Source organism: Haematobia irritans, chromosome 5 (genome assembly GCF_050003625.1).
Source record: "Haematobia irritans isolate KBUSLIRL chromosome 5, ASM5000362v1, whole genome shotgun sequence".
NCBI classification, from domain to species: Eukaryota; Metazoa; Arthropoda; class Insecta; order Diptera; family Muscidae; genus Haematobia; species Haematobia irritans.
This window is the reverse complement of record NC_134401.1, coordinates 96422951-96495039: the sequence shown is the minus strand read 5'-3', so window position 1 is coordinate 96495039 and position 72089 is coordinate 96422951. Positions and strand designations below refer to the sequence as shown.

General features: G+C 33.4%; 1 protein-coding gene and 2 long non-coding RNA genes across 4 annotated transcripts; 2 read left to right on the top strand and 1 right to left on the bottom strand.

The window, feature by feature from the left end:
• The first annotated feature begins 31246 nt into the window (after window positions 1–31246).
• Window positions 31247–56821, top strand: Mapmodulin (acidic leucine-rich nuclear phosphoprotein 32 mapmodulin). 2 transcript variants are annotated; one of them, XM_075309775.1, is made up of 10 exons: window positions 31247–31530; window positions 32366–32519; window positions 32608–32741; window positions 49999–50162; window positions 50222–50434; window positions 50498–50574; window positions 53596–53997; window positions 54078–54163; window positions 54233–54386; window positions 56487–56821. In XM_075309775.1, the coding sequence occupies exons 3-10, from the start codon at window positions 32694–32696 to the stop codon at window positions 56531–56533; spliced, it is 1191 nt and encodes a 396-aa protein (XP_075165890.1). In that variant the 5' UTR covers window positions 31247–31530; window positions 32366–32519; window positions 32608–32693; the 3' UTR covers window positions 56534–56821. The 2 variants fall into 2 exon arrangements, with proteins under 2 accessions (XP_075165890.1, XP_075165891.1); XM_075309776.1 differs by lacking the exon at window positions 53596–53997 and having other exon boundaries at window positions 31255–31530.
• A 5284-nt stretch (window positions 56822–62105) lies between these two features.
• LOC142239414 (uncharacterized) lies at window positions 62106–64934 on the top strand. The gene is made up of 2 exons (XR_012723022.1): window positions 62106–64507; window positions 64563–64934. It is a non-coding gene; the product is annotated as an uncharacterized LOC142239414 (long non-coding RNA).
• Window positions 64522–65357, bottom strand: LOC142239415 (uncharacterized). Its single transcript, XR_012723023.1, has 2 exons — window positions 64956–65357; window positions 64522–64896 (listed from the first exon to the last, which is right to left on the bottom strand). It is a non-coding gene; the product is annotated as an uncharacterized LOC142239415 (long non-coding RNA).
• Window positions 65358–72089: the final 6732 nt, after the last annotated feature.

The window sequence follows — 72089 nt, the reverse complement described above, 5'->3', positions numbered from 1 at the left end:
CCTGTTATGGTCATCAATAGATAATTATCCATATAAGTTATATTTATATAGCATAGCTTGTGGCGCCCACGAAACGAATAAACAAAGTTTATTTAACAGAAACAAACACTTAGTTTGGCACCGTGGAGCGGTGGTTGCTACGTCCGACTTGCATGCCAAGGGTCGTGGGTTCGATCCCTGCTTCGACCAAAGTTTTTTGTTTTTTACATATATTCCAGATATGTTCGGAAGATTCCGAAAAAATGTTCAACATTACATTGTACTATATTAAATTTTGAACTGTAAAATGTGTCTTATTAAAGACCTAAAGTCAGAAAAGAACAGTGTTTGATATAAACGAAATGGGCTGTGTTGTTGTTTCAAAAATAACTTTTTTTATTAAAAAAAATAAAAATTTTGTAACAAACGAATTTTTTTGGTGATAAAAGTTTAAAATTTTCGAAGCAATTCATAAACTGTAACAAAAGAAAAACGTTTTCGGTACACGTTTTCCAAACGTTTTTGTTTTTTTTTTCTTTGCGTGTAGGGTTCACTTTTTTATACCCTCCACCATAGGATGGGGGGTATATTAACTTTGACATTCCGTTTGTAACACATCGAAATATTGCTCTAAGACCCCATAAAGTACATATATTCTGGGTCGTGGTGAAATTCTGAGTCGATCTGAGCATGTCCGTCCGTCCGTCTGTTGAAATCACGCTAACTTCCGAACGAAACAAGCTATCGACTTGAAACTTGGCACAAGTAGTTGTTATTGATGTAGGTCGGATGGTATTGTAAATGGGCCATATCGGTCCACTTTTACGTATAGCCCCCATATAAACGGACCCCCAAATTTGGCTTGCGAGTCCTCTGAGAGAAGCAAATTTCATCCGATCCGGCTGAAATTTGGTACATGGTGTTAGTATAAGGTCTCTAACAACCATGCAGAAATTGGTCCACATCGGTCCATAATTATATATAGCCCCCATATAAACCGATCCCCAGATTTGACCTCCGGTGCCTCTTGGAGAATCCAAATTCATCCGATCTGGTTGAAATTTTGTACGTGGTGGTAGTATATGATATTTAACAACCATGCCAAAAGTTGTCCATATCAGTCCATAATCATAATATAGCCCCCATATAAACCGATTGGTTTTGGAGCCTCTTGGAGGAGCAAATTTCATTCCGAGTCAGTTGAAATTTGGTACATTGTGCTACTATATGGCCGTTAACAATCATGCCTAACTAGGTCCATATCGGCCTATAGTTATATATAGCCCTCAGATAAATCGATCCCCAATCACACAAAAATTGGTCCATATCAATAATTGTATATAGCCCCCATATAAGCGACCTCCATATTTCAATTCTGGCTCCCTACGTACCGTGCAAAAGTCCATATCGATTCGTAATTATTTGTAGACTTACCTACACATACTTTTTTTGTCTAATGTATGGACTAACTCACAATTTAGAAAACGATTTAAGATACCACAACCCAAGTAATTCGATTGTGGATGACAGTCTTTCGTAGAAGTTTCTACGCAAGGAAGGTACATAAGATTCGGCCTGGCCGAACTTACGTCCGTTTATACTTGTTTTGAGTGTAGATTTGAAGCTCGATAGATCCCTAACAACTTTCTTTATTATTATGTAGTCATATTTTTGGGTCGGAATCAATATCAAAATCTTTAGGGGTAGGTCAAAATCTTTGGATCCAAGTAAACTACTTTTTGAGTGTAGTATTTTGGTGGAATAAACTCGATTATTTTTGAAGTCACCGATCACATACGTAATCTTAAAAAAATTTGGGGTCAACAATTACAAAATATATTGCAGTATAGAATACATTAATTAATAAGTGACACGCGTGACAAAAAAAAATGTATTACAAAAGTGTAAAAATAGGACATTTAGTGGTACAACAAAAAAAAATGGCACAAAAATATCAACGCTAGAAAAACTGTTATACTGGTAGACAATAATGGCTAGCTTAAACTTTTTTTATTTATTTAAGCGAATACATATATGATGCTTAACTTATACTACAACTAGTCTCTATTGTAAAGGAGTGACTAACCAGTAGTTTATTTATTAAAAATCAATAGACTTATAGTAATTAAAATATCCTAAGATTAAGCTAGGACAAATATTCTTGTAAAATTGTTGTTTGGATTGAGGCTTTCATATATTAAAGCGAGTTAGTAAATCATGTGGTTTGAAACGGCGCAATCTTCTAGGTTGATTGGAAGTTTGAAGTAAATGGCAGGCTTCGCGATTTGTATGGTTCTGTAGGCGGATAAAATGTTTTTCTGCATTTCTAGAGATTTCCCCTTTGATCGAGTCATTTTTAAGTCACGGTGGAGGTCACTATTCCGGACATACCATGGAGCATTTACTGCACTTCTTATCACTTTGTTTTGAAACCCTTGTATTTTCTCGATAGAACTGTTTGCCGCACATCCCCATAGTTGAATGCCATATAACCACATTGGTTTTAATGCTTGCTTATATATTAAGAGTTTATTATCTGTGGACAGGACTGATTTTTTTCCGATTAACCAGCTTAGTTTGCGGTATTTAATATTTAATTCTTCGCACTTTTTATCAATATGAATTTTCCATTTTAATTTAGAATCCAGTGTAAAACCAAGATATTTTGCTGAGTTTGAAAAAAGGCACTTCTTCATTGCCTATATTTAGGGGTTTGTATCTTGAGGCAATTTTCGCAAAGTCAACATGAACTGATTTGCTACTGTTGAGCTTTAGACCCCAGTTTTTTGTCCATTGGTGAACCTTGTTTAAAGATGCCTGGAGGCTATGTACGGATACCTCTGTATTTTTTCCAGTTGACATTAAAACAGTGTCATCTGCAAATGTTCCAATGAAACAATCTTCGTTAACAGGCATATCGTGAGTGTAAAGTAGATACAGCATAGGTCCAAATATACTGCCCTGCGGAACTCCTACAGATATTGGATATAGATTAGTAAATTCATTATCATGGCATACTCTATAAAATCGATTGCTTAGGTATGAGCTAAGAATCTCACAATAATTCTTTGGAAGTAATCTGCTGAGCTTTAAAGGGTAATACGGTCAAAATTTGGTCAATATAAACTTGACGTATTTCTTTCAATTTTGCATTTTAAAAACCTGAACACCCCTCATTTTGAAGGTGTGTGTGTGTAGAATGTTGCTCCTATTTTGATTTTGGAATTCACTTTTCAGTTGTCAAAATGCCGTCCAAACAAGAAGAGCAGCGTATCAAAATTTTGCTCGCGCATCGCGAAAATCCGAGCTACTCGCACGCAAAGCTGGCAAAATCGCTAAAAGTTGCCAAATCAACCGTTACAAATGTAATTAAAGTATTTGGGGGACGTTTGTCGACAGCCAGGAAGTCTGGATCGGGGGGAAATCGAAAACCGGAAGCCGCTGAGACGACAAAGAGAGTTGCCGGTAGTTTCAAGCGAAACCCTAACCTCTCTCTCCGAGATGCCGCAAATAAGCTGGGTGTATCGTCTACAACCGTGCATCGAGCCAAAAAACGAGCCAGACTATCAACTTACAAGAAGGTAGTGACTCCAAATCGCGATGATAAACAAAATACGACGGCCAAAGCGCGATCCCGGAGGCTGTCCACGACGATGCTGACGAATATTTTTCCTGAATTTTATACTAATTGAACTTGAAAAAGAAATTTAATTTGATTTTTAAAATAAACGATTTCTCCGTATCACCCTTTAGAAGGAGACCATCATGACATACTCCATCAAAAGCTTTGGAAATGTCCAAGAATACAGCGGAGCAAACTGGTTTTTTCTCGAAGGCTTTTTCAATATTATCGGTGACTCGATGTACTTGTTCGATAGTCGAGTGCTTTTACCGGAATCCAAATTGATTATCCGGTATTATATAACAATAAATGATTCCAGTCTTCTGCAAAAGAGTTTTTCGAATTGCTTACCAATTACTGGAAGCAGAGATATTGGTCTGTATGAATTAGCATCGTGCGGTGTTTTCCCCGGTTTTTGTATCATGACCACATCTGCAATTTTCCAGCAAGTTGGAATATATTTAATTTTTAGGACGGCGTTCATTATTGTGGTTAGACGCATAACATAAATCCATGGTATGGTAAATTTCTTAGGATATCTCCCTTTAACATAGTACCTTTAGTAGGTTTATCATGGTATTAATACTACGTTCGCACTAGACACGAAATCCTCGTAAACGAGGATTTTGGCCGAAATCCTCCTAGATCTCAGTAGATTTCCAATAGGCAAATATCAGCTGGATCGTAGAGGATTTCAACAAAATCTCCTATACTGCCTTGTACAACTGTGGTTTTAGTACTAAAAATGCGCTTTTTGCAACCCTGTCGCAATTTTCCATGTAGATGAATGTGTGTGTGCGTGTGAACATAGGGGTTTGTGTTTGCATTGATATATTTACAAACAGCTGTTAAATCATCAAATCTACGAAATCTCGTTATTTTGCCAATCCGAACAATTGAGATTTGTAAAGAGATTTTGGTTCTAAGTAGCGAGATTTCGTGTCTAGTGCGAACGTAGTATAAGTATGTGTTTTATTTTTTGAATATTTAACTGACATTTATTTATCTATGAATAGTAAACAGAAAATGAAAATTCAAACAATTTTCGTCTCGGAATCAATAAAATTACAACAGCTAATACATGTTTTCTTAACTAAAAAAAATAATCGAAGATGCCAAGTCCTCAAAATAAATATTAGTCTGTATTTAAAGTTTTTTTCGTTCAAACATCTCAGTTAATTTAAAGGGAAAATGGAAAATTTGCCTTGCTCAAAAGACATACGACCATAACGGAGGGACACAAATTTCAAAGATTCGTACACTCAGAAAAAAGCTTACATGAATTCACAGAGTTTGACCTTCCCTTTACTATTGTGGTGTTGATTACGATACAAAGACTCGACTTCTATAAAATAAAAACATGTTTTAGGAACCCCTATGGCTTTAAATCTAGGATCAATAAAATTAAAATTTGGATACAAATCTCATTCATCGAAATTTCTTTCCATTTTTACGATAATGCTATTCATCTACGAACACACGTCAGTTTGACAAATTATGACAGGTATTTCAAAGTAAAAAGGGTTTTCTTAATTCAAAAAAAAATTTAACCAAAGAAGCAAATCCTTCAAATAAGGCTTAGCTTATATTTGAAGCGTTTTTGTCTTAAATCTAAAGATTCAATACTTAAAGATGACTTCTTTAAATTAAAAATGTTTTTCTATACTTTAAGGAAAATTTACTTTACTTCAAAGACCTATGGCTTTAACAGAGGAACGCAAATTTCGAAAATGTGTGTCCTAAATTTAATGAAAAACAAAAAATGTTTAAGCAAAGATTATTAAGTTTATAATAATTCACACAAACAATTTTTTTTTGCCTTCAATCACGAAATTAATTGATCCAATTAATTTTTAATTGAAATTTCTTCAACCACAGATATGATAGTATCATATCCGTCTCCGAATATATCGACTCATCTCGACTCAAATTTAGCAGCCAAATAATTAAAAATATCCGTTTAAATCAGAAACATGCATTAATAATTGTCGTACATTTGCTATTTTTTTAAACCTTTCACCCACAATCAATCAGTTTCAGTATTTTGCAAAAATTTAGCTCAGAAAATGTTAATGAAATGTAAATATCAATGTAAGATTGGTTGTACAACTAATCTCATTACCATTCGAATAACTTCAAATTGATTTTATATTGGATAATTGTCCACCGCATATACCGCATATTTATATCGGCTTAGCCGTCAAGCCGCCGCCGCTGAAGGCAAAAATTTAGTGTCAGCCGCCGCCGGTCGGCCCCATTCTCTGGTGGTAGACATGTGCAATGTTTATTTTATTTTTTATTCTTCAAGCTATGGCATAGACATGAATATACAAATCGAAACCCAAAAACTCTGACGGTAATCAATGTAAAACAGTAAAAAAACTTCCAGATAACAACTTCCTGATCCAAAATGGTATCAAAAAAAAAACCGGAAATAATACTCATGTAAATAAAATTTAATTATAAATAAGAGTTAAGTTTTAGAAAATAAGGAGAAATAAACGTAAACGTAATTACCAAATAATACTAAACTAAGCATAGGAAAAGTAAGGAAACTACTGTTGATTTTATAAAAAAAAAAAAAACAAAACCAAAAATGTGAAAGAGCCAATACAAATTTAAAAGCTGTTACTAAATCAAAGTATAATTAACTATCTATTAAGTCTAGAGATAAACGAAAATATATAAACATAGAATAACAAAACACAATTCAAAAAAACACAGGGTCTCATTTCATTATGTGTTTATTATTTGAAAACAATAATAATAAATTCAATAGTTTTTGTAAACAGATATGGTATAAAAGAACCCTATTGTAATAACATTCAACAGACATTTTGCGCAGGTGAAGAATGTATTTAAAGCTGTAGCAGATAAATTGAAAATTTAAATTAAATTTTATTATACATAAATTCGTAGTTAAAAATTTTCTGTTAAAATGAGAAAATTTATCAAAAACCTATAGTTATTATACAAGAGAAAATGTTTTTTGAAGAAACTAACCATTTGAAGCATTGACTGGTATGAACGAAAGAGTAAAAATAATAACAAGCCCCATCAAATTACGATTGAAATTTAAATAAATTTGTTATTAATTGTCTAAAAAAAAAAACTAAGAAAAATATGTGTACATTTGTTATTATTGAAATTTTAATAACATTTATGATTGTGACCAACAGCATAAAATCAATTATGTGTGTATGTATGTTTATACATACATAAACATACATTCATGCATACATCCACAAAAAATATCTATGATATATTTGAACGATTACTTTAACGTATATTCAAAGAAATAAAGCTTTTTTACAGAATTTAAGGTCCAGACGCTAGACTGAAACGAACAAAATCTGAATACGGTTAGGTTAGGCGCCGTTCATACAACAGTTTATCTGTATGATAATACTCGTGTAGGACATATTCCATAGAAACATAGATGATACCACAGCTTATTAATGTGATCGATTACATATTTATCGATCTATTATTTGTCGTCGACAATTCTTAGCAATTAACCACACTGTAATGGCCGGAGAATAGACTATCGGTTAGCAAAAATGTTCTATGAGATCACCAGTTCTATCGGTAGTATAAATAATAACAAGACATTGAGAAGCCGGGCCTAAGATTCTATACAAACACAGACACTTCGTACAGATAAACATACAATATGAACGGCGATCCCATTTAAGGATTAAAATTGAGCAATGTTTATATTATTCACATCGTGTGAACACCCTCTATATTTATGTTTCATTTACCGTTACTCATGTTAAGTTTATATTAGTTGTGTTCCTTTACTTTACTCGTTGTTAAAGAGATAAATTTAAAAAATACTCTCACAGTGTTCACAAATTGGGTTAATATGGAACGGAAAAATATTAAAATTGTTGTTAACTAGTAAATGTAATCGAATAAAAACATTAGTATTTTCCAATTGGCGTCGCAGAATTAGATGCCGTTCTGATTATAATTTTATTTACACACAAAGACTAGTACTAAGTTGGCATTAACGCGTGAAAATATTTTTATTTTTGTAAGTCATTTGAAGTAAATTAATTTTTTAAATTGTCACTTTGGATCATTCGCATTATAGTTGTAATAAAATTGGACAAACAAGTTAAAATTTTCTATTTATGCCGATCAATTTTTATGTCGAAATGCACCTCTAGTGAAAAGTTTGCTACTCATATATATATACAAATATATCCCAGAATTGGCCACATTGTAAGTTACGTTCGAAGACATAATCGATACTACCTCTTGTTAATGGGATCGATAACAGATTTATCGATATTTTACTTACATACGACAATTCTATAAACAATTATGATAATTAGAGAGCCAGACCATATACTAGCACAATGTATCGAAATGTCAACCGCATCGGGTGAAATTTGCTCCTCCAAGAGGTTACGGTGGTCAAATCTGGGGATCGGTTTATATGGAGACTATATAATTATGGACCGATATTGACTACTTTTTGCATAATTGTTAGTGTCTATATACTTACACAAAATACAAAATTTCAACTGAATCGGATGAAATTTGCTCCTCCAAAAGGCTACAAAACTAGATTTGGTGATCGGCTTATATGGGTTGTTAATTATGGACCGATATGGTTGTTAGAGACCATATACTAATACCATGTACCAAATTTCAATGGATCGGATGAATTTTGCTCAACTAAGAGCCTCCGGAGTTCAAATCTGGGGATCGGTTTAAATGGGGGCTATATAACTGAATCGGATGAAATTTGCTCCTCCAAAAGGCTACAAAACTAGATTTGGGATCGGCTTATATGGGGACCGATATGGTTGTTAGAGACCATATACTAATACCATGTACCAAATTTCAATGGATCGGATGAATTTCGCTCCACTAAGAGCCTCCGGAATTCAAATCCCCAGATTTGATCGGTTTAAATGGGGGCTATATAATTATGGACTGATATGGACCAATTTGTGTATGATTGTTAGAGACCATTTACTAACACCGTGTGCCAAATTTCACCGGATCGGATATATGTTGCTCCTCCAAGAGGCTCCGGAAATCAAATCTTGGGACCGGTTTATATGGGGGCTATATATAATTATGGACCGATATAGACCAATTTTTGCATGCTTGTTAGAGACCATATATTAACACCACGTACAAAGATTCAACCATATCCTATGCAATTTTACAGATTATCAGTTATTCCGGACGGAATGTCGGTGTTTGTAAAGAATCTTACAGTGTGTCGGATCGGCTTCTCGGCTTCTCGGCGATGACTAAATAATCGGTAAATGTGTTATCGATCCCATAAACATGCAGCAGTATCGATTATGCCTTCGGACTTAACTTATAATGTGCACAATATATATATATATATATATATATATATATATATATATATATATATATATATATATATATATATATATATATATATATATATATATATATATATATATATATATATATATATATATATATATATATATATATATATATATATATATATATATATATATATATATATATATATATATATATATATATATATATATATATATATATATATATATATATATATATATATATATATATATATATATATATATATATATATATATATATATATATATATATATATACTTCATGACTTTTGTGAGCCAATTTTACACCACTTCCGGATCCAGCGTTGCCATTCTGGTCGGATGAAACCAAACATGGCCCAAAAGATTTTTAATTTTTTAATTTGGTCCGATTGTAACGATCCTGCAATATTAACAAAACGTAAACGTTTCCTAAGGTTCAGAATAATCTAACATTTACGTCTCATTTTCGTATCAATTATCATGAAGAAGAAAAATGTGCTTAGATATTTAATTAAAAAAATACAATTGTGTTGTTTTCGGTTAAAATTCATTTTAAATGTAAACAGAGCATTATTCATTTATTTAAAGTGTTTCCTTGACTCTATTAATTGTTTGCTTACGTTAGTTAAATGAACTAAAAAGGGGCAAAAAAATAACACACATGAAGCATAAAGATTTACTGAATTCGTATGTCCCAAAAATTAAAGGGTGATACGGTCAAAATTTGGTCAATATAAACTTGACGTATTTCTTTCAATTTTGCATTTAAAAAACCTGAACACCCCTCATTTTGAAGGTGTGTGTCCAGTGAGTAGTTAGCCTTCGAACAAACTACACGTGTTTTTTCTACCTGCTATTCAACTCTCGTATAAACAAACCTTAAACAAAAACAACAATAAAAAAACATTTACTTTCATATACGGAACTTTGTTTGACAAATCATCAGTGTATACATATTCCCTGACATATAGTGATTTCCCCAATAATATAAAAATATGAAGTCGCCTCCTCTGGGGGGCGGAGGGGTAACCCAAACCTCTCCACCGCGGAAAAAATCTAGGCATAGAATACAAGAAATTGATTGCACTCTAAACTTCCCTAACTTAACACCAACTCCAAGAAATACCAAACCACAAGATAACCCAAAATTTGTGGTAATAAAGTCAACAGATTCAGAAAAACCTCTAAATAACATCAATATATTTCTTCTTAGCAAAGCGATAAACGGTCTTATTAGCGAAAATAATCGATTAATGACTAAATTTACCCGCGACGGTAACCTCCTTATTCTAACAAAAACTACAAGACATGCGGAATTATTAATAAAAACAAAGAAACTTTCTAATATTTGCGACATTACTTGCTCTTACCACGAAAAACTAAATTTTGTAAAAGGTGTTGTCTTTTGCCCCGCACTAAAGAAATTAAATGAAGCAGAAATCGTCAAAGGTCTTGCTAAGGAAAATGTTATCGAAGCCTACAAAATAAAAAAAGTGATAGACGGGAAACTTGAGAACACTCCTTTGCACATTCTCACTTTCGATCTATATAAGAAACCTGATGAAATTTTCATTGGATTTGACTACTTTTCTGTGGATCATTATATTCCAAAACCAATGCAATGTAAAAATTGCTATAAAATTGGTCATACACAAAAACGATGCAGCAATGTCCAACTTTGTCAAACATGCTCTCTAATTTTTCACGGCGACGACACTTGCTCTCAAGTAAAATGCATAAACTGCGGCCTTCAACATCAATCTACCAACAAAAACTGCCCAAAAATACTTAAAAGACAAGCCATTATAAAACACTCCACTATCAATAGACTCTCTTTCGCTGACGCAACTAAGTACATAAATGAAACTTATCCAGCTGATCACTTCTCTAAAAATGCTCCAATAGAGAGTTTAGAAGAAATAAAAGTTGCAAAATTAAACAACAAAACGAATAATGTCTATACAAAAACATACGAAAATGTAAATGCAACCGATAATACAAAAACACAAAACATTAAAACAACAACAACACCCCATAAAAATATCAAAGAAACAAGTAACAAAAACACCAACAGTAACTCTCCAAATAAAACAATAAAATCAATGATTTCAGTTCCCACTCTCTCCAACTCTACAACAAAATATACAAACCCCACAACTGCTACAGTTATTTTTGATTCAATAAAAGAAAATCAGCACTCTTATCATCATAATAAAAAACAAACCAATGACAAAACTACGCCGCCAACACATAAAGACACAATAACACTCTTGACTGATGCGATTAGTGATGATGAAATGGAATAAAAAGCCGAATATGATCTCTTTATTACCATTACATTTCTTGACTTAATTTATTATTTATTTTTTCTTATTAAATGATAATTATTCAATGGAATATTAATGGGTACACCAATAACTACAACAACTTAGAAATAATTATCCAAAAATACAAGCCAGACGTAATGGTTCTACAAGAAACGCATATTCCCAAAGGTCTATCTAAAAAGCATCCCAAACAATACGAAGCTTATTTTCATAACACATTCACTGAAAGCAAACAAGGTCTTGCATTCCTAATTAAAAAGAACCTACAACACTCTCAAGCCACAACTCAAACCGAGCCCACTAATTTTCAAATTCAATCCTTTATAATAAACGTTCAATACGAAATCCTATTACAAAATATATATTTGCCACCAAACAATAAAATTACTCAAACTAGTTTAGATAGTACAATAGATGCAGCCGCACAACATAACATTATCATGGGAGATATAAACGGATGGAATCCGGTTTGGGGATCTACAACTATCAACGAAAGAGGCAAAATAGTGGAGAATTTTCTTAACGACAACGGCTTTTTTATTCTAAACAATGGAATGAGCACCCATCACTCCACCCACAATACTTTTACTGCGATAGATATCTCCGCATGTAGCACACATCTTTCAACAAAACTTACTTGGGATCTACTAGATGACTTATATGGAAGCGACCACCTTCCAATTATCTTAAAAATGGAAAGACGAAATAGCAACTCAATATTCGTCCCGAAATTTAAACCACAGTATGCCAACTGGGCCTTATACCAACAAACTTTGGCTGGTGAATTAACTAAAAGAGAAGCATCCTCCAACGTTAACAAGGAAAATGCCTCCATAAAAAAAGCCATAATGGGCGCAGCTAATGTTTCGATTCCTCAAAGTAAACCAATACGATCAAATCGCAATACGTACTGGTGGAATGCATACCTCCAATCTCTGAGAGATCAAAAAATGAAACTATGGCACCAACTCCAAGCCACACCTAATATTCAACTCTCAATTACTTACAGAAAAGCGAATGCTTTATTTAAGAAAGCAGCAAAGCTTTCTAAAAAACAGAAATATAAAGATTTTACTTCACAAATCAATCCCAAAATGGATATTCAATCCATTTGGCGAACAATAAAGTCATTTTCAGGTACTGCATCAAACTCCAAACACATCAAAGCTCTCAAAAACTCAAACGGAATCTTAACAACTTCTTCAGAAGAAATAGTCGATATTCTAGCTTCACAATTCTCAAAAGTATCAAGTGACGAAGTATACTCACCTGATTTTATAACTGAAAAACACGAATCATTGAATTACAATTACGAACCCCAACACGTAACAAAATCAGCCCGTCAAATCGAAACCCAAATTAACATGTTTGAAATCAATTCCGCTCTTAAATCAACTAAAGATAACAGTCCAGGCCCAGATAGAATAACGTATTCCATGCTAAAAAATTCCCCTACTGAACTAAAAGAGAGATTACTAGATCTATACAACACAATATTCTCCACAGGAGTTATACCACATGAATGGAAAAAATCTAACATTATATGCATTCCGAAGCCCAACAAAAACTATTGGGAAAAATTATTTCGAAAAGACTTTCTTGGTATTTATCCCAAAACAACTTCATCGATGTCAAACAAACCGGCTTCAAGGCAAATACTAGTACTTTAGATACATTAATACATATGGAATATTTCCTCTCCAAACACCTCTCTCGGCACAATCACTGCTCCATCTTTAGCATAGATTTTGAAAAAGCATTTGACAAAATTGGAATTCATTGTGTCCTAAAACAATTAGAATATTGGCAGGTAGGAACAAATATATACAACTACATTAAAAGTTTCCTTACTAATAGGTCTTTCAAAGTATGTGCAAATGGGAACAAATCACGCATAACAAAACTGGAGAATGGCATCCCCCAAGGTTCGCCGCTCTCTGTAGTTCTTTTTTTAATTGCCTTTGAGGAGATAAACAAAATTTTAAACAAATATAAACAATTGCAACATTGTTTATACGCCGACGACCTTTACCTGTATACCACAACCAAAACAAAACAGCAGGTTCAAAATATTATAACATCCGTCACCGAAGACCTTTCTAAATGGAGCACAATTTATGGCTCGAAGATATCAGAGCAGAAATGTAAGCATCTACATGTATGTAGAAAACAAAAATGCTCAATGGGTGATTTCACTATAGGCAATGCCAATTTCGAGGATGTTTCTGAACTAAGAATTTTGGGTCTACACTTTAACAATAGATTTAATTGGGTAAATCACATAAAATTTGTCAGTAAAAGTTTATCTAAAAGAACTAACATTTTAAAAAGTATTTGTGGAATGCACAGTGAGAGCCATATAAGAACCCTGACTAATATATTTAAATCCATAATACTGAGCAAAATCGACTATGCACTAATCATATACGGAAAATCCCCAAATTCGCAATTAGTTCCAATAAAACGATACTATCACCAATCGATACGCATAATTTCCCAAGCTTTCCGAACCACCCCGATTAACAATATCTTAGCCGAACTAGACTTACCATCGATCGAGCAAAGGCTTAAATCACTTCTGGCGAATCAAATTTTTAAAACTTCTCAAATTAGATCTAACATAATATATAATGACGCTAATAACTACAGGAAAATTAAACGGAAACCAAAAATTCCTACAACTATTGCACAAATATCTGACTTGATAGAAGAGTTCTCAATTTCTTTAAATAAACCATCCAGATTTCGCGTCATGCAACCTCCATGGGTGGACACGAACCATTTTTTCGTAAATAACATAGATGGTAGAAAAAAATACTCGTCTCTAGAGGAGCTCCAGCAACTTCACTTAGAACAAATTAACGAATTCAAATCCCAAGGATACACCATTTGGTACTGTGATGGCTCGAAAACTATTAAAGCAAATTCATTTGCCTTAGTAGACGAAAACAATCATGTCCTTAAAATAGGTTCAGTACCACATTACACCTCAATTTTCACATCAGAATTAACAGCCATCGAAGAAGCTCTAAAGTTAAAGCCATCAAAGGAAAAACTTCTTATATGCACTGATAGCAATTCTTCAATAAAATCGCTAAGCTCAATTAACCCCTCCGACCCATTCATAAGCCGTGTTAAAGAACAACTACTGCGTAGCAAAAATACCAAAATCCTATACACACCAGCTCATGTTAACATTAAGGGAAACGAATTCGCTGATAAGACCGCTAAATTAGCTAGCAATTCACCCACAATAATGATTAACAATTACACGAAGAAAGATCTGAAGAACCTAATATATCCACAACTAAAGCAAGAAACCCACATTGGGGCAAATGCATATTATAAATCAATCAATCCCAATTTTTCAAAACCGATTTATCCGAGCCAACTATCTAGACAACAACAAAAAGTCCTCATCAGACTACGATTAGGCCATTCCAAGCTAACTCACGAACACATCATAAAAAATCAACAACCCCCCGCTTGTCCAAACTGTAATAACCCATTAAACATGAACCATCTACTATCCTGCTTCAACAACAATAACTACTCAAAATCGCTTACAGCATCTATTCAGGAAATTGATTACTCCCAACTGAAATCTCACCTACCAGCTAGCATTCTTAGAAATATATAATGATTTAAAATTTTTTCTTACAAGCAATAAACAATTATTAAATATTTTAGGTGAAGGTCCTGGCAACCAGTCCTAATGTTACTTTTTATATTTTTTGTAAATTAATTTTACACTAAATAAATAAATAAATAAATAAATAAAATAAATAAATAAATGAAGGTGTGTGTGTAGAATGTTGCTCCTATTTTGATTTTGGAATTCACTCTTCCGTTGTCAAAATGCCGTCCAAGCAAGAAGAGCAGCGTATCAAAATTTTGCTCGTGCATCGCGAAAATCCGAGCTACTCGCACGCAAAGCTGGCAAAATCGCTAAAAGTTACCAAATCAACCGTTACAAATGTAATTAAAGTGTTTGGGGAACGTTCGTCGACAGCCAGGAAGTCTGGATCGGCGGGAAATCGAAAACCGGAAGCCGCTGAGACGACAAAGAGAGTTGCCGGTAGTTTCAAGCGAAACCCTAACCTCTCTCTCCGAGATGCCGCAAATAAGCTGGGTGTATCGTCTACAACCGTGCATCGAGCCAAAAAACGAGCCGGACTATCGACTTACAAGAAGTTAGTGACGCCAAATCGCTATGATAAACAAAATACGACGGCCAAAGCGCGATCCCGGAGGCTGTACACGACGATGCTGACGAAGTTTGACTGCGTGGTAATGGACGACCAAACCTACGTCAAAGCCGACTACAAGCAGCTTCCGGGACAGGAGTTTTATACGGCAAAAGGAAGGGGAAAGGTAGCAGATATTTTCAAGCACATAAAACTGTCAAAGTTCGCAAAGAAATATCTGGTTTGGCAAGCCATCTGTACCTGTGGCTTGAAAAGCAGCATTTTCATAGCTTCCGGAACTGTCAACCAAGAAATTTACGTGAAAGAGTGTTTGAATAAACGTCTGCTGCCTTTCCTGAAGAAACACGGTTATTCCGTACTGTTTTGGCCGGATTTGGCATCTTGCCAATACGGTAAAAAGGCCATGGAGTGGTACGCCGCCAACAACGTGCAGGTGGTTCCCAAGGACAAGAACCCTCCCAACACGCCAGAGCTCCGCCCAGTTGAGAAATACTGGGCTATTGTCAAGCGGAACCTAAAGAAGACCAAAAAAACTGCTAAGGACGAGCAGCAGTTCAAGGCAAACTGGCTTTCTGCGGCGAAGAAGGTGGACAAGGTGGCTGTACAAAATCTGATGGCAGGTGTCAAGCGTGAGGCCCGGATTTGGAAAAGCGAAAGCCTAACTGAATATTTTTCCTGAATTTTATACTAATTGAACTTGAAAAAGAAATTTAATTTGATTTTTTAAATAAACGATTTCACCGATTTACACGCGCTTTCCCTTGACCAAATTTTGACCGTATCACCCTTTAGTTTAGAATTTCTTAAAATTTGTAAATTTTACCAAAAAGCACCCATCTTGAACTTCATACGACGCTAAAGACATTTTTGCAATTTTTAAACTCCAAAATTTTCTTTATTAAGTGAAAGAAAATAATTATGTCTAATAAATATTCTTAAATTTGTTTTAAAAACAGTTTAGTTAAAATTTACTAAAATTAACCAAACTTTTCTTAAATGAAAAAAAAGAAAACTATCCTTCATGATGGGTTCACTCGCACTTTCTTTTTCATTTGACAAGTTTCATCAGTAATATATTTGTTTTGATTATTTTAGAAAAAGTAAACGCGAACATAAAGTGATTTTCAACTCTAAAACCAAACATAGTACCGGCCTTTAAGTCAAGTTATTTTTTTTTACCATGGTTGTGTTAACACACTAACATGACATTCTATTGGGGAGTTCAGACGAATACGCTTTGTTTGACAAGTAAATTTTATTACAAATCAATAAGAACCTCCACAAAATTGCTTATCACAAAACTATTCCAACATTTCCGTCTGAACAATACTTTGTTGTCTAAATGATAAATGATACAAATGGAAATGACATATAAGAAATTTTCCTTACATGTTCTAAACATAAAAAAAAACAGGAAGTAGTACAATAATTGCAATACAGAACAAGAAATTGAAGCAAAAATATATTTTCCAAAATAACAAAGATACTGTTGTCAAATCTTTTGAGAATTCTTACTCTCAATATCTAACACACACTAGACTATATATTAGATTCTATATTTATACAATAACTATTTCGCTTAAACCAACAGTTATTTCCATCTGAGATACTGGAAATTAAAAATGAAACTATAATTAGAGCTATAAGATTAAAAAAAAACATACATCTACAAACTGTTTATATTTGTATTTTGTTGCAGCAACAAAAGGTTTCAATTAGGCTTTTATGTTAAGTTTAGGTACAAATCTATGTTATCCATAACAAAATAAGTGCATTCATATAATAATATCCCTCAAATATAATATTAACGTGAACAAATTAGTCCAAATTTATTTGATTTACGTTTATTCTGGGACTAAATGACACAAATGTCAATCTTTTCAATCATTTGTGAAAAGGCTGATTATATTTGTCGCCCTATACACAATAGGGATTTTTTTTAATTTATTGGAATGCTATGAGTTGAGTCACCCTGTTTGAAGCTTTAGCGTAAGCGTTCTAGCGAAAATAATAGAGTATATGAGCCTTATGCGTCATTCAGACTATAAGGTTATCCAGTCGAAATGTCTGTGTTTGTAAAAATGTTACTAGCCAAATGCTACGAATTGTCGGCGATCACGAAAATATCGATAAATGTGTTATCGATCATATTTACATTATGCGTCGAAGCAGGAATCGAACCCACGACCTTGTGTATGCAAGGCGGGTATGCTAACCATTGCACCACGGTGGCTCGGTGGTGTAGCTAATATTTGGGTATGTGCGACACGTCGTCCGCACTTACTTACTGCACATTAAATAATTAATGTGATCGATAACACAATTCTTAGCGTTTGGCCACACTGTAAGATTCTTTACAAACACAGACATTTCGTCCTGATAAATTTACAGCCTGTTTCTTTATGTCGAGCTATTATAGTCTGAACAGCACATTACATGGACGGTAAACCCTACGACAGAGGGTTTATACTAGAGGTCTGCATCGAATAACTTTTCACTGCATGTATGCAATTCGCTGTCGAATATAGTACATACTCTGTCTTTCTCTCAGAGCGCAAGTAGTGAAGTGAAGAGAACACTTGCTTGTCAAATACCACCAAGTACTTATCCGAAACAATATGTGTTCCGAAAAAAAGGAACAATAAAAATGTAAGTACTTGAGAAAAAGTACAACATGGATTCTCTTCACTTCACGTGGTACCACAAGTATTTCTCAGTATGTGCGAAGCAAAACTTTCCATTATTATTAATCATAGATATGTATGTATATCACATATTTCATATATTTATGTATGTCACACACTTACCTTAACGTTTGCCCCTCTTTATAACAAACCAAAACATATATTATGGAGACTAACTGTTTTTTTGTATTTCTGAAACTGCATGTGGTACATGTAGTACTCTATGATGTTTTGTTCTCGCAACATACTCGACGTGATCACTCTGAGTACACTTCAATAAGAGAGAAAGAGGAATATGTGTTTGTTGGTAGTGAAGTCATCAGAGTAGCAACAAGAAGTTACTCGTGGCTTTTGGTGTTCATCAAAATGTGTACCAATTGTTTTGCGAATCTCTCAAATAGATGTACTCATGTAGCAAGTACACGTGTACTCTGCATTTACAAATGGAATTGTGCAGACCTCTAGTTTATACTCCAACAAAAACTTTCGGATTACCAGCGAATTCCTTGTTTTGGGGTTTTTCGAACAGAGAGTGATGCAATTTTCGCACGAAGAAATAGGCAGGCATATTATTTGACACAAATAAGTTATCAAATTGTCGATAATAGCGCCAAGTAGCACTGTGAATTTGATTACAAATTCAAGAATGTGATCGTGATTGTTAGTGAATATTAGTTTTTGCGAAAATATACAATATTGCATCTGGACAAAAGTGTTCGAAAGGGGTGAGTGACTCTTGGTTTAGGGAAGCCCAAGGCATATTAATTAAAGGTAAAGTCACGAGCAAACGTGTGTACTCCCCATGGTATTTAGAAAGTCAAACTAAAATGGCAGATCACTTAAGTGTGTAAATATAACCATAGAGATAGGCGGTAGGCGAACACTTATTTACGTGTATTTCTTATGGGAAGCCCAAAATCCGCGACGGAATACCGTGACGGCTAGCGGCGTGTCGCTAAATTAAAACTTATTCTAAGTGTGTAAATATAACCATAGCGATAGGCGGTAGGCGAACACTTATTTACGTGTATTTCTTATGGGAAGCCCAAAATCCGCGACGGAATACCGTGACGGCTAGCGGCGTGTCGCTAAATTAAAACTTATTCTAACTCCTTGGCGAAAACTGGTATAGTGTTGCCATCGCTTATCAATTTTTTTAACTCACCACTAGGAATTGCTGTTGCCTGTACACGTGTAGATTATTTTTTCTTGAAATAACTCAACAAATAACAAGCCATTGTATGTTTTTATTCAACTTCATTGTTTAATATTGTCAAAGCGTGCTGTATTGACAACAAAAACGCTAGGAAACGTGAAAAAGGGAATTATTCGCCGTCAAGCTTATTGTGTTTGCCGTTGCGGCAAAAATGTTTCGCCTACCGCCTATCGCTATGGTTATATTTACACACTAAGTTGACATTTTGTGTATGTGTAGTGTTGTTGTATTGTAATATTTATGTACACAAAGAATGTAAACAAACCTACTAAACGTAAACAAAGCCTTTGACAAGATGAATGTCGATATTAGTCACCTGATTGCATGACTTTACCTCTTTAATATACCTTGAGGGAAGCCATATTTGACATTTGAATTTATTGTTCAGCTATCAGCTGATTGCAATACACTAACTTTGTTAATTTCCTTATAGATGGTACTTTCTCCAATAAACAAAAGCTTTTTGGAAATGCTTGGTTTGCATTTGCATGCTTAAATTGAAAAAAATAATGTAGGACAGCATTATAACAAGTGCAGAACGTTCGCGAATTATGGACGTACATATTCTTCTTATATTTATGTATATATCATGTATAATTTTTTTTGTATAGTATTAGATAAAATACCCAAATACATATATATTTTTTGCAGTAACATTCAAAACGATTGATATGCGATAATAAAAAAATTATTTGAAAATATTGTTGTGAATTTGCAGAGATTGTGCCTGTCACCAGTTAATTAATATAACAAAGCAAATGAAAACTAACGTATTTATAATAAAATAATAGTAATCAAATTAGAAATTCAATATAAAAAAGATATTTGTATAAAACTTAGAAAATTTTTAAATAAAACTGTAAACAAAAAATGACATCCAGTGTCAATTTGATTCAATTGACAAGAAATAAGCGACATAAGGGGTTCTTCACATTATCGGATCGATCATTTGTGGTCCGTTCAGATTTGAAGTATATATTTAATTTTTTTTGTGATTTTTTTTTATCAAAAACAATGACAACTCTTGTAAGTTAATAGATGTGCGAGTCAAATCAAGGTTGGCAAGTGTTTTATATAAAATCCACAAAAATTTGAATAAATAATCTTGAAATCTTAGCGGCCCATTACTTTTGAGAAACCAAAAAGGAAGATAGGTCTCAAATACCATATTTAAGAAAAAAAAACAAAAAATACAATTACACATTGGTCTTTTAATGTGAACTGCTCACTATTTGTCGCTCAAATGAATATCTTAAAAAGCTTTAAAAAATCAATTCAATCAATCACCATAAGAATAAATGACTTGATCATTATTTATTCACACCATCAACAACATTCAAATGAAGAATCCAAACTTAATAAATTAATCCTGATTTTTTATTACATATACATCTAAATACATAGATAAAACAAGTACATTATTAAGCATTTATGCTATGTTGAAACCAGTCCTGATATTAATGTAAGACTTTATTTTTTTAACCCAACAGTAGGAAAGTACGCATTATTCTGTTCGGAATGAGATCGAACTATTTGTCCAACCCAATTTTAAGGGATATTTAAATTCAAGAGGCAAAATGCTGACTATACTGTTGAATGTTGGCGGCTTTCAAAAATTCTGTGGTTGTCGATAACAGCAATTGCAGGGTTGTCCCTCTTTTAACTAGCATTTTGTTCTGCATATATCCCGGAAATTAGTGTTTTTATTTTAGTCATGTTATCGATTTCATACATTTGTCCCATAACAAACACATAGTAAAAATGCCTTATTCCCTGCCAACATTTTTTGAATCTGGGGGCGCTTCTGAAAATCCCCACTACGTCGAAAACTGTCGTATACGATATCCAAAACTCCTCGGAAAAGAGCCGTCACTATTGAGAAGTTGTACCACGCCAAGTTACAACAAAAAAGTATCGCATGAGTGCAATTATTAGGTGCCCTTCAGGATACATTTAGAAGGACGCCAATAAGAGCCCATTCAAACAATCAGAGAAAGTGCATTTTAAGATAGTTGTAAAAGTTGTCAAGTAAAACACGATTGTTTAGATGTTTATTAATTTTATTAAACATTTATAAATTCTCATAAATATAACATTTATACGACTATCACAGCACATTTAACATATTTGTATGCATTAATAAAAGATTGATATTGAGTTACAAGTTGCAAGTTACATGTTGTAGCGTCTATCAGCCAGTGCTTTTATTCCCAATGGAGGCAGCGTGTCTGGAAAATTATTAGAAAAACTATCACTTTATTCCATTTGGAAAGTCAAAAATTGTTCACCAATATACCTTTCACAATTTTAAGGGAAATAACTATGTTTTCAGCACTACATTATCGTTTTTATTTAAGTAAATTATAAGAAGCTAGTTGTGCTTGGTGCTTCACAAAATATAAAATGGCTCTTGTAACAATAGTGATGGCAAAATACTTTCATGCTAATAGTGATGGCCAAATACTATCACAGTTGGCGATTGTTGCAGTGTCACGAGTCTGTGGTAGCGATGAGGATGAAATGGAACTTTGAAATGCTGGCAGGGTTGGCATGCATCTGGAATTTTTGCTAAATCTGCATACCTCTCAGTAGAGCTATGTCGCTTGCGGAATCAGGAGGCTTGTTTCCTTTTAGTACTCGTTTAGCCAGATCTGGATAGCCCATTGCATGCAGCAGTAAATAAAAACAGTCCTGCAATCAATTCCTTATATGCAAAACGATTGAATTCGTTCCACTTTGGTAACAAAAACTGCCGAATTTATAAAAAAAAATCAGCTGATAGCAGTTACTCTAACAGTGCGTCAGGAACGGGGAAGCAAAAGTTGGTACAATTGTACAAAAATTTGGTACATGACTGGAAATACTAGCCAATGTAAGAAGCAAGGAAATCCCAGTTCGGACAAGTTGAATAATAATGTTAACTTCCAGTTTAAACCTTATGATCGATATGTATGACAACCATCAATAAAAAATTAATTGACATTGATCTTATGTTGGTGTACATTAAAAAGTGACATGTAACTGCAAATCGTTTCAATGTTTTTTGGTGTTATTACGGAGGACATATCGCAACCTAATTTTCAAAAATTTCTGGCGGAATTCTTTCCTGGTATAAGGTGGATATTAAATTCGAGTTTAAGGCCGGTATGCACCCCTAGCGAAAAATTTCATTCCCATAAGAAATGCATTGCTATTTATGCTAACGAAATTTTCGGTAGCGTTCAATTTCGTAAGCTGGTACGCACCTCTAATGAAAATAACAGGGTTGTCAAAAGCATATTTTGGCAGCAAACATTTAATTTATTACAATCATTGTGTGCGTAAAAGTTTTAAAAGGTCTGTAAATAATAAACAATTTATTTGAGGAATATTTGGAACATATATTAACAATTTTTAAAAGTGATTAGCTGGTTTAAAATTTGTGTACACAGCCCTGTTTTTTTGTTGTAGACTTAAATAAATTTTTGCTACGCAAAATTTCGCTAGAGGTGCATACCGGCCTTTAGCCGCTAAAATCGTCATTTTTTTTACGTTTACTTTTCTTTAATAATCCAAGAATTACAAACTTTGTGAAAATTTGCTGGCAATTCCCCATCAAGTTATAATAAAATTTGCAACATATATGTATAAATTTATGCCTCTTTTTTATTGATTTGGTTTTCACTTTAACGATTTTAGTGGCTAAACTCGAACTTAATACTTAATACTAAAAATTTTCGTGAGTATCGTGAGTTGGTACAATTAAAGTTGGTTTTTTTGTTACCCTTAGAACAATACAAAAAATTTGATTTTGCATCCCTGGTCAGTAATTTTTCACAGATCTACATATCTATAAGTAGAACTATGCTGTCTACGGAATCAGGAGACTTGTTTTCGAAAATTTCGTGAAGCGTTTCATAAGAAATGCAAGTGCAGTTATCGCCATGCAAATTTACACTAGCTAAAAGAAATGCAAGGAACATTCGCAATAATATTTAATGAATGTCGATAACATTGTTTACATTTTCTACTGTTTGTTTAAATTTGTCACTGTAGCAAAACTTCTTGTTACCTGCCGAAAATGTAAAAAAAAAAGAATCGTAATAACGGCCTATGCGCTTTACAGACTATCAGTTATTCCGGACGGAATGTCGGTGTTTGTAAAGAATCTTACAGTGTGTCGGATCGATATGACTTGTCGGCGATGACCAAATAATCGGTAAATGTGTTATCGATCCCATAAACATACAGCAGTATCGATTATGCCTTCGGACTTAACTTATAATATGCACAATATATGGGATATGTTCGACACGAGCACTGTCGTCCGGAATAACTGATAGTCTGTAAAGCGCATTACGGAATTTATAGCAGAAATATATAGCAAATATATCGATGCATTACATATGGGTACCGAAAACTTCTGCTAGGAGTAGCATTATCAGAATAATAGTACTTTTATTTATTTTATTTTTTTTTTTTTTGTATCGGAACTGTCGATAATAGAATATTTGTAATAAAATTTCATTGTAGCTTCAATTGAATGTGAGCCAAGATATAACACAAGCAACAATTAAAACAATTCATAATCATTAAAAAAACAATAGAAACTATAGAATAAAATTAAACAAATAAATTAAAACAGTCTGTATATTTTAAGAAAACCAAGAAAACTGAAAATTTGGTTATTTGTAGTTTAAAATGAAACGCAACAAAAAAATTGTTGATCAACATGAAGACCATATATAAAGTGGAACGATTTTCGTAGGTTTTAAGAGAACAAAAAAAAAACTACAAAAACCCCGTCCCAAACTAATTTTTCTTTGTTTGAGCAAATTCGAATCAGTTTCTAATGCGAACGCAAACTGATGAACAAACCACCACAATTCCTCTAACATTATTTTCCCAAAACCAAAAATGACACTTTTAGGCTTAAGAACAAATCTATAAAAAATATACTTCTAAAATTTGTAAAAATAAAAAAAAAATATAATTGATGAGGTAAAAGCAAATTATCTGTTTATACATATTGAGAAGAAATGAAAGCCCCCAAAACAAGTCATTTAAAATGTTAATTGTTGAACCGATAAGTAAATATAATACGAAACAACACATACACAATTTGAAAAAAAAAAATACATTTATAAGGAGTTGGCTCCTGTCATCCTCATTATCGTTATATTCCGATAACAAAATCTGACTCATTCTATATCAACAGAAATCAAAATGATCCATAAGTAAGAAAAACAAGTATGTTTTAAGAAACCAAATGAGACATTTATCAAAGGCAAATAGAACAAATTTTGAACATAATTAAAACGAACAAGCAAATTCCAAACTACAATCAAATAATCCATAGAATCAAAATAATTAAAATATTAATGTATCACTAAATTAAAAACTAAAATCCCAACAAATCCCGAAAAACACCTGTGTAGATTCAGCATAAATTTAATATTAAAAATTTAAAACAAAAAAACGAAATTGAGAAAAAAGAATAAAAAGAATTTGTAACTGGTTTAAATAAAAATTGTAAAAAACGAAATGAGTTTTAATTATTTTTAATGTGATCGATAATACAATTATCGATAGTTTTTTTTTATCGCCGGTAAGTCTTAGCGATTGGCCACACTGTATGATTCTATTCAAACACAGACATTTCGTCCGGATAAACTTATAGTTGGAACGATGCATTACCATGTTTTTTTACACTTCTGGTTTATATTTACAAATGGAATCGTTGATTCCATTGCAGAAATGCTTGTTTTCATAATGAAACTTAAAATTTTGGTAATGTTTTTCGAACATCGCCTTGCACCTAAAGATTTGTGATTTTATGCCAACACGTCCCGCAACACGCGAACATAACCTTATGCGCCGTCCAGACCAGTGATGCCAATTTGGTGCTTTTAGCACCAAATTTAGTGCTTTTTGATTTCTAAAAAGCACCAAATTGGCTTTTTAGTGCCTTTTCAAAAAAAAAAAAAAAAACACTAATGGCCAGTTTCTCATCCTCCGATTAATTTTAACCGGTGGATAGACCTCCGGTTAGTAAAATTTTTGTATGGGAGCAGCTGTTTTATCGACACCATAAATAATAACGAGACATTGAGAAACTGGCCCTAAGTGCTTTCTGGCATTTTCATTTAGTGTTTTTTTCAATTTGAACAGTATTAAATTGACGATATCTCAACTGTATTGCCAAATGCAGAATTTGATTGTTATGAAGGTGATATAAATTCTTTTTTTTTTTTAATCAATATTGGTATTTAGAGTATTCTTTAGAAATGCTTAGCGACGAGTTTCTGAACTTGAACACGAATTTCTGAACTTGATAAAGATGTCATTAAAAACATTTGTATAAAATTCACAAAAGCACTCATAACTGAAATTAGAAATAGAATCCCTCCGAATATTAATATTTCCAAATTTACTGTAAAAAAAAATGTTTTTCTCCTCTGAAAAAAAAATAGAGTAAAATTTTAAAGACATTACTGATCAAAATGAATTGGGTAAAAGCGTTAAAACTGATCATGGCTTAAGGCCGGTACTATGTTCATTCTTGCGAAAAATTTTTATCGAAACCATTATTTCGCACATAGAAAGCGGCGTTTTTTTAGGTAGCTTGGAGCGCTATTATACAGGGAGCGATATTGGATTAAGTTGGTGGTTGTTGCTTGTTTTTACAAAATAACATTTTATTTTTCCTTGGGCAATTGATCTGCTATTCCTTTGATCTTTGGTATAGTTTCGGAACAAAAATATGGTCCGTGTTTGATTTATAAACCCGCACAAATAGTTTTTAATAAATAAATTATTTCTTAATTCACATTGCAAATGGCGCCGTGCTATAAACGTCAGTTTTTCAACACGAAAAACAAAGTATCACAAATGGAAAAAATTTCGCAAATTTTTCGCATTTTTTGGTTTTTTATGGAGTTTCAACGCGAAAACCGAACAGAGTACCGGCCTTTACACGTGAATAGAAGTAAATAATTTCATAGTCAAATCATGCTTCAAAACAAAAGTTCCATAATACATCTTTGGAAGTGTTTTTTTATTTTTTTTTTAGTAGATCATTGGATTTTAGCTGGCTTTAGTAGTTTGTGGTGGGAGGAGGTATGTTAGAATTTAAAATATATTTTTGGTGCTTTTTGCCCTTCGGGAGTTGGCATCATTGGTACAGACTATAAGTTTATCCGGACGACTGTGCTCGTGTCGCACATATCCCACATATTGACTACACTATATGCTCGAAGACATTATCGATATTGCTGCTTGTTTATGGGATCGATAACACATTTGTCGATATTTTACTTACGTCCGACAATTATTAGCGTTCGGCCTCACTGTAAGATTCTTTATACGCCGTGCAGAGTAATCGATACTGCTGAATGTTTATGGGATCGATAACACATTTACCGATTATTTAGTCATCGCCGACAAGTCGTATCGATCCGACACACTGTAAGATTCTTTACAAACACCGACATTCCGTCCGGAATAACTGATAGTCTGTAAAGCGCATTACAGACATTCATCTTGTCAAAGTCTTTGCCCTGCCAACATTTTTTGAATTTGGGGGCGCTTCTGAGAATCCCCAGTACGTTGAAAACAATCATATACGATATCAAAAACTCGTCGGAAAAGCGCCGTCACTATTGAGAAGTTGTACCACGCCAAGTTACTACAAAAAGGTTTCGCATGAGTGCAATTATTAGGTGCCTTTATAGATCAATTTAGAACGACGCCAATAAGAGACCCTCCAAACAATCAGAAAAAGCACATTTTAAGATAGTGGTAAAAGAATCATTGTGGTCGAGTAAAACACGTTTGTTTAGATATTTAATAATTTGATTAATTATTTACAAATTCTTAAAAATATAACATTTATACCACTATCACATCACATTTAACATAATTTTTTGCAATAATGATGAGGTAGAGTTACAAGTAGCGAGTTACATGTTGCAGCGTCTATCAGCCAGTGTTTTTATTCGATGGAGGCAGCGTGTCTGTAAAATATTTGAAAAACAATCACTTTATTCCATTTGGAAAATCAAAAATTGTTCACCAATATACCTTTCACAATTTTAAGCGTAAAATCTATGTTTTCAGAACTTTATTTTCGTTTTTATTTAAATAAAATATAACAAGCTGGTTGCGCTTGGCGTTTCACAAAAAATAAAATGGCTTTTGTAAAAGTAGTGATGGCAAAATACATGTATGAAGTACATTTTGTACTTTATGATATGCTGCCCCCCATCACACTAGGATGGTTGTAGTGACATTTACGAGTCTGTGGTAGCGATGAAGATGAAATGGAACTTTGAAATGCTGGCAGGGTGTTTACGTTTAGTAGGTTTGTTTACATTCTTTGTGTACATAAATATTGCTTTTATTTACATTGTGTTGTTTGTATGGGTTTAGTTTTATGAAACTTTTCGCCTACGTGTTAGAAACTGGGGAGAAAAATAAAATAACTTTCTTGCAAAACTGTTAAATATAATTATCTAAATTTACAACAAAGTCCAAACGTTCAACAATACAACAACACTACACATACACAAAATGTCAACTTAAGTGACCTGTCATTTAAGTTTGACTTTCTAAATATCATGGGGTGTACACACGTTTGCTCGTGACTTTACCTTTAATTAATATGCCTTGTGCAAATTCTTATAAATATAACATTTATACGACTATCACATCACATTTAACATAATTTTTTGCATTAACAAAAGACGTGGTACAACTTCTCAATAGTGACGGCGCTTTTCCGAGGAGTTTTGGATATCGTATACGACTGTTTTCGACGTAGTAGGGACTCTCAGAAGCGCACCCAAATTCAAAAAATGTTGGCAGGGTCATTGTCGTTTTTATTTAAACAATTATAATAAGCTAGTTGCGCTTTGTTTTCCACAAAATATAAAATGGATCTTGTAACAATAGTGATAGCAAAATACTTTCATGCACATTTCATACTTTTAGATACGCTTCCCCCATCGCAGTTGGCGATTGTTGTAGTGTCACTTATAGACTATCAGTTATTGCGGACGGAATATCGACGTTTGTAAAGAATCTTACAGTGTGTCGGATCGATACGACTTGTCGGCGATGACTAAATAATCGGTAAATGTGTTATCGATCCCATAAACATGCAGCAGTATCGATTATGCCTTCGGACTTTACTTATAATATGCACAATATATGGGATATGTTCGACACGAGCACTGTCGTCCGGAATAACTGATAGTCTGCAAAGCGCATTACGAGTCTGTGGCAGCGATGAGGATGAAATGGAACTTTGAAATGCTGGTAGGGCAGCTACATATACATATTTGATATGAAGCGGTATCGAAATTAAATGGTAACGTAAGTGAACCTATTAATACCAAATGGTAATGGCCGCGTACAGCATTTTTCCTACCAGTGTAGGGCTGTTTTCTTTTAGCACTGGATGAAACATTTCTATGGGCTATCGAGAACATCGTTTCACTGGTGTTCTATGCAGAACATCTCATCAGTGCAAGTCGCGCCGATGTTGCCAGATGGTATTTTGATAAAGTGACGTTTCTTCGATTCACAATAGCAATTCATTGTGACTAATTTATCGAAAAAACATGAAATTCAAAGTGATACAGTATCATAAATAATCTCAGCAGTAAATATTTATTACTATTTGAGCATTTCATACATTAAAAATGCAAGATTTCACTTCTTTTCTGTAATTGTTTTTAAACAGCTGATGACAGTGTTGCATGTTTTTGGAGATGTCCTGGATAAAGGCCAGTACTATCCCTGCCAACATTTTTTGAATTTGGGGACACTTTTGAGAATCCCCACTACGTCGAAAACAATCAAATACGACATCAAAAACTCGTCGGGAAAGCGCCGTCACTATTGAGAAGTTGTACCACGCCAAGTTACTACAAAAATGTTTCGCATGAGTGCAATTATTAGGTGCCTTTATAGATCAATTTAGAACGACGCCAATAAGGGACCCTCCAAACAATCAGAAAAAGTGCATTTTAAGATAGTTGTAAAAGAATCATTGTGGTCGAGTAAAACACGTTTGTTTAGATATTTATTAATTTGATTAAACATTTACAAATTCTTACCCCCATTTTCATGAAGCTCCGTTAGTATTCCGTTAACTAACGAACTTTTAAACCGTATTATTGACACATCTGTCATTTTGCTTATATATTCCATATGCCAGTTTGGAACTTAACTGGCGCAAATTTTTCTGTTAAAGTTAACCGAAGAGTAGATATTTACAATTTACTTTCTGTTAACTGGCAGTTAAAGCCTAACGGAGCTACATGAAAATAGCCGTTAAAAAATATAACATTTATACCACTATCACATTACATTTAACATAATTTTTGGCATTAATGATGATGTTGAGTTACAAGTAGCGAGTTACATGTTGCTGCGTCTATCAACCAGTGTTTTTATTCCATGGAGGCAGCGTGTCTGTAAAATATCTGAAAAACAATCACTTTATTCCATTTGGAAAATCATCAAATTGTTCACCAATATACCTTTCACAATTTTAAGCGTATAATCTATGTTTTCAGAACTTTATTTTCGTTTTTATTTAATTAAAATATAACAAGCTGGTTGCGCTTGGCGTTTCACAAAAAAAATGGCTTTTTTAACAGTAGGGATGGCAACTTACTTGCATGTACTTTTTGATGTACCTTTTCATGATGGTTGAAGTGACATTTACGAGTCTGTGGTAACGATGAGGTTGAAATGGAACTTTGAAATGCTGGCAGGGATGTTCATTCTTGCGAAAAAAATTTTTATAGAAACCATTATATCGTACATAGAAAGCGGTGTTTATTTAGGTAACATGGAGCGCTATTTAATTGGGAGCTATATTGAATTAAGTTGGTGCTTGCTGCTTGCTATTACAAAATTAACATTTTATTTTTCCTTGTGCAATTAATCTACTACTCCTTTGATCCTTTGTATATTTTCGGAACAAAAATATGATACGTGTTTGCATTATAAACCCACATAAATAGTTGTAATAAATAAATTATTTCTTAATTCACATTGCAAATGGTGCCATTCTATAAACGTCAGTTTTTCAACTCGAAAAAAAAAGTACCACAAATGAAAAAAATTTCGCTAGTTTTTCGCATTTTTTGCTTTTGTATGGAGTTTCAACGCGAAAACCGAACAGAGTACCGGCCTTAAACGAGTACTCTGCGTTCTTTTAGTCCTTCACGGCTTAGGGTATCCAGTGCTAAAAGTATACAGCCATACTATTGTATTTGTTTGTCACCGAAAAATGTTTCGCCTATTGCTATGGTTATGTTTATATATTAATGCGCCTTGCAGACTATTGAAGCTTATCCGGACGACAGTGGTCGTGTCAAACATATACCATATATTGGCCAGATTATAAGTTAAGTCCGAAGGCATAATCGATACTGCTACATGTTTATGGGATCGATAAGACATTTACCAATTGTTTTGTCATCAACGAATTGTCGTATCGATTGGACACACTGTAAGATTCTTTACAAACACAGACATTCCGTCCGAAAAAAACGTATAGTCTGTAAGAAGCATTTCCCATATATAAGTTCGCCTACAGCTATCGTTGTGCTTACACACTCAAATTGAACAATATCCCATATGATGTGAATCTAATTTATGACTTGCGCACATTACATTGTGCATAGCTGCCAGATAAGGCCTCGCTATGTAAGGCCCAAACTAAATCACTCTTTATGTTTCCATCCCACTATGGCGACGCGCGCATTTTCATTTCATATCATTTCAAACGCCATCGTATCATGTCATTCCCATGGAATTAATGAGAAACAAAGAGAATTTTGCGAAACACAAGAAACGAGACAAATTTAAAGTCAAAAAGAAAAAGACCGACACTACGACAAAACACAAAACACAGCGTTAATTTATTTGTGTGTTGAGAAGTGTTACAAAAGTCTCTGAAGGGTTTGTTTTCTTTTTTTTGGGGGAAAATTCCACCATTTTTGTTAAAGAAGAAAAATCAATTGCAACAAAATAATTATTGAGGTTTTTGTGAAGAATTTTCGCCACATATAAAAAAGCGATAACCATCAAAACCTAAGGAAGTCGTCGACTACCACTTTCAGATCTTCACTGTAAGTATTACACAAAAGCGATATAAATCCCTAATCAAGAAAAAAAAAAACGTTGGTGACGAGTAGGCTGAAAAGTGCAATGACAGGTATTGTGAAGAGATTTGAAATTAATTAAAAATTCATAATGATTTTCTTGAAAGAAATACTTGCAAAAAAAGCATGTGTGTGCCCGTGTGTGAAATGTTTTTTACGAAAATTTTTATATAGAAGCTGACCTGACTTGTCTCAGTTCATAATTTCCTCGGCTTTATTATGTTCCTCGTGGACTTTTTTTATGCATGTTGACAATAAAGAAATGGCGAAAAAACAAAGGAAAAATCTTCACGATATGTTCATTTTGGTATTAAAAAATGAACAGGCGGGCAGGCATTGAGACATTGAACTTGTGTAAAGAGTGCCGATGTGGGAAAAACTTTAATTTCTATTCATTTTATCTTATGCTATTGTTGTAAATACTACCAGCGCCCCCACCACGTAATCTTTGCAATCATTTTTGCTGAAGATTGGCCACTTATTAATTATTTCTCTAATATGGGGCTGGCTAACCATATCCAGCCAATACTTTTAGATCGCGGAGAGTGTTGGTCTTCCCAATCTATACTATAAGCTGGTTTTGGATATTCTGTATCAGGCCAACAGAAATCCATGTCTAGTCCAGCAGGCACATGTATGAAAAAAAGAACACTACAGCATTCTAATAAAGTCTGCCTCTCGAACAGGCGCTTGCTTGCCTTGTCTACACGCACTTTTCTCAATCGTCTAACACCACCACAAAAGCAACAGAATTTTGTTTTCTTCTACTACCACTTTATCTCATTGCTTTAATTTCTTCTAGCCCAATCGAACAAATCACACGTACGCAAAAGGCATATAGATAGTAGACCCCAAGCCAGAGAAGGAGATATCTGAAAGATTTTTTTGTTTTTGGTATTTTTAATTTTAATAAGGCCATACCAAAAAGGAAGCCATCAGCTTCGCAAGGATATTCTGTAAGTATTGATAGTAAAGTTAAGATATATAATTATTGGTGATATCTATGCATATGATTCGAAGATTAATTTTATGATTATATTTCAGTTATATTCAGGAAGGTGCATCCATCCTATCCTCTTATAAATTAGAGTAAATAACAGCGCAACAACAACAACAAACAAAACAACACAATGGAAAAGAGAATAGATTTGGAAAGACGCGCTCGCAAAGCCAATCAAGTAAGTTGTTTAATTATTTCGGAATATTTTTCGGGTAATCTGTTTTTTTTTGATTTTCATTTTGTGGTCAAGTCTATATTGATACGAAAATGTCATAAAACATTTGAAAAAAAAACCTTCAGCTATTTTGGGAACTAATGGGGTTAATAAATACAAATAATAGGGACCCTCTTTATCTAGACCAATACTCTGTAACTGAAATATATTTGCGAATTTTTGAACATATTTTAGTTTGTACATTTATATAAAACGTGGTGTAGTTTTTACCGTTTGCACAATTGATCAGTTAAACATCATTGCAGATTTTTCAACATGTAGAACTAGTCAGAGGAATTCAGCTTATGAATGTCATACTAGAACCACCGAGCTTCATACTAATTCTGATTTTTATACCATCCGCAATAGGATGAGGGTATACTAAGTATGTCATTGACCAACCTGGTGTAAGGATTCCTCTATAATCTAATCTATGTTATTCCGTTTATAACAGATCGAAATATTTTTCAATTTCAATTCATTAATATTGGTCTCCGAAAATATATATTCTGGGTCGTGGCGATCTAGCGATATCCACGCACGTCCGTCTGCTGCAACCATGCTAACTTCCGAACGAAACAAGATATAGACTTGGAGCTTGTCACAATTAGCTATTATTGAAGTAGTTCGGATGGTATTGCAATTGGGTCATATCCGACCCCACCTTGGTGCAATGGTTAGCATGCCCGCCTTGCATACACAAGGTCATGGGTTCGATTCCTGATTCGACCGAAAACCAAAAAGTTTTTCAGCAGAGTACTTTCAAAAAAGTCCTTCCATAGATGTTCTTTATGTTTTTAACTACACATGAAGTATTTTTAATTCAATTTTTTTATAACTCGCTTTTTCATATTTTTAGTGGGAAATTTTAACTTTTTTTGTTTCAAATAGGTTAAAAATAGAGAAAAATTACTCAAATGGTGCAACTTATTTAAATTTTGTCGAAAAAATGCTAAATCCATTCTAAAAAATTGCGAATTTTTGAAAATATTTGAGGTCAAACATTAAAAATTATAAAGATTATTTATTTTACAAAATTTTTTAATTTACATGCAAAACACTGAATTAGGATCACACTTTGTGAAGTGATGCAAATTCAGTATAGCGACTGTTAATATTGTGGACATCTGTCCTATGACAAGCCCATGTTAACTTCATCGCTTCTGCGGCAATTTCGCACCACTTCCGGATCCAAAAAGAACATTTCCATTACTATTTTGGCGATGCTTGTTTTGCTGGTTATATATAGCATCCATTTAAATCGATCCCCAGATTTTATTTCATATCGGTTCATTATTATAGAATCCTCTATATAAATCGATCAAGAATTTATGTGGCTTATAAAGGTATTTAATCTAAATATTTTATCTAACATGGACTCCACCTGGACCAAATTACAATTTCGAAAACAATGTTCAGAAGTTTTAAGATACTTTCACATGGGCAATTGTTACCACAACCCAAGTAATTAGATTATGGAAGACAGTCTTGTATGCAATCCATGATGGAAAGTGCATAAGATTCGACCGTATATACGATCTTTCTGGTGGCTACTATCTTCACGTTTACTCTGTTGAATCAACTAATTTTAGAACAATGTAATCAATTCGTTGCACGTTTTCCACGCAAATATTGAGATGATTTTAGAAAAATATCTTCATGTATATTTTCACCTTTCATCCAAACATAGTACCCCACCTAATGATGGGGTTTGTTCGTAATAACATATGTAATTTTTGATTGGTCTACAAATTCTATCATTCCATACTGGCGAAATTTATTATAATAACTATTGACACGTTCCGCTATCTCTGAGTTTGCAGGAACCAGGCATATATCTTATCCTTATTTTTATTAAAAATAATCGTGTATATTAATTTGTAATACTGGGAGCCAACGTGGTGCAATGGTTAGCATGCCCACAGGGTCGTGGGTGCAAACCCAGTTTCGACCAAACACAAAAAAGTTTTTCAGCGGTGGATATCCCACCTCAGTAATGCTGGTGACATTTCTGAGATTTTCAAAGCTCCTCTAAGTGGTATCACTGTAATGTGGAACGCCGTTCGGACTCGGCTATAAAAAGGAGATCCCTTGTCATTGAGTTTAACATAGAATCGGGTAGCATTCAGTGATAAGAGAGAAGTTCACCACTATGGTATCACAATGGACTGAATAGTCTAAGTGCCACTATATCTAACCTAACCTAACCTGATTTGTAATACTGTTATTTATTTCACGTAAGCAAAGTCGTGAAATAACAGATAACAAATGTATTCCATAAAAATTGATTTTTTCCATTTTTTGGCAATTTTAACACGTGCAGTTGTGACCCCATTAAATTATAGGCCTTTTCCATTTATTGCTCAATTGCTTGTTTTCTATATTTTTAGAATCACCATTTAGTTGTTTTAAATTAATAACGCTGTAGCAATAAGAGGTATAAAGGTCAAAAAACCGCCTTTCCAATTTTTTGTAAAAAAAAGTCGAAGTCGACATTTTGTGGTTTTGTGCCACTTTTTTGTCATTCTGTGACACTTTTTAATTACATTCATTTATACTGTAATATATTTTACACATTCGATCGAAAATAGCGGGAGATTACAGATATGAATGGAATCTTAACAAATAATTGAGTTTATGAGTTGAATATTATATTCGTTTTTTTTTTGTTATACCATAATATTATCAATCTATACTGTTGCCTCTTAAAAGTATACACGCACCATATTCCATAACAAAAAAAAAGGTTAATCTTCACAATATTAGATTTCAAAGATTAAATATCAACTAAATGGAGATTAATGTTAGACCCGTTAAGATCTAAATTAAAAAAAAATATTTCACCACGCTGTATAATACCCTGGTATAAATGCGTTTAATTGTTGAATTTTCTTTATGAAAAAATGTGCAACGTTTTGTGCGTTTTGTCACAGACCTTTTATGGCCTGTGACACTTTTTATGCCACTTTCTAGAAATTCTCAACGATAGCGCTGTATGTCCAGCTATTAGTGGTTAATTTTAATGCGATAATATATCTGACGTTTCAAGAAAATTGTCTACTTTTGAGAGGTGCCGGCTTTTAATCCATCAAGTCCATAAAGTCTTCTTTTTGTCCATTAAAAAAAACTTTGATATTGGAATTAGGAAATTTATATTTTGTTTTATTAAGACCTAAAATAATTTATGTATACCGATTTCATTCTCTTTACTAAAGGTCGTAAAATTCATTTTAGCCTTCTAAAGAAAATACTCCTTATTCCCTCTTTAACACACTCTTCTCAATATTTCAATATTTTTCTTCTGTACTAACTACCATGTATTGCATTCAAGGTGTAAGTAAGGTAGGTGGATGAGATGGATATTGGGGGGCAAAAACATTAACGCACCGAAGGCCCATTTGGAAAGCATTGACAGCGGGATATTGAAAGCAAAAACGTAAATGGGCTACTAGTATGATGTTTCTTGAAATGCATCAGCTAACTATTCGCTAAACTATACAGGCATATTGCAAACATGTTCATTTGGGAGGGGTGGATATATATTCATCACATAGACACTATCCTCTTTTGTATGGTGATATGTATGTTCATTTGCAACTTGTACCCATTCGCTTACGCTTACTGTGTGTTGGCATTCTCGTCTATGGCGGCTGATAGCTGCTATGTTGTGTCCATATTGTGTTATAGATACAATTTTGTTTCGCCTTACCCCTAAAGGAGTATGTTAAATACCTACGTATATACATTTATAATTACACATTGCGGGGCATGTCGGTTTGTATTTTCTTGCTTATCTGTCTTTGTTTTTCTTGTAAATGCAGCATGCTAAAGTTCGTTCTGGCTAAGAAGATGGAGTTTCTACCTTTTTACGCATTTGTGATCTATATAATGTATTCTCTTCTGTAAACCACCTCGATATATCGATTCAAACTTTGTACACTACTGTGGGAAAAAGTAAGGAATTTTCAATTTAAAGCTTCCGTTGTGTGGCGCACGATGAATTCCTTCTATCCTGCCAAACTGTTAATCGCCCTTATTCCTGAAGTCGCCGTCGCTTTTTGTCATCTCGTCATTCATTTTGTATTCCTGTAAAGTGACGACGACGATTATTTTTTGTACCAAGTACAATACTCGGTAATAAAATGCCGATATCATTAGAAAACAATCAGCTGATGTGCAAAAAATGAATTTTAATTTTTTCGGTTTAAAATATTTTTATTTCTAAAGTAATTCAGTCTGAAAATCAAGACAAATATTTAATTTGAAGACGGGAAAAGATGTATTCAAGGACAGTAAAAGCTTCCAAAACTATAAAAATGACGACGACGCTGAGATCAATGGCACAAGGATCATCGTGAAGGAAAACAATCAGCTGATGTGCAAGACTGAATTTTAATCATTTGCGCTTAAAATGCTGTTTGTTTGTAATCCAATTTTGACTTGGAAAATCAAAATAAATGATAAATTTAACTCGGGTAATGAGTTAAGTTTGGTCTTGAAGGGCTTCTATTAAAAATAAATGGAATTGAAAATCCACACGTTTACTTTAATTATGCAGTTTTGTTTTCTGTGATGACCATAACTACTATATATACAGATCTTTGTCAATTTAGTATAAATAGTGCATTTTTATACTAATAGATTTGTGATCGTGTTCAACTCCTTGATGTAGACCATGAATTCCGGAAAGAGTGGAAGCTGGAATAAATACCAGAACAATATAGATTTTTTTTTAAATAATAGTTACAGCTTTTCTACCATTTGTTACAATTTGTCTCTAAAGTCCAAAGGCATTGAACTACAAACCATTTGTTCCAATCGGTTTTAAATCGTTGGAGTCGTCTAGCTCATCTAATGACTGATCTCTACTTCCTTTTTTGACGGACGGAATTCCAATTAGTGGCTACAGACGAAAAGCGTCAGGAATAAGGGTGAATAAGCGATATTATTTGATGAGTGTATTGCATATTTTGCAATACGTCTAAAAATTCAACCAAAATCGTTCCGCAACCACCGTGTGACAATTCCTCACAACTCAAGAGATTACTCCAGGGAACACGTTTCGATTTGATTGAGGATATATAAGCTAAATCGATAATGGGTATACCGCAAAGGGACTATGTGCGAGGATTGGAAAAATAGTTGACACAAATAGATGATGGGAAAGAATTGATTTAGAAGAATAACGATTTTTCTTACAAACAAGTTCATCTCCTTTTTGCCCACAGTAGTAGGTATACCCATCGACACGAAATCAACCGCTAATATGGTAGCATTTTGGATGCCAGGGATAAATGTAGAAATTTTTATTTGATGGATGGATTGGTATAAAGGAAGATATTAGAATGGCGAAAGATTAATGCAAATATTGAAATTCTTTCAAACACCCCAAGAAAATGTTGCCTCAGAAGCAATCAAGCAAATTTGTAAGTGAAATTCAGATAAATGAAGTACTTCGAAAATGTTATTTGAGACAATCTCCTAATTTTTTTTTGCAAAAAAAAAAAAATGGTTTAACCGAAGAGTAATAGTTTTTGGATGGAAATCGAAGGCTTTGTTAATCCCAAAGGTTCTTTTTGTCAATGTGCTTAATTGTGTGAGACCGCTGTAACCCGTTGCCACTAACCTAACACATTTTGTTACAAAACAAAAAGTGGGTATAACCTAATTTAAACAACTACGACTATTATTATAGTACGTAGTCAAATTTGGCCTCTATTACCTGATGAGCTGATAACATCAATATTGTTTATTCTTAGGTAATTAGGGTAAACCAACCCATCTGAACGGAAAACGGAACTTTTCGTATATTCCCTGAGTCCCAAATGAGCATATGGAAAATGTTTCCACCTTCATCTGCTGAAATCTTGCTAACTTACGACCGAAACAAGCTTCGGCTTGAAATTTGCACAACTAGTTATTATTAATGTAGGTGCGGTGGCATGAAAATTGGTTATATCCCTCATATAAATCGATACTCATATTTGACTTCGATTAGTTAAAATTCGACATGTAAATAGTTATATGTATATAGTCGCCATATAAACCGATCTCCAGATTTTATTTCTGGAGTCTCTTGGATGGACAAAGATTACTCGATGCGGTTGAAAGTTGGTACGATGATGCCAAAATATACCATGTAACAACCATGTAAAAATTGGTCCATATTGATTCATAATTATATAACCCCCATATAGCCCGATTTCCCAATTTCTGGCGCGCAAAATTGTGTTCATTGCGGTCCATAATTATATCGGTAACTCTTCATCACAAGCGATGAGACCCGAATTGAGTACACATACGAATTTCTTGGAAGATTATATCTCATACAGTTTCCACAGTTTAGCCCGATATTTCGGTCTAATCGATATTAAATAAAGAACATAATTTTTTGGTACACAGAAAAAAATATCACCAAAATATTTCCAATTAAAAAGTTAATTGAAGTTGAAATTTTTTTCAATTAATAAATTAATTGATACAATTAACTTTTTAATCATGATAGAAACATTAAGTTAATTAAGTCAATGATTGAAAATTTTTAAATTTTTAATTAAAAAATGAATTGATACAATTAACTTTTTAATCAAATTCGGAAGACTAATTCAGTTAAAAAAGCGCTGATTTTTTTAAAATTTTTAATTAAAAATTTATTTCAAACAATCATTTGTTAATCCAAATAAAAACTCTAAGCCAATTCAGAAAGTAATTAAAAATAGTTACCTTTTTTAATTAATAAATTAATTGAGTTTTGCAATCACCATCAATTAAATTTTTAATTGAATCAATTAAAAAATTAATTGAAATTTGCTGAAAAAATCAATTAATTTTTTAATCAAGAATTTTTTCTATGCCCAATTAAAACTGTGATTGATACTATCATTTTCGTGATTGAAGACATTTCAATTAAAAAATTAATTGGATCAATTAATTTGGTGATTGAATCAGAAAAAAAAATTTTTGTGTGTACCAACTACTATGCAACAATTTCGGGCTTTTTGTAGACCAACGATGGTGCAGGAGGGTTTAGTCACACTTGATTCTCGAAATCACCCTTCATGACATTTGAAATATTTTCGCTTTCTAATAAAAAAACAGATTTAATATCTCCAACACAGGAGATAACAGGCGTATCAAAGGGGAAAAAAGAAATAAATGACATAGTTGAACCTTCCCGCAAAAACAAAACTTGTTTCGGCGTTACAGCCCAATGTATAATATATACACATACACACCGCACACATGCATTTCAAACACTTTTTTCGGGATGCACGATATTCCCACGTCGACAGTATATTATCGATTTGTCTCAATTGAAATCATCTCATAGCAACAAAAAAGCGCAACATAAACATTCAGGCTGACATTGTGTGGCAGTGGTTTATATATGCGCAAGGTTTGTTTTTGTCAAAGAATACCCAAAATTTTTTATTAAGAAATTACTAAAAAGATACTATATGCTCCCCATTAGAAACAATGTGGAACCGGTATACATGCGTTACTTATCTACCACAACTTTGGTGGCAAACCTCAATAGAAATTTTCAATTGATGATAAGAAAGACAACCACCACTGTCATGCAATGCAATGGACATGTGTATGGCAAAAACTTGCAAGTTATGAGAAAGTTTTTAAAGATTATGTTTTTTACATAGTCATTTTTCATAACCGCAAGGAACAGAGATTTCATTAAAAATAACAACTAGTTGTCAATTTAAACTCTTCTTCCAATGGCCCTTCCCTACATCCAAACGACCCATTGATCATTTACGTCTCTTGTGAAAAAAAAAATTATTGAGAGATGTAATTGTAAACAATAAATGTGTGCGTATGTGTTGTTATTGTAATATGGTTGCCTTTTTTTAATTCATGTGGATTAAAAGAATTAATATTTCCATAGCTATTCTTAAACGTTTCAGTTTTAAAATCATTGCCACATTGTTTCACTTCGATTTCTCTCCCTCTCACTCTCTCTTAATTGCACTTGGTTGTGTGTTTGTTGAAACACATTGACAGCAACAGAGAGACTACCATATTCCTTCTCAGATGTTTCGTAGTCAACACACAACAATAACAACCACTTCTTGCAAAAGGGTAGGGGTGCCTCCCCTACATTTGTCATTAAATTTTCAGATTACATCATATGAATTTTAATTGATTAAAATTCCATATTCAGCTAAAGTTTCAGCTCAACTAATCACGTTTATTGAATTTTCCTCATTACGTTTTTGCATTGTTGTAAGAAAACACATTGCTTTCTTTCTTTAATTCTTTGTTTGCTTCATTGATGATTGAAAAAAAATGTAGATGCAAATTTTTTTAGTCTTCAATATTTCACGCGTTCACACCAAGACAACACAACTCGCAATATGGCGGCCGGCTGTTTTATGAACGCTTGCTAAAATGCGACTAGCTTCATCTTTGTTTCGCACTTTCGGTTTATAGTCAATCGTAACAAGAGTGAGCAACAAGGTATTTTGATTTCTCGTTTGTGTGGCGTTCTGATACCATTTGTTTCTTGGCAATTCCAATGTTTCTCTATGACATCAATTCAAGTGCATACCAAGCGGTATATCCATTCCATACGTTGCTATTGGACAATCTTATTTTCACAATATGATGATGATGATGGTTTGATTATTTTCCCCTTGTTGCTCTATCCAATGCATTGTTGTGCTGTTGTTTTTGTTTTTCGATTGCTTTCTCAAATTCATCTGATATAGGGGGCATTGTTACACTTTAAAAAATATTTTTTTTTTTTTTTTTTTTTTTTTTTTTTTTTTTTTTTTTTTTTTTTTTTTTTTTTGAATGGTCATTGCATTGATTAAAGGTGAATCAATTTTGATGTCGCTTTTACAGTTTTCCCAGCTGTTTTGTACGCAAATGAGGCATAAAGATTTAATAACACAAAATAGTTCAGAATTTCTTAAAATTTGTAAATTTTAGCATTATACGCCCACATACTCCACCGTAGCGAAATTTTTATTAATATTTAGATTAACAACATTTAGAGCACTTGGCTGCTCTAAATGTTGTCCGATGCATCGCATCATTAAGAAGTGCTAACGAGAAAAATAACAACCAAGCTATTGGGTTGGTAGTCGTTTTAAACTACATTTCCATTCGTTTAATAGCTGTGTTGTTTTCTTTGCAGCTAACAATCAATACATCGTTAAATAAACAACGAAAATGTTGTGGTTGTTTATTTTCTGAAATGCATTGACGTTATCTACAGAAAGTTTCATTCATGCAAAATACTATTTTTATAGATTTGTTCTTAAGCCTAAAAGTGTCATTTTTGGTTTTGGGAAAATAATGTTAGAGGAATTGTGGTGGTTTGTTCATCAGTTTGCGTTTGCATTAGAAACTGATTCGAAATAGCTCAAAGAAAAATTAGTTTGGGACTAGAGTTGGGTGATCCCGGCTCACTAAAGTGATGGGTCTTTTCAGATCCGCTCCTAAAAAGGAACTAGTTCCATCATTTAGTTCCACAGTTCCTTTTGGATCCGGATAAGGAAAGTGCTTAAAGAATACCATATATTTACATTTTCTTTTAGCTCCACAAGAAAATAAAACGCATGAACACTAAATTTAAGTAAAACATAAAAGTTCACAATAATTTAATCAAATTTCTTGAACATTAATTTGTATAATAAAGATTTTGGGACTAAAATTAGATAATGGTATAACTCTGTAGAAAAATTTTCAGAGATCAATACTAATACAAAGATCTACATTTATTTAGAAATATCGTGTTTAATTTTTTTCATAGAGAAAATCGAAAGTTACTATGTAAAAAAATATTTTGCCGACTTTAGACCAAAAGAGTTCGCCTTCCGTTTATGATATGTTTCTATTGCGTAAAATATTCATCCGCATTGGACAGGTTTGGCTGATTTAAATAATTTTTGTAAAGCATGTTGGTATTAATATTTAGGTTGGAACAGTTTCGATATCTTCATTAAGGATCTAGCAACTTCAATTTAAGTGAGAGCTGTTGTCATAAAGAGCGGAAGAAATGGAATGAGTACACAACGAAATGAATATAAGAAACTGAGGAGCTGAAAGAGTAAATGCATCGGATCCAGTTCATTTAGTTCCAGCCACGGAATAGTTCCAAAGAGCTAGTTCGCTCCGGAACTACCCAACTCTGGAAAATAGTTTCTTTAATGATATATGTAGGTTACTTTTAATAGGGGGAAAAATGGATCCCTTTTCTAATACAAAAAGAGTTTTCTGCAGTATTTAAAAAAGCCAAAGGTTCTAAGCCGTTCTAAGAATTTCGTCGGGCGGAACTGCCTTAAATGGTCTCAAATTAAAGGGATTTTTTATATAGATTGAAAATATCGCCCATTTTTCTCTTCCGGCTATGTGTATTTCATTTAAATTGGCAAACAATTTCCGATTTTCCAAGCTGTTTTTGGGCTATTCTTTCATTCCACCGCTTTTGGTGGCAGGGTTGCCAAGCCCAACACAGCTTAAACAACAATTCTCAATCATTACTTGACCCAAACGTTAGTGCAAACAATTTTTGCGCAGACAACGTTAACAATGCCATTGTCACAAAGAAATACGGAATCCCACTACTGATTTGATTAGTTTATATTAGATCTGTTCGCGTACTTTTCCCGTAAAAAACAAGTAAGGAAAGTCTAAAGTCGGGCGGGGCCAACTATATTATGCCCTGCAACACTTTGTAAATCCACATTTTCGATACTATATGAAATCCGTCAAATGTGTTGGGTGCTATATATAAAAGTTTTTGTCCCAAATACATACATTTAAATCTGACTCCATCTGAACAAAATTTATAATCTATAGACTTAAAATTTAAGTCGGCTAATGCCCTGGGATGGTACACTATGTTAGTAAAAAAATATGGAAAACATTTTAATCTAAACCAATTTTGAGGCAACTTCGCAAAAGTGTATTTATGATTTATGATTTATCTGTTTATGGATATTAATTAGAAATAAAGGAAAATTTGAGTCACTTTTACAAGTTTTCGACTTAGCAGTGGCGATTTAATAAGGAAAATATGGGTATTTTGGCCATTTTTGCCCAAATCGGAAAAACATATATATATGGAAGCTATATAGAAATCTGAACCGATTTCAAATTTGACATGCATACTTAGTATTTTAATTCTACTCCCTGTGCAAAATTTCACGTAAAACGGACTACAACTTTGTCCTCTGTGGTTATATGACGCAAAATCAAGCGAAAGATATATATGGGAGCTATATCTAAATCTGAACCGATTTCAATAAAATTTAGCACACTTGACTACACTACTAATTGTACTCCTGGTGCAAAATTTCAAAAACTCTGTCTTCTGGGTCCATATAAGTGCATATCGGGCGAAAGATATATATATGGGAGCTATATCTAAATCTGAGCCGATTTCTCAATAGGGTTCTATTCTGATCCAAAACGGGAACTTGTGCCAAATTTGAAGGCGATTGGACGTAAACTGCGACCTAGACTTTGTTCACAAAAATATGTTCACAGACAGACGGACATGGCTAGATCGATTCAGGGACTCACCCTGAGTATTATTGCCAAAGACACCATGTGTCTATCTCGTCTACTTCTGGGTGTTGCAAACATATACACTAACTTATAATACCCTGTTCCACAGTGTGGCGCAGGGTATAAATATCCAGTAGAAACTAGCTAGAGAGTAAGCGTGTATTTTACTCTCTTTGTTTAAAATTGCTGGAAAGTAAGCGAACGGAATCCTATAACAATTTCCAAATTCAAAATTTAAGATTCTAAAACATTAAAAACAAAAATAACCCTGTTTTTTTTTTAACTTCCAATTGTAGTTGCGGAACATGTACATTCGTGCTTTGTTTGTCATCAAAAACCAGCTGGCAACGTATGCTAAGGTTTGCAAGGTTTTACTGGGAAAAAATCTCTAGCAAAAACTTGCAATTTCTCTTACTGATAACTGCTAAATGTAGTCTCTCTCTGGCTCTCTTTTGCTGGCTTTTTGGTGTAAACGAATGACTTCCAGTAAAAATTTGTGATAATTATGTATAAAAAATTATCGGGTTCTCGGACGGAGCTATTGCCAGCCAAGAGAAACTTTACAAAACTGTCTTATCGACACACAAACAAAAACTCCACTAGAGATACATTCGTTATCTACTGCGATGTTCCCACTCACTCATTTTCCTCATACGTTTGTCCAAAACGTTTCACAGTTCACACCGAGTTGAGATGTTTTTGTTCACATTCTAAAATTGACGTGTTTTTGAGGAAAATTGTATTTTGAATCTGATTTTTTATATGGGGAAAACGTCTCGTTTGTAATGCTTGAGCCCTTAAAATGGGCTCAAGGAATTCTTGAGACTGGAAAAAGGGAACGATCGCCGGATGAGCGCCATCCTCCAAAAGGGATCAAAGATCGTTTGCCTCAGTTGCTAAAGACAGCCTTGTGATGGCTATCATTAATAAAGGAGCATTGGACGGTATGGTTCCAAAGCAAAAATGGGGGGAAATTGAGAATGCTCTGTCTGTCGTCTACACACAGGTGCTGGAAAAATTTCCCGGCCCAGATCCTCGACACCAAGAGGCTGGTTGGTATCAAGGACGATTTAAGCTAGTCGCATTTGAGGACCAGAGGTCTATAGAATGTTTTAAAGCTGCTCTGATACTAATTGGTGAAGTTTGGGAAGGAGCTGCTCTAGAGTTAGTCGAGAAGAAAGACATATCGGCTAGACCTAGAGCACATGAGTGGATAACTGCAAACCCTTCTGACCCTGAATCTATTTTAAATAGACTGAAACGATGCAATCCAGATCTTCCAACAGCTGATTGGAAGGTTGGCCGTTTGGATGAAGTGGATGGACCAAGACGGCATGCAGTGTTTATATTGAACACTCAGTCTTTGCCACATCTAGCAAAGTCCTAGGGCCGTGTATGCTATGGCTTTCATTATATCCAAATGAAGGTATATAAAAACGATCAGCTAAAGGATTCAGAAATGGACAAGCCTCTGTCTGAATCAGAAGTAAGCGGATCCTCTTGCGAAGTCGAGGGAGATACCAAAGTTGAAGACATGGATAGACACCGTATGCGAGAGGAGGTTTTTATTGCCTCAGAACTCACCAAAGTTGAACCTATGGTTATTGCGAGAGTCACCGAGATCTCTGAAGAGAACATTCTTGATGACTCGATTGAAGCGGCTGATGTGACGGTTGTTGAAAATCTCGATGGTCCTACGGATCCTCCAGATAAATCTTCATCATTGTAAGGCTGCATGTGCTGCCTTAAAAGTTCTCCTGATGAAAGGCGACATAGATATAGTTCTTATTCAAGAACCATATGTTTATAGAAACAAACTATGTGAATTAAGTACTCCGGGGTTCAAACTATTGCAGTATACTGGTAATGATTAATTCACATCCAAAACACTGATTTCGGATCATACCTTAAGAAGTGAGACAAGCTCAGTGCAACGGCTGTTGAAATGGTGGACACCCATCCTATGATAAGCCCATGTTAAATTCATCGCTTATGCGCCAATTTTGCACCACTTCTGGATTCAAAAAGAACGTTTCCTCTACTTTTTTGTTAAGGGAGCTTATCTTTAATATTATTAGAGCCGGTTTCTTAATGTGTTTGTATTATTTATCGTGTCGATAAAATAGCTGATCCCATAAAAAAAAAAATACTAACCGGTGATCTATCTTCCGGTTAAGTATTAAATTGGCCATTAGATTTTTTACAAGCACTATAAAATCAAAAGAAAACGATGATAGAATTCCAATGGGGTCTTTAACATACCTAATGTGATACATTTTTTTTGCGATAAGTCATTATACCCTAAACCACATAGTGGTCAGGGTATAATAAATTTGATCGGCCAAAAAATGTGCCTACCAGAAATATTGATTTTAGACCCCATAAAATATATACCGATCGACTCAGAATCACCTCCTGAGTCGATCTAGCGCTTGGTGTCCGTCCGTTCGTCTGTACATGTATTTTTTTTTTTTTGTTCACAGGATTCCGGTCGCAATTATTAACCGATTTGGATGAAATTTGGCACAGGGTGTTTTTTGGGCACAAGGACGAACGCTATTGAATTGGAAGAAATCGGATCAAATTTAGATATAGTTCCCATATATATGTATCGCCCTATTTTGAAAAATTTGCCCCTAATAACCTTATTTTTGACCATAGGGGCCTCATTAATTAACTGATCGTACTCAAATTTTACTCAAAGTGACCTTCTGTTGTATCAATCATACGTGCAAAATATTATACAAATTAGTTCAGATTTAGATATAGGTCCCATATAAAGGGTGGTTAAAATATCAAGGGCCGATGTTGATTTTGAATAAAACACAAACTATTTAGGAAATTATTGTAATTTTATTTTATTATGATATATTGGTATTACTCAATTATGTATGGAACAAAGTATCGAACAAATGGGCGCCGCGACCTCGGTGGCACGCCTTCATCCGATGGTCCAAATTTTCGATGACGCTGCGGCATAATGGAGATTCTATGCCGTTAATGTGCCGAATAATCTCATCCTTTAGCTCTTGAATTGTTGCTGGCTTATCGACGTACACCTTTTCTTTCAAATAACCCCAAAGGAAAAAGTCCAACGGTGTCAAATCACATGATCTTGGCGGCCAATTGACATCGCCATTACGTGAGATAACACGGCCATTGAATTTGTTGCGCAAAAGAGCTATTGTTTCGTTAGCTGTGTGGCAAGTAGCACCGTCCTGCTGAAACCACATATCGTCCACATCCATATCTTCCAATTCGGGTCATAAAAAGTTCGTTATCATCTCACGATAGCGAACACCATTCACAGTAACTGCCTGACCGGCCTCATTTTGGAAAAATACGCCCCGATGATGCCGTCAGCCCATAAACCGCACCAAACAGTCACTCTTTGTGGGTGCATTGGTTTTTCGACAATCACTCTTGGATTCTCATTCGCCCAAATGCGGCAATTCTGTTTATTGACGAATCCACTGACGTGAAAATGTGCCTCATCACTGAAGATCATTTTCTTCGAAAATTGATCATCCATTGTTGCCATTTCTTGGAACCATTTAACACGTCGTTGGATTGTGTATCTCTCCGTGGTTCAAATTGAGTAAGTCTGAAATAGAGAAGCGTCAAATAAAATTCGGAAAAAAACTTGGCGTATAGGTGTGGTTCACATTCAACATCGGCCCTTACAATTAACCCACCCTTTATATGCATCGCTCGATTTTGTCATATTTGGCCATAATACTCTTATTTTAACCTATGTTATTCAAATTTTGATGTACTAGCTGATCGTATTTTGACTTACATGTAGCTCTTACATAAATCTATTGCCCTATTTGCAGAAATTTGGATTTATCACCCACAACTAATTGACCAATTTCCTCTTTCTTAATAATGAACTCAATATTAGTGGCATACTAACTCATTTGGTGCAAAATAACTATAGCTCCTAATGTTAGACATTTCTGCTCAGATTGTGACAAGACACCCATAAACATGTACCCCCCTTTATGTTCTCCAAAACCTATACCAATGATACCCCAAAAATGCTTATGTTTACTAATTCAGTAGGGGTGGTTTAGGGTATGATATAGTCGGTCCCGCCTGACTTTCTACTTTACTCACTTGTTTTTATATTAGGTTAGGTTAGGTGGCAGCCCGATGTATCAGGCTCACTTAGACTATTCAGTCCATTGTGATAGCACAGTGGTGAACTTCTCTCTTGTCACTGAGTTCTGTCCGTTTCCATATTAAGCTCAATGACAAGGGGCCTCCTTTCTATAGCCGAGTCCGAACATTGCAGTGAAACCACTTAGAGAAGCTTTGAAACCCTCAGAAATGTCACCATCATTACTGAGGTGGGATAATATATATATATTCCTGAGATTCCTAGGAGGAACATAGGGCCGTAACAAATGCATTCCATTTTGTTCTGTCATTGGCTAAGTTTTTTTAGTTCTCGCCATGTGTTTCCCGCATCGTGTATTTCGGCATCTACTAGTCTTCTCCACGTGTTCGCTGGTCTACCTCTTCTTTGGCTTCCCTGTGGATTCCAGTCAAGTGCTGTTCTTGTTATGTCATCGTGCGGCTTCCTTAAGGTATGCCCGATCCACATCCATTTTCTTCTTCGAATTTCCAATAATGCAGATTGCTGCTTGGTGGTACGCCATAGTTCTTCGTTTGTGATAGTATTTGGCCAAAATATTCGTACTATTTTCCTTAGGCAGCGATTAATAAATACTTGAATAGCCTGTAGACCTTTGATTGCGGAATTCCATGTCTCACAGCCATACAGTATTACTAATTTTATGCTTGCGTTGAAGATTTTAATTTTCGTGGTTAGTAAAGCATATTCTGAATATGTCAAATTTATTGTGGCTTTAAATATCGTTTCTATGACAATTAAGAAAATGTTTATGGTTTGTAGTACGACTGCAAAGAATAATTGATGATGGATCCCATGAGAGCGCAGTTGAAATAAGTATGTAATTGCTCTTGGGGACTGATTGTTCCAGTTCTTTGGAATTAGTGAGTTAGATTGGAATTAGTAATTTAGCAGATATCGACTATAAAAATTCTTTGTATATTAAAGAAGTTACGAAAATATACACAGACCATGATGCCAAATCAAAAATTATTTTAGAAAACATCCAAAAACGGATAATATTACAGTTAAAACTAATATTCTAAAATTAAAGAAATTTTATAATACAAAATTCTTAGATCCCCATTACTTAAAAACCAATGATCATATACATTATTTTGATATTGTAAATGAATTTGAAGATATAATTAAAAAGTAAGACGATTTTATAAAAACAAATTTAAAGAGCATTTGTTTTCCAAATTGGTTTGAATTCGCTAAATATATTTTTATTTTACCTCATAGCGGCATTAATTTTTTAAGTTTTTTTGGTATAAGTTAATAAAAAGAATGTGCCACTTTTCAAAAATAATTGTGCCACTTGTTTTTGACATTTGCCACTTTTTGAAAATTTCCAACGGTAACGCTGGTTGGCGGGTCATGACAATTCGTTTGTAACAATGACTAATTTCCTAAACGACGCAATGTAAACTTTAATAAATCCAGCTGAAGCCCAGATTAGCTTCCATATGTATAATATACATATTGCAAATTGTATACCATATATATTCATTCCACTTATATAAAATGTGAATTTGTTTTTACTTCCAGATTACAGATTTAAATTTGGACAATTGTCGGAGTACAAGTATCGTTGGCCTTACAGATGAATATACGGCATTGGAATCATTAAGTTTAATTAATGTTGGCCTAACAACCTTAAAAGGTTTTCCAAAATTGCCCAATTTAAAGAAATTGGAATTGTCAGATAACAGGTATGTTTAGAGTATAATGTACAATAAAGAATGTTTCTTCATAATTTTACTACTTTCAGAATATCCAATGGCCTACACTATTTGAATACCAGCCCAAAATTGCAATATTTAAATTTATCTGGTAACAAAATTAAAGATCTTGAAGCCTTAAAACCGTTGGCAGAATTCAAACAGTTAGCTATTTTGGATCTATTCAATAATGAAGCAACACAAATTGAAAACTACCGTGAAAAAATCTTTGAAATGGTGCCTTCATTACAGTTTTTGGATGGGTATGTTTCAGATATAAAAATCTCCATAATCATTTATTCATTAAACTCTTTTTTTTTGTGTAGCTTTGATTGTAATGATGTGGAAGCACCCTCAGAAGGAGACGATGAGGAAGAAAATGGCAATTATTCCGAAGATGATGGTGAGTATATTTTAATGTTTTTGTATGGAGGAAATATAGGTATTATAGATATAAAAATATATAGACATAGTATCTAGTTTATCAGAAAGCAATGAAAAACATTTCAAACTTGTTACGAATTACCGACTGAAGAGCATGTGTATCCGTTTATGTCACCAAAATGAGTAGCTTTTGCCAAAAATTGATCAATAATTTACGTCGATTTTTTTTTAATTGTTTGAGTTTCTCGACATTTACATAGCGTAGATAACGAACATATTAGGGGGGAAGCGCAGTTTTTTGACCGAAGAGGATGTTCGGATTTTCATCATTCAATAATTTGATATCTGTCAATACAAAAGATTTTTTTAGAAGAAAATGGTGAAGTCCACAATTTTAGCATATTTGGATAGCTAATGCATTTGTTTTATTGAATAACCTAATATTTGGTCTTAGGGGTTAGGTTAGGTTAGGTGGCAGCCCAATGTATCAGGCTCACTTAGACTATTCAGTCCATTGTGATACCACATTGGTGAACTTCTCTCTTATCACTGAGTGCTGCCCGATTCCATGTTAAGCTCAATGACAAGGGACCTCTTTTTTATAGCCGAGTCCGAACGGCGTTCCACATTGCAGTGAAACCACTTAGAGAACACCAAAAAGTTTTTCACCAAAGAACACCAAAGCTTTGAAACCCTCAGAAATGTCACCAGCATTACTAGGGTGGGATAATCCACAGCTGAAAAACTTTTTGGTGTTCGGTCGAAACAGGAATCGAACCCACGGCCTTGTGTATGCGAGGCGGGCATGCTAACCATTGCACCACGGTGGCTCCCACCGAGGTCTTGTGTTGTAATATATCCGGCTGGTGAGTCCTTCTCTGTAGCTGGTTAAATCCCTCTGCATTCACCCCGCCATGGTCCGAATCATGGTGTGTACGCTGTCCCTGCGTCATGGGGTCGAGGCCCTCACAGTCGGAAGGGGCGGGAAATTGGGCGATGGGACCGTTCGAAAGAAAAAAACTCCAGCTTATTTTTCTTTTCTGCCACAAAAGAATAATGGGATAAATAGTTCTATCTTTCAAGTAAAAAAAAAAATAAATAAATAAAAATGTATCTCTTTTTCATTATGGGTTTTCAACGAGCTTTCTTAAAATCAACGATAAACTACAAAAAGTTTCGGCTTCGTTTAATCAAAATCATGAGGAGGGAGACCGATTCTTGGGCGATTTTAATTTTTTTGCAGAATACCGAAGCCGATTGTTCGGTTGAGCTGTAATGAATTCAATGATTTGGCTGCACAAAAGGGAACTCTCTCCATTCTACTTCCTGCTTTCTTTAGAAGAAGCCAAGATAAAAATCGTGACATGTGCAGGTGATGCAGAAAGTCCCGACATCAAAGGGAAAAGTGTTGTACAAAGGTCATGGGTTCAATTTTAGTTTCGACCGAACAACAACAATTTTTCTAGTGGTGGTATAATTGGTGGTAAAAAATGGGAAGCGACGATACTTTTGCGACTTAATACTTTTTAAATTTCTGTGTCATTTTTATTTAGTTCCTTTAATATCCATTAGGTTTTGTTAGTACATTTTGATGCATAATCCCATTACGATAACCGATGTAATCAATACTATAGTTGTTACTACAGTTGCCTCTTATACAGTATTTACTAACGGACATTTGATCCGCCTAAAAATATGCAGCAAAGAAAATGTCCTGTAGAGCTAAGCTACATATCCGAATTGCCAAGTTCAAAGAATGATTTTCAAATGAATAAACAATTATTACAAGATTAGATCAAGTTTTTAAATGCCATTTCACAATTGTATATAAAAAACTAAGACAAGTTTATTTATTTCATATTTTTTAAAAAAGTATCCCTTTTTAAAAGCCAACTATTATTGCGAGTGACACTTTTTGTGTCACCTTTTGAGAAGTTCTATGGCAACGATCCCTAGCACCACACTAAATTCCGTAATTTTTGGACAGATTACAGTACTATTTTCAAATTGGAGACATTTTTAGCATTTTTTTTTTGAGAAATGTGGCGTCTTAAGTGAATTTGTTGTCTTATATTTTGGGTGTTATGTGAGGCTAGTGACCAAATTTTTGGGCATTTATTCTATACCATTGTGAAATCGCCTTTTTAAAATTAGATTTAAATTAATCGAACTGTTCGTGGAGGAGTAAACCTGTTTACCTACTTTGTGTGCTTTTAGGCGGTACACGTATCATGTCGAAAATATAATATTGGACGTGTCAACTTGATTATATCGCATCCATAATTTTAACGCTATTTCTGATCAAAAGATAACACAAAATTCCTGAAGGTGACTCAAATTTAAAAAGTATGGTATTTAGTGGCACAACAAAAACGTGATATAAAATTGTCATCGTAAATTTGCCACTAAAGGCATAACGGTAACAATGATTTGGACTATCCCCAAAAGTATTCTATTAAAGTGCACATTTTTAAATCCAAATGTCTAAACACACTTCAGAAATCATGATCAAGTTGAACTTTTAATTAAACCTAGGGGTTTTCTTTTAATGTTCAAATTCGACTAAACAAATTTTGAATTAAACCAAAATCGATTTTTATATTGACCAAAGTCGACGGATCGACTTTTATTGTTGACCAAAATCGACTAGTGAACTTTTAAGTAGAGATGTAAAAGTCGTTAGTCGATCTATCGACTTTTTTAGACATTTCAAATTCGTCTAAACATAAGTCGAAAATGGACCTTTTGTAATCTTTAAATTCGATTCGAATTTCGAATTTGAACAAAATCGACTAATCGTCTTTTATTGTTAACAAAAAATCAATACTTAACAATCTAAATATTATGTTTGGCAAAAAAAAACGCTTCGGTCGAGCTAAGTGTTCGACTGCAGTGATGGTAGTTTTCGAAACTGTTGTTGTTATTACTACACATTTATAAGATTGTTTTGGTTTACAATTCATAATTGCCACCATCATCATCATCATCTTTGTCATCTGCATTTGGCACACCAAACACCACCACATACACTCTATTTCAGATAAACAAAATGCATTCAATGTAAATGGTTTAGAGATTGATTTGGATGAATTAGAGGCTTTTGAGAAGCGTGTCAAAGCGAAACGTGAGGCGGCTCTAAAACAACAAGAACAAATCACAAAAGACTGTAAAACAACGACTAAGCAAACGACAAAAACCACAGAGACGAATTCAGTCGAAACAGAAGATATCGATGATCTTGATGAGTATTTGAAGACATTACAACTAAAAGAGGTGGAAACACGCCAAAAACAACAACAGGAACAAGAAACGCAACAACTTTCTTCTTCTGTAACTACTATAGTCGACCCGTCCTCCTCCAATAGCCAAAATTCTCCATTGAATTTCGCAATTTTATTATATTGGTTTTTAGCAATACTAAATTTGGCAAGTGCCACTTTTTGTAAGCATCATTCCAAATTGCATAAAACATTTGAAAATTAATCGTTACATTTTCTTTTATTTTTCTAATACTCATTACAGATTCCGAAGGAGAAAGCGGTGATGATGAGGATGGAGAAGGTGGTACTGATGGCAGCGTGAGTACAAATGATGTCTCATTATCCGAGGTAAGAAAATAATTTACATTTTGGAAATATTTGATAAGAATTTCGTTTTGGTTTTCTTTTATATTTTAGGTGTACAATGATGATTTAGAAGAAGATGAGGGTGAATGGGATGAAGAAAATGCTGAAAATGAGGAAGACGATGATGAAGATAGCGATGAAGATGATGAAGCTAATGATTCAGCTGTAAATACCGATAAAGCAGCTGAAGATAATACCGCTGCTGGTAAGTAAGACCCCAAGTGGACATGTATTGATTTTGCTGTTACTTTTGAAACTATAGTCATTGTGTCACGGTGGTTCCACCTATCAAGGCGCACTCAAATCCTCATTTACTCTCATGAACGAATATAAGACAAATTTTAACATCTTACTTTTGTGAAAATTTGGAGAAAATTTTACCAAAAAACTACCAAACAAAAAAATGTTGTTTTGGAAAATTTTATTTCTATAGAAAATTTTGTCAAAATTTTATTTCTATAGAAAATTTTGCCAAAATTTTATTTCTATAAAAAATTTTGTCAAAATTTTATTTCTATAGAAAATTTGGTCAACATTTTATTTCTATAGAAAATTTTGTCAAAATTTTATTTCTATAGAAAATTTTGTCAAAATTTTATTTCTATGGAAAATTTTTGCAAAGTTTTATTTCTATAAAAAATTCTTGTAAAGTTTTATTTTCATAGAAATTTTTGTGACAATTTTATTTCTAAAGATTTTTTTTTTAACTTTTATTTCTATTAAAAATTTTTCAAAATTATATTTTATTAAGAATTTCGTCAAAATTTTAGTTCTTTACAAAATTTTGTCAAAATTTTATTTCTATAGAAAATTTTGTCAAAAGTTTATTTCTTTACAAAATTTTGTCAAAATTTTATTTCTATAGAAAATTTTGTCAAAATTTTTGTAGAAAATTTTGTCTCAATGTTATTTCTATTGAAAATTTTTTCAAAATTTTATTTCTATAGAAAATTTTGTCAAAATTTTATTTCTATAGAAAATTTTGTCAAAATTTTATTTCTATAGAAAATTTTGTCAAAATTTTATTTCTATAGAAAATTTTGTCAAAATTTTATTTCTATAGAAAATTTTGTCAAAATTTTATTTCTATAGAAAATTTTGTCAATATTTTATTTCTATAGAAAATTTTGTCAAAATTTTATTTCTATAGAAAATTTTGTCAAAATTTTATTTCTATGGAAAATTTTGTCAAAATTTTATTTCTATAGAAAATTTTGTCAAAATTTTATTTCTATGGAAAATTTTGTCAAAATTTTATTTCTATCGAAAATTTTGTTTCTATAAAAAATTCTTGTAAAGTTTTATTTCCATAGAAATTTTTGTGACAATTTTATTTCTAATTTTTTTTTTTTAACTTTTATTTCTATTAAAAATTTTTCAAATTTTTATTTCTATTAAGAATTTCGTCAAAATTTTAGTTTTTTACAAAATTTTGTCAAAATTTTATTTCTATAGAAAATGTTGCCAAATTTTATTTCTATAGAAAATTTTGTCAAAATTTTATTTCTATAGAAAATTTTGTCAAAATTTTATTTCTATGGAAAATTTGGTCAAAATTTTATTTCTATTGAAAATTTTGTCAAAATTTTATTTCTATAAAAAATTCTTGTAAAGTTTTATTTCCATAGAAATTTTTGTGAGAATTTTAGTTCTAATTTTTTTTAACTTTTATTTCTATTAAAAATTTTTCAAATTTTTATTTCTATTAAGAATTTCGTCAAAATTTTAGTTCTTTACAAAATTTTGTCAAAATTTTATTTCTATAGAAAATGTTGCCAAATTTTATTTCTATAGAAAATTTTGTCAAAATTTTATTTCTATAGAAAATTTTTTCAAAATTTTATTTCTATAGAAGATTTTGTCAAAATTTTATTTCTATAGAAAATAGAAGTACCTCTTAGTCAGAGAGAAATATTTTGCAAAACCTCAAGAATTCTACCAATCTACCAAATAGTAAAATACTACTAAAAATGTTGGTTCAACTTATACATATTAAAGAATCGACTTAAAACATGCCCCTGAGCAGTATTAATAAAGGCACCGCGGGTTAATCTCACGTTTCTACCGATTCTTTCATATGTATAAGTTGAACCAACATTTTTAGTAGCCTATTTTTTACAAAAGGTTGCAATCTGATCACCAGTCATCAAATAGTTGAAAATTCGATTTTGTTCAAAATAATTATAAAACTTGTGAGACAACTACAACCAAAAGATAATTTCATTATATTTATTATATTAAAATAATATTTCAACAATAACAAATGCCTTAAATATTTTGTTTTTGTTTTTTTATTCCTTTACAGCCGATGAAAGTCAGTCACGGGGCAAGAAAAGAAAGCATGAAGGTTAAATCATCACAAGAAACAAACAGAAATTTTACCAAACCATCATCATCTCTCTTTGCACTTCGGTTATCATCCCGTTTCTTTTCATGTGTGTTTTATTATTATTATATTATTAAATCGTTTTTATATTAATGGATCATAATTTTACTTTAAATTTAAAAGAAAAGAAAATATTTGCAAACTTTGTTCGTTTAAGTAAAAGCTGAAAATCCGCAACAACAAAACAAATCAAATTAATATTTAAGTCAACCACATCAACAACAATAACAACAATAAAACTCTACAAAAACAAAGTGGAACCATGAACAAGTTACAACAAAAACAAAAACAACAAACCAATCCAAAACACCAAACAACAAAATTTCTAGAGAAAAACTAAATAAGAGAACGAGAAATTAAGGATTTCATTTACAATTAAAAACAAAAATATTACAAAACAAAAGTTGAAAAAATATAGCATAAAAATATTTACAACTTTACAAAAAATGTCTTTGGAAACACAAACAAAACAACAACATCCGCCGCAGTTAGCCAGAATTATGAATGTTTTTTTTTTGGGAAATATTATTTAATGGTTATACTAAAATCGCTTTTCTCAAATCTTTAATTGTTACCTTGATTGTGATACTTAAGGGGAATATAGCAACGAGGAGAAGGTGCAGCCGGAAACAAATGAAAAGATACAATTTAAAATTTTTCGGCAAAGATGAAATTAAAACAAAACTGTCAGTCTAATCTAATTCCAAGGATATTTCACCAAACGTTTAATTTAATTGAGCTTGAGAGTTTGAAACCTACAAATGGTAGTAATCAATGTTACAAGTCAATTGAATAGTCCCTAGTCTGAGACATAGATATATTGCACTACTGGAACATGTATTTTATTTTTAGTCTGACCTAAAAAGACGTTTGAATGCTTACAGCAATCTAATCATTAGTTTATGATTTATAGCATTTTCAGTAAATCAGCATTTGATATTTAAGAGATATAATTGTACACAATTAATGCTTCTATCGTAATATATATTTTTAATTTAGAATATTGGTGAAAACCCCGAACATATTACCCACCTTATGTCATGGTCTCTTTTCTCCAAAGAATACTCTTTGGAAAGAAATTTTCATCGAATTACGAGGCAACTAGGGCTGTCATTCGGGATCAATTTTTAAAAATCCCGGGACTCGATATTTCAAAATATAGAATTCCCGGGATTTTTTTTTCGGGACCCCGAAATTTTCGGGATTCTTTAAATATTTTAAGTGATAACAATCTACAGCGCCAAAAAATTGTTGTAAATTAAGCCAATTTAGTTTAATTCAATTTTATTAAAAGGACATAAGAGGAAATTAAAAAGCCATTTCAAATTGCTATCACATTTAACGACCAACTGAACAACATGACGAAAAGAAATACAAAAAATGATGATAAAAATGATTTAAAAAGCATTTCGTATCGCTATCTTACTCATAAAAAAATGTTAAGGATTTTTGATTAGATATTTTCGTACTCTTGTCTTAATCCTTTGGTACGTCATCGTTTTAAGTAACTTCTTAAAAATATCAAGGCATCAACATTTTTATCAGACAAACGCGATCTTGTCATATTGTCGACGGGCCATTTATCATTGCTTTTTTATTTTATGTGACAAAAATTCCATTTCACATGAACTAATTGTTCAAAGGAGGACCTTATCGTTTACTTCGATTTTTGATGAAATTGTGCTTTTTATAGTATACGTCATGTGTAATAAATTCTTACTCAATGTGTACCATAAATGTTTATTAACTAAATTTGTCGGGTATGAAATCTAAGGGCCGTTTGCACTAAATGGAGACTCTAATTTATTAATAAATAATGCTAAAAAGTCACAAATTTTATACGTTGGAATTAGTTCTTCGGGATCCGGAAGCATCCCGGGATTCAAAATAAAAAATTCGGTATTAATCCCGTGTGACAGCCCTAGTTGAAACTGATGTTGCTTAATACAAAATGTTGCAATCCATAATAGTTTTAATTTCAATGGAGCTGACATATGTATGGGAACTCAATTCAATTTTCCTGCCAAAAATAATACCGAGCAGGTGAAAAATGTTGTGGAAAATATGTAACCGTAAAGGTCCTAATCACCCTTATTCCTGAATTCGCCGTCTCTTTTCGTCTGTCGCCACTAATTGATATTATTCTATTGGTTATTATTGACTCGTATCGGTATTACTGTAAGTTTTTTTTGTCGTCATTTGTCGAATTTGTCAGTAACGAGTTGAGTGACCAATTTTAAGGAATTTTTATACCCTTCACCACTACTGTGGTACAGGGTATAAGTTTGTGCATTTGTATGTAACGCCAAGAAGGAGTAATCATAGACCAACCTTTTAGTATACGGATCGGCTTAGAATTAAATTCTGAGTCGATTTAGCGATGTCCGTCTGTCTGTCTGTTGATGTATTTTTGTGTGCAAAGTACAGCTCGCAGTTTTAGTCCGATTGTCCTAAAATTTGGTATAGGGTCCTGTTTCGGCTCAAAGACGATCCCTATTGATTTTGGAAAAAATCGGTTCAGATTTAGATATAGCTGCCATATATATTTTTCACCGATCTGGTCATAATTGGCGTGTATATCAACCGATCTTCCTCAAATTCCGTACATCCGAATATTTTACGAGTCTCGAAAAACTTGCAAAATATCAGCCAAATCGGTTCAGATTTAGATACAGCTCCCATATATAGCTTTCGCCCGATTTACACTCATTTGCCCACAGAGGCCAATTTTTTGCTCCGATTTAGTTGAAATTTTGCACAGGAAGTAGAATTAGCATTGTAGCTATGTGTGCCAAATTTGGTTGAAATCGGTTCAGATTTAGATATAGCTCCCATATATAGCTTTCGCCCGATTTACACTCATAGGACCACAGAGGCCAATTTTTTACTCCGATTTAGTTGAAATTTTGCACAGGGAGTAGAATTAGCATTGTAGCTATGCGTGCCAAATTTGGTTGAAATCGGTTCAGATTTAGATATATCTCCCATATATAGCTTTCGCCCGATTTACACTCATATGACCACAGAGGCCAATTTTTAGCTCCGATTTAGTTGAAATTTTGCACAGGGAATAGAATTAGCATTGTTGCTAAGCGTGCCAAATTTGGTTGAAATCGGTTCAGATTTAGATATAGCTCCCATATATAGCTTTCGCCCGATTTACACTCATATGACCACAGAGGCCAATTTTTAACTCCGATTTAGTTGAAATTTTGCACGGGGAGTAGAATTAGCATTGTTGCTATGCGTGCCAAATTTGGTTGAAATCGGTTCAAATTTAGATATAGCTCCATATATATGTTTTTCTGATTTCGAAAAAAATGGTCAAAATACCAACATTTTCCTTGTAAAATCGCCACTGCTTAGTCGAAAAGTTGTAAATCGAGCGATAAATCATAAATAAACTTTTTCGAAGTTTCCTTAAAATTGCTTTAGATTTAAACATTTCCCATATTTTTTTACTAACATTGTGTTCCACCCTGGTGCATTAGCCGACTTAAATTTGGAGTCTATAGATTTTGTAGAAGTCTATCAAATTCTTCCAGATCGAGTGATATTTAAATGTATGTATTTGGGACAAATCTTTATATATAGCCCCCAACACATTTACGGATGTCATATGGTATCGAAAATTTAGATCTACAAAGTGGTGCAGTGTATAATATAGTCGGCACCGCCCGACTTTAGACTTTCCTTACTTGTTTTAGACTCTGAAAATTAAAAAAAAAATGAAAACTTGAAAAAGAATGATTCAAGAACTAGAACCAATTTTACAGAGGAGTTTTGGAGGAGCCAAACAATTTTAAACAGTCGGAAACAAATAGTTTGAAACTCAAAGCATTTAGGCTTTCGAGGAAAAGTTTAGCATATGGTAAGAAGAACTATAACGATTTAAAAAATATACATGTTCAAGTATTTATTCCAACTTCCTGGAAGGAGTTCAAATGACGAATGCTCAATAATTTAAAAAAAAAATGGTTAGAGAAAAAGTCATAGATTTTAATTTGATATGAAATACACATATCCACTTATTGGGTACACTGTATTGTTTCAAAATAGACGCATAGAAAAGATACTCTAACACCCTAGGGATCTATAAATCAAAAATCGATTAATCGATTATTCGAATTTTAGCATGAAAATCTATAAAAAATGTCGAAATCGATTATTAACCTAAAAATAATCGCAAAACCGACTTTAGATTTTCAACTAATTTTTAATTTTGCCTATCAAAAATCGATTATAGATTTGAACTATTTTTTTAATTTTGACTATCAAAAATCGATTTTAATGTTTTAGTCATTGGTTTCAATTAAATTGAAATGTACCTACACGCTCACAAAAAATCGCTTCTGTAACATATACTCCCAAACATATTTTGCTTCAAGCATATATATTTTTGGGTATTGCCCAAACATTTATATGTTTGATCTCTTCCAATATATAATATGTTTGAAAGCATATTGGTCTAAACAATATATGTTTGGGTAGTCTAAGTTCCAAACATTTTGTATTTTTGCATCCAAATTCAATAATGTTGTCTTCCAAAAAACAATATGTTATTATGTGAACATATAATATATTTGGAAGCATTTTGCACCCAAAAATATTATATGCTTAAAAAAAATTCTCCCAAACAATATTGTGCTCAAAATTTTATTTATTTATTTATATATTTACAATCATAATGAATTATGAAAATAAACAGGTAATATAGGTGCTAACAACATAGGTTTTCGACCTGAATGCTCAACATTTTGTTTCTGCCCAATTGTATATTCCCCCACATCTTTCTCACTTCCACGAGATTTTTTAGTTCTTAGCACCTTTTTCTGTAATACAAACATTGTAGAAGAAATTATTCAATTGTATGATTTTTTTATTTTAATTTTACCTTTTGCCGGACGGGGATTCGAACAGCGGACCACACAGTTTGTAAGGATCAAAGAAGTAGCTGATCAATTGCCCAAGGAAAAATAAAATGCTAATTTTGTAATGACAAGCAAAAACCACCAACTTAATTCAATCTCGCTCCCTGTTAAATAGCGCTCCAAGCTACTAAACACATATATGTTTATAGGCTATTTCTAAATTAATATATGTTTGCATCCAAGCATATTATATTTACAAACATTTTATGTCCCAAACATAATATGTTCTAACATATTAACATATACAGTATGTCAAGAAAGTCTTTTGACATTGCCAAATATTTCAAATTCTAGAAATAATTGAAATATTAAATATTTTATTAAATTTTTAATTCTGTGTACGTATGTATACTTTGCAAAATACATAATAAAATATTTTTTTTAAAATTTCATTATATCTAATTTTGGAACAAAACATAATTTTTATCCCATTGTCAAAACACTTTCTTGACAAACTGTATGTTCCAAACATGTTATGCTAGTTTATGAACATTATATGCTTGCACTCAAAAATATTGTGTTTAAAAATTTGTGTTCCAAACATATAATGTTTATAACCAAACACATGAAAAACAGTCTTTTTCATCCGTGTAGATGTAAGGATATGACCACATATATCTTAATTTTTATTTATAGAATTACATATATTACCAAGAAGAATACAAGTTCTGATTTGAGTAACCTTCTGTAGCTAATGTAGTAGTCTGACAGACACCGCAAACAAATTTTCGTGCGTATCTTCCTAAAGTACGAAGCATCGATCTCTCCGCTCCGCTCATAAATATGTCTTTTATTTAAAATTTGTTAGTTTAATAACCATAAGTCTTTATGGAAAATATGGCCTAAAACTTTTTGATCAGAAATGTTAACGTAGTATAGCAGTTTAGAAATGAGGTATGAGGACGGACGCCTCGTCAGTTAAATTTATTGTTAAAATTATACCACCTCAGCTACAGAGGGTTAAATAAAATATCAAATTGGTGGAAATGAATCCTTTGTGTTTTCAATTTCCTTGAACATTTTAAAAATATATTAATATATTAAAAAAACTAACATATTTAGCTGGAAAACTAATTTTTTGGCATTTCTTAACAAATATTGCTGACAACAATCACAAAAAGACAAATAGATTTCATAACATCGAATATTTAGTAGAATAAATTTTTTTCTATGAAATTCGATTTATGAAAAATCGAAATTAGAATTTTGATTGGTAAAAATAATCGAAAATCGATTTTTGATTAAAAGTCAATAATCGAAAAATCGATTATTGGGTTGTACTATAGATCCCTATAACAACCATTTAATTTATTAACTTGGCGTGGTACAACTTAAAAAAATGTTGGCAAGGATTGATCCTTTCTAAGGTTTTGAAAAAAAGTCAACCAATATTATTTTACTTACAACCAACGCAATCGCATGGCTTAGTTCCGTGTGATTTCTGGCTGATCAGGGGGCTAATAACGGCATTCGACATCGAGAACTTTTGATCGAAATCTAAATTTTTCCGATCACGGGAGTCGATATCGAGTTTTTTTATCAACACTTTTTTCGATTGGTAACCGATCCTTGAAAATTGGCTTATAGGTGGCCGGCCTTTGGCCGGAGTTTGAGACTTTTTCCTATGGACAGGGTCCAAAGTGGGCTAACGCGAACCTAAAGGGGAAAGGTAGCCGTGGTTTGAGACTTTCTCCTATGGACAGAGTCCAAAGTGAGCTAACGCGAACCCAAAGTGGACAGGGACCAAATCACAGCATTCGTCATCGAGTTCTGTTTCGTATCGAGAGACATTTCGATCGCTGTAAAATTTTGGATCACCGCTTTCGATCGTAATTTATTTTGTCTACTACTTTTTTTTTACATTGCTGTAAACATATAGTAATAAGAAATTGGAAGCAAAAGATGATTTCAAAATAACTTTTTGTGATCAAAATATGTATATGTGTAAAAATTATTATGAATCCATGTGTTTTTGTTTTCCTCGTCTTCGGATTCAGAGGATGAGTACAAAGTGGCATTAATAAGGAAAAATATTCGAGACAAAATCAGTCGTTTAGCATTGCCTGTGATTCTATTTTGAGTGAGTTCTTTTAACTAATTGTGTTTTTAACATCCATAGATTTAAAAGACGATTTCGTCTGTCAAAAGAAGCTTTTAAATATGTTCTCGAAAAAACTAGATTTTTTTGAAGCGGCTACTGAGCATTCCTTTCTTTGTTTCGTTTGCAAGTAATATTATATTTTCTTAAATGTATTTTGCCAAAATATATAAATAATACTTCCATTTTCACCAACTACTTGTTTCTTTTTGTTTACCTTTTTTCTGCTCAAAAATCATTACATGATTCGTTTTCGATAGCATGCCACCTATCGTGTCCTACTTCGAGTAGAAACAATTCGATAACGACTGCGGTGATCCGCGTAAACTACATTACGATGACGAAGTACTCGATTTCGACTGCGGTGATTTGGCCCCAGGTTGACGGCCTTCGTCCGGGGTTTGAGACTTTCTCCTATGTACAGAGTCCAAAATGGGCTAACGCGAACCCAGGACCTCTCCGGGTATATGTTATTCTAAATATATTACATTTAGGGTGATTATGTGCGATGGATACTAAATCCAATATACAGTAATACCTCGATTTACGTCGTGATTGGTTCCGGAATTTGACGACCTAAACCGAATTAAAAATTGCTGTTGGGTCAGAAAGTACACTGTGTCCGAGAATCAAAACAATAATGCTTTAATGATTGAAAAGCTACATACAAATAGAAATAAATCAAATGCTAAACGTGTACAGGGGGGTTACTCTGTATTGCGATGCGTAAGAAAAATTGTCGCGAATCGAGTAATTGGTACTCAGTAATTCGTTTTCGTATCTACCTTGCGCATCTAGTTTTCGCAAATCTGGCATCACCGCACTCTATAATGCGAAAGCGTATGTCAAACTCGTTCGTTGATCGCAAAAATCGTGCGCAAACAAAATAGCAATCGCAAAGTAACAAATATGTAAGTAAGCACAATTAAATTTTTATATTTGTATCTAAATTGTTTATTGTTTTAGGGAAAAACCAAAAAAGTTACAGACACAGCAACGTCAGTTCCAAACTTTGGTAGACTTTATGGTCTCTTCCGCAGTTACCTCAAATTGTATGTGCTTGGGACAAAGTATTCGTTCAATCACATCGCAAACTTCTTTTAAGCAGCGCGACATAGATTGCTCTGATAGTCCTAAAAGATGGTCTTGGCCGATTTGTAGATAACCACCTTGTCCAAGCAATTTCAAAGCAGCGGCCACTTTTATTGGAGTTGGAATGGCTGTGGATTTATTTGGAACGACGAGGTCGTCTTTAATAGCGTTTAATACATACATAAACGGATCTTTATTAAGACGAAAACTATAAAAATGAAATATTCGAAAACGTTTGTCACATAATTTGAGTTTCCATTTTCTTACCCGTGGTCACTTAGGGAGAGTATATTTGACCGATCTCGCAAAATTCTTCTTGTAATTCGTTCATGTTAATTTTCTTCAAACCATAACGCTATCGAATCCATAATTATTACTTTTTTGTTATAAACGATTAGCAAGTTTTAAAAGAACACGCACCGAACGGAAGATTGTTTAAAATGTTTTTATTTACAATTTTTTGACATTTCTTTTTATCATTTTCGTTATTATTTACATTGTGCAGCCAGCGTTGTCATATTTTCGCTTTATTTTGCTAAAGCGTTACCATATTTTCAGTTTACTTTGCGAAAGCGTTTGCGCAAGTGATACAGAGTACCGAATTGTACTCTTAACGCATTTAACTATCGCATCGCATTTGCTTTCGTATCGCAATACAGAGTAACCCCCCAGAGTTAAAAATTGGGATTCCCCTACTTTTACTTACAAATTGTAAACAACTGAGGCGGCGTAAATCGAATGGCGAAACGAAGTTGGATGGAACAAAAAAAAATCGAATGGCGACGTAAATCAAAGTTGGATGGAACAAAAAATTTGACGACGTAAATCGAAACAACGTAAATCGAGGGATTGCTGTACATGATAATGAAAACTTTTGGGGGCGTAGAGTATATTACATTTTGTGTTTAGAATTGAAAAGTCTACACACTGGCCAAAAATTGGATCAATCGGACCACTTGTACTAAAGTAAGCCATAAAATTAATAATCAATTCATTGTAATAAAATCAAGTTTGTTTAAAAAAAGAAAGAAAAAAAACTTTGGATAAATTCGTGCTGTATAATGCCGTAAAGATGCTGCCTTTGCAAATAATATTTTCCTTTATTTTTTATGAAAATACTCGTTCAGTACATTGTATATGCTGAAAGAAAAATTTTCTTTTCTAAGCGAACGACATTTTCTTTTGACTTTAAAAATATTCTTTAACAAACTTAATACCGGTTGGCGGGTGGGCGAACCATTTTTTCACGACGAACATATACATTCCTCATTATATATTTCCGAGTGTTTTAGAGGTCATAAGAACCCTTCAGTTTTTTTGGTGCCAATTGACCCCTTTTTCCAAGCAATTAGAATTTTATACCGGTCATGGGACTGGTTGTATTTAGCCAATTGGTAGCCACTTCATGCATTTGTCTCTAGACCACAATGAACCCATCCCCTAACCGGTTCAAATATCTCTATCACAGGGTTAATTAACACATTTCTGGCCCTTTTGCATCTATAACAGGGACAGTTCTATTTTTAGATTTTTTTTCAGTACAGCTCGCAATTTAAGTCCGATCGTCCTCAAATTTGGCATAGGGCCGTTTCTTGGGACAGAGACAATCGCTATTGATTTTGGAAAAAATCGGTTCAGATTTAGATATAGCTGCCATATATATTTATCCCCGATGTGGTCATAGTTAGCGTGTTTATCAACCGATGTTCTTCAAATTCAGTATATCCGAATATTTTATGAGTCTCGAAAAACTGGCAAAATATCAGCCAAATCGGTTCAGATTTAGATATAGCTCCCATATATATCTTTCGTCCGATTTAGACTCATATGACCACAGAGGCCAAAGTTTACTACCGATCTTCGTGAAATTTTTCACAGAGGGTAGCATTGACATTCTACCAATGCTTGGTAAATTTGATTGAAATCGGTTCAAATTTAGATATAGCTCCCATATATATCTTTCGTCCGATTTGAACTTATATGGCCACAAAAGCCAGAGTTTTGCCGTGATTTGCTTCAAATTTTACACAAGGGGTACGTTTAATAGTATCGTTAAGTGTGTCAAATTTTGTTAAAATCGGTTCAGATTTAGATATAGCTCACATATATCTTTCGCCCGATTTGGACTTATATGGTATCAAAAGCCAGAGTTTTGCCCTGACTTATTTCAAATTTTGCACGAGTGGTACTTTTAACGATACTATTGTATGCGTCAAATATGGTCAAAATCGATTCAGATTTAGATATAGCTCCCATATATATATTTCGTCCGATTTGAACTTATATGGCCTCAAAATCCAGGGTTTTGCCGTGATTTGCTTCAAATTTCGCACAAGGAGTACGTTTAGTAGTATAGGTAATTGTGGCAAATTTGGTTGAAATCGGTTCAGATTTAGATATGGCTCCCATATAAATCTCCCGTCCGATTTGCACTCATATGACCAGGGGGGCCAAAGTTATACTCCCATTTACGTGAAATTTCGCATAGATAGCAGAATTATTATGTATGTCAAATTTAGTCAAAATTGGTTCAGATTGTATATAGCTCTCATATATACGTACACCAGAGTTGGGGAAATATGGTAGACTGTTTCATATTTTAGACCCATTTTCAATGGGATTTTCCTCCAATTGACTGGATAGTTTCCTCAGAGAATACAAATATGGCCATTCTCACACTTTACACAAAATTCTGTGATTATTTCCCCATATCTTAGCCATATCCTACACACTGCAATGCCAAAATTTCCACAGAACGGATGAGTTTTAAATAAGGCTCCAAGTCGCCCGACTAGACCAAATAATATATCACAACCCATATTCCCTTTTCCCTTATTCTAAACCAACTTCGAAAATGGGACATTTTTCCCTTGGGGAAAAATTGGTATTACAAATGACAATAAAAAGGGAAAAACGATGACATTTTTTTGGGAATAATTCCCCCAAAAAAATCAAGGGAGTTGTGACCAAAAGGCATCATTTCTCTGTAATTTCCGGTCAAAAACCTTGAATTAAAATTTATAATGGAATGAATCCAACTACCGAATGCTCATCTCATGGTCACAGATCTGTACATATTTTAAAAATTCTTTTATATAGAAAATAAAGGTTTTACATTTAAGCTATAATATCCCTTCCTGTTTTAATGTAGGTGCTTGTTTCTTAAAGGAGCAATAATGCGAACATGTGTCCCGCGTGGCGTAAAAAGCTGAAGAAATTTACTAGTTTTTTTCATCCGTTTTGATGAAATATATCCAATTCGGGCATAGGTACTCTTTAGCCACCTTCGACAAAGAAGCTTAGCACCTAATCTTACTAGTGGAGATAATCCAAAAGACTTGCGTTGAGGTGGAATGTGGGCGGCTAATACATCCAACAGGTATTTGAAGGCTGGATTATTTACCCTATAATATTGTATCACAATGGACTGAATGGTCTAAGTGAGTCCGAATCAATTCGGGCTGCCACTTTAACCCTATAAATCCCATGAACTAAGTAACAACCACCGTGGTGCAATGGTTAGCATGCCCGCCTTGCATACACAAGGTCGTGGGTTCGATTCCTGCTACGACCGAACACCAAAAAGTTTTTCAGCGGTGGATTATCCCACCTCAGTAATGCTGGTGACATTTCTGAGGGTTTCAAAGCTTCTCTAAGTGGTTTCACTGGAATGTGGAACGCCGTTCGGACTCGGCTATAAAAAGGAGGTCCCTTGTCATTGAGCTTAACATGGAATCGGGCAGCACTCAGTGATAAGAGAGAAGTTCACCACTGTGGTATCACAATGGACTGAATAGTCTAAGTGAGCCTGATACATCGGGCTGCCACATAACCTAACCTAACCTAACCTAAGTAACAACCTCTTCATGTACAAGTATGTAGTTACAACGTTTCAGGCAACTCAAGTGGGTTAATGGCATCGCGTAGCTTTCTCCTTTCTATCCTTTAGACCTTGTTACGTTGATACACCTCTCCTTAGCTACTACCATAAACACGGCACTAAACATTTTTGACGTTTTTCGCATTTAACTCAACTTTTACATCAATTTAATACAATTTCAATTCAAATTTTTAATATTAAAAATTTATTAAAATAAAACAGTTGAAGTAAAATAGCTGACTTCGAATACTATGAATTATTTCTCCCTTGTTATTCTCTTCTCCTATTGTTTAGAATAGGAGGATTTTATTCCCGGGGAAAATGAATTCCCAGAGAACACATTCCCTTGGGAATATTCAGAATTGGGCTATATATCTAAATCTGAACAGATTTTTTTCAAAATCAATGTGGTTCTATTCTGACCCAAAACAGAAACTTGTGCCAGATTCAGATTATTCATTATTCCAAAGAGGAGTTCCCCTTCTCCGGCCAGATATCAAAACCACTGTATTAATTTAATCACCTTCTGCCACGTTCACTGTACTTTTCAAGTAAAGCTGAAAAATTGAGATTTTTTCCAAAAGGGAATGCATGTCTCCTTCCCCGATCAAAAATCGAAAATGTAAGGGATATTTGTCTACAGACCACACTCCCAGATTCAAAATGTCGGGCATGGGAAACTCCTGCTTCCCGTCCAAATATGAAAAATTCAAAATTTTTTTGACTGTACTTAAAAAAACTCTGGCAAAGGGGAGGTTCCCCGACAAAATATCGAAAAATAAAGTAGCGAATCCACCATCACCTAACCTGAAAATTTCAAGCACAACGGATTTTCAAAAAGTCGGGCAAGGGGGACCTTGACACCTTGTGTAAAACAACCAGTTACCCCATACTAATTTCTTAACTTCTCCCAATGTCTTCAGTAAATTTCAAGTAAATCAGAGAATTTTAGTTTTTTTCAACGTACTTTAAAAAAGTCGGCCAAAGGGTAGGTCCCCTTCCCCTTCCAAATATCGAAAAACAAAGTATCGGATCTTTGCCTAGAGGCCACCTTTCGAACCTTCCCAGAATATTTCAATCAAATTGGAGAACTTAAGTCCAGTTTTAAAAAATTCAGACAAGAGGGAAGTCCTCCGCCAAGATATAAAAAATTAGGTACTCTGTTTTCACCATACGGTCACCATTTACGTTCAAATAAAAACTCGGTTTTTATATATATTGTATTAAATCAGCATATTTTCGTTATCTTAAATTTTATCTATTCTACACTAATAGAAAAAGTTTCGTTATATTAACGAAATGTGTCGTTAAATGTGAGGCAATGAAATAAATTCGTTAATACAACGAAATTTTTCGTTAATATAACGAATTCTCTGCAAATTAACGTAACGTTCGTACTATTAACGAATATTTTCATTGTATTAATGAAAATTTTTCGTTGGCTGACTTTTAATGAAATTTTCTTTGTGTGTAAATTCCTGTGCAATTTAAAAATTTCCAATTCTTATTTAATTAATTTATCCAAAGTCAATATAGAGAAAGATTATACCTTACACATTACTTTATAAAAATCAAACATTGTCAATGAGTATAAAAACTTTTTTTGGTTCCCTTCTTAATTGCAAAAATTGAATTCTTTGTATAGCAACAACAATAACACTTACACATCACAGTTATTTATTATACAACAACTAACAATTTCGTTAAGTTTTTGTTAAACGTATAAAAGCAAACACCTTGCAAAAATATACATACATATATAATTTTTTCAAATCTTAGAGTAAATATATATTATGAAACAAGGAAAACTAGAGATAATGAACAAAAAAAACTTGAACTCAATAAATTTAATAAAAATTGTAATTGTAAAAATTGGTTTAATTTAAATTGCCGGAGGTTGGATAGCAGTGGCGGCTCTATGAAAAGTGCCCCAAATGAAGAATACCCCCAACGAAAAAATTCCTCAAAAAACCGTATGCAACAAACATTCTCCAAAAATTTTGAATTTTAAATTTGAGGAATATGTGAATTTTTGAAAACTAAAAACAAAATAATGAAAATAAAAAAATTCTGGACTTATTAGGTTTTTTCTTATCCTGGTTTAATGAATTAGGTCCTGTTTAAATTATGATAGCACCTTGATTATCCTTACCTTATGCCTCGATTTCTTTTTTATATTTCCATACAATTAAAGAACTAGTGTGGGCAAAAATAAGGTGAACTTTAAATGTTATATTTAAACGCACTTAAAGCAGCCTAATTTGTGATCACCCCCAACAAATCGAAAATTCCATCCAATCCTAAAATAACTAAGCGTCGTAGAGCGAAAATGAGGTTAATTCGTCATCGTCATCAAAATTTTTTTGATCGAAATCTACATTTTTCGAGTCGATATCGAGTTTTACAGATCGAAAAAATTTTCTTAAACTTTGGCCTCCCTGGTCATATAAGTGTAAATCGAGCGAAAGATATATATGGAACCTATATGTAAATCTGAATCGACTTCAACTAAATTTGTCGTAGTTGACGACACTATCAATTGTATTTTTCGTGCAATACTCGTATTTGAAGCAAATCGGGGTAAAACTCTGGCTCCTAGCACCATAATGTGCATATCGGACGAAGCATATATATGGGAGCTATATCTAATCTAAACCGATTTGGCTGATATTTTCAAAGTTTTCTGAGACTCAAAAATTATTTGGATGTACGGATCTTATGCCAAATTTAAGGACAATTGGATCTAACCTGCGATCTGTACTTTTGCCAAATCGTCTGAGAATTTAATTCTAAGACGATCGGTATACAAAACGATGGGCCTGAGACGGGTCCTTCATGGCATAACATACAAATGCACAAAGTTAGTATATACTGTACAACAGTAGTGGTAATGGGTATAAAAGAGGTGAACAATAATTGTTTGCCAAGCTAGGATGCTTAATCCTAAAAGGACATTAATTCGTGACCACTACCACAAAATCAAAAATTCCATCGAAATCCTGAAAAAATTAAGAATTTTATATGAACAATTAGTTTTGCTCATATTTCCTAATCTAGAGCGAAAAGGACTTTAATTCGTGACCACCCAAATCCTAAAAAAATTGAAATTTTTATATGAAAAACTACTTTTTCCCATATCTCCTAAACTATGCGTCCTAGAGCGAAAAGGACTTTAATTCGTGACCACCCCCAAAAAATTGAAAAATCCACCCAAATCCTAAAAAAAATTGAAATTTTTATATGAAAAACTTCTTTTGCCCATATCTCCTAAACTAAGCGTCCTAGATCGAAAAGGACTTTAATTCGTGAAAAATCCACCAAAATCCTAAAAAATTTAAATTTTTATATGAAAAACTGCTTTTGCTCATATTTCCTAAACTAAGCGTCCTAGAGCGAAAAGAGCTTTAATTGGTGGCCACCCCCAAAAAATTTAAAAATCCACCCAAATCCTAAAAAAATTGAAATTTTTACATGAAAAACTTCTTTTGCTCATATCTCCTAAACTAAGTGTCCTAGAGCGA

What these genes read in the sequence shown, in the direction of transcription:
- Mapmodulin (XM_075309775.1), top strand. Translation starts at nt 32,694, where the DNA reads ATGGAAAAGAGAATAGATTTGGAAAGACGCGCTCGCAAAGCCAATCAA. An exon ending in TCATTACAGTTTTTGGATGG is followed by an intron (nt 50,435 to 50,497) that starts GTATGTTTCAGA and finishes TTTTTTGTGTAG; the next exon opens with CTTTGATTGTAATGATGTGG. An exon ending in TTTGGCAAGTGCCACTTTTT is followed by an intron (nt 53,998 to 54,077) that starts GTAAGCATCATT and finishes TACTCATTACAG; the next exon opens with ATTCCGAAGGAGAAAGCGGT.